This window comes from Pseudonaja textilis, chromosome 3 (genome assembly GCF_049901715.1).
Source record: "Pseudonaja textilis isolate UNSWEBS1 chromosome 3, rPseTex1.2, whole genome shotgun sequence".
In the NCBI taxonomy this organism is placed as follows: domain Eukaryota; kingdom Metazoa; phylum Chordata; class Lepidosauria; order Squamata; family Elapidae; genus Pseudonaja; species Pseudonaja textilis.
Genome location: NC_141992.1, coordinates 52,717,870 through 52,773,838, shown reverse-complemented (window position 1 = coordinate 52,773,838; position 55,969 = coordinate 52,717,870). Strand labels below are relative to the sequence as shown.

Below are 55,969 nucleotides of genomic sequence, written 5' to 3'. Positions count from 1 at the left end.
AATTCCTGGCCACCTCAACCTGCAAACATATTTTGAGGCAAGAAAAGAAGCCTCAAGAACTGGGAAGAGGACTCAATGTTACTGTAGCATTTCCTCTGGAAGAGAAGCAGAGCTAATTAATTTGCAGAATTAATCAATTTGAACTTTCCAGAAAACTATTAAAAATAGGTTCCAGAGAACTATTAAAACCAAAACATCCTAAAAATATACCAGTGGAGTGGAGTGGTGATCTGAGGTCAGTTGCATGTGGGAAGTCCCACCAGATTTAGTTCAATAGATACAATCCAATTGAATTTTTTTTCTGTCATCACAATAGTGCCTACTTTCCATCAATCCTAGCAGATCTTCTGCAAAGTAAATTTTCTCAGAGATTATTAATTATTCAGTAAGGGAGAGGCAAGTCTATTTTACAGGACTATCCAAAGCATTCATCCTCCCATCCTTCTGAGGTGGGTAAAATGAGGACCCAAATTGTTGGGGGCAATATGCTGACCCTGTAAACCACTTAGAGAGGGCTGTAAAGCACTATAAAGCAGTATATAAGTCTAAATGCTATTGCTATTGCTATTTGTCTTTGAAATAAAGTTACAAAGTTGGTTCAATTAGGCTTCCTCTCAATCACAGTTATAAATGTACCGTAAGATTTTAGCTCAAACGTGATAACAGAGAAAGCCTAGAGTAAGATGTATAGCTACCATTGATTATAAGAATAAAGAGAAATTGAATAAAGAGAAATAGTCAAAAACGAACTGAACTGATCACAGAGTTATTAAAACCACAAATTAAAAGCGATCAATTTAAGACTTTGGGATATCTTAACCTTCGACCTTAAGATGGCAGTGTTGCACTTCTCTTCACAGCATCTATAAGTGCCTGGGACAAAAATTGAATGTTAGGCTTTTTCTTGTAGATGTTGCTTTCTTAAACTTCAAAGGGATTACCAACTCTCACCCTTTGCTTAGTAATTTCAATGGCCCTTAGAGCAAAACTATCAGAAGGTATCTTGATAGGGTCATCCTTCCTCAAAAGAAGGGGTAAAGGTAAAGGTTCCCCTCTGACATACGTGCTAACCGTTTCCAACTCTAGGGGGCAGTGCTCATCTCTGTTATAAAGCCGAAGAGCCAGTGCTGTCCGAAAACGTCTCCGTGGTCATGTGGCCAGCATGACTAAATGCTGAAGGTGCACGGAACGCTGTTACCTTCCCACCAAAGTGGTCCCTATTTTTCTACTTGCATTTTTACGTACTTTCGAACTGCTAGGTTGGCAGAAGCTGAGACAAGTAACGGAAGCTCACTCCGTTACGTAGTGCTAGGGATTCGAATGCTGGCCTACCAACCTTTCTGATAGATGAGCTCAGCATCTTAGCCTCTCACCCACCACATCCCCCCCCCCAAAAGAAGGGGAAGGTAAACTAAAAATAATTCACAATGGGGATGAGAGCAAGTAGGGCTCAGCAGCTGGAGGAAAATTATCTCATCTAGTGGAAGCTTCTCCAAAGCCATATTTGGAAGAAAGCAGTGGAAAATCATATTTCTGTAATGTAGCCAAGAAAGGTGTACAGATAGTCCTTGTTTAACAACTGCAATTGGGTGCAGAATCTTGGTTTTTGAGTCACATAGGTGAATGCTTTGTTCAATAACCAAGAGTCTAGTCTCAGTTGCAGTTGTTAAATGAGGACTATCTGTATGGAATGATTAGGGGAGTTTGATAACAGATTATGAGATTCCCATATCAGAAGACATCAGTCTAGGTTGCTGAGGATAAGTTTACACTTTTATTAGTAGATCATCTGGAGATGATTATATGACCAGACCAAAGAAGCAAGGAAATCTGATTGCTCACAATTTAGTCCTAAAAATGAGAGTTCTTTTTTTTAAATATAAGAATATATGCAATTAGAACATGAAATATGAGAAGCATAAAACCCAGAAAACATTTGAAATGATCAAAACAGATTTTATATCAATTTTATATTTTTGAAATACATGAATTTAGATGGACTGGAATTGACTGCTTTAAACCAGATGATTACAGGATATACTATGCATACCATAAGACCATACAAAGGAATTGCATCCTTAAGTAACTACAGGTAGTGCTCAATATATGACCACAATTGAACGCAAAATTTCTGCTGCTAAGTGAGACATTCATTAAGTGAGTTTTGCCCCATTTTACAACCTTTCTTGCCACAATTGTTAAGTGAATCACTGCAGTTGTTAAGTTAGTTACACGGTTATTAAGTGAGTCTGGCTTCCTCACTGATTCTACTTGTCAGAAGGGGTGATCTCAAAACCCTGGGACACTGCAACCATCATAAATTTGAGTCAATTGCCAAGAGTCCAAATTTTGATGATATGATCATGGGGATGCCACAACGGTTGTAAGTATGAAAAATGGTTATAAGTCACTTTTTTCAGTGCCATTGTAACTTCAAACGGTCACTAAATGAACTGTTGAAAGTCAAGGACTGCGTGCCACAATACTACTAATAGGTAATTAAAGGGCCAGAAATAATTTAGAAACCTGGAATTACTGGAAAATTTGGATTAGACAGATGCAATAATTCAGGCACACATGAAATATTTATAGAACTGCAGGAGAAGAACCAGTTAACAGTAACAGCTTTGTTACTGCAAAGTAACTTCCTAGGAGATTATTAATTTTGTTCTTTGTTCACTGAATAAAGAACAAGATTGTGTGGCCCAGAGATCAGACAAGCTTATGCTGAGAAAAAAAAAATAAAATTAAATTCCATAATATTTATGGAATATGAAGAAGCTCATACAAGAAAAGGCAGAGGGATATCAGATTGGTAGCTAATATACAATAGATAATGGGGAGAGCAGGAGAATAAAAGGATGAGGTTTATTGTTGCTTTATTGATAAATTCAAAGCCTCAGTATAGGAATGTGAACCATATTAAGGCTAATGAGTATAACAAAAATGTTAAGTGTTTTTCAAAAGAACTTTTATAACAAAAAACGGCAGCACTGATTGTGTAGAAAAGAGTGATTCAGAAGTAATTTAACTTACTTTAAGAATAGCACAACTAACTAGCATCAAGATAGAAAGCCAAAACACTAACAACTTGAGATATCTTGATCACACCATTTTGTTATATGAAAATATATTTGTAGAAGAACTGATTATGTAGGTAAAATAGAAAATGAAAGATGAGGGTTTATGTTAAATACAAGGAGGGTACAGTATAATCATTAATCATCAGTATAATCATTAACTCTTAATAAAGAGTTAATGATGAAGAAAATGAGTGGATAGCTTTGTTTTCTAAAACTCAAGAATAAAGTTGGATTGTATGCTGAAAAAGTAAAGGAGGGGATTTCTTCCCATGGCTTGAGGAGGAAGATAATAATAAACCTAGAGAAGATCATGAAGGAATTCTTGTGACAAGGAAGTTCAGAAAGGCTAAGGCAATGATCTTTCCAGTGGTAACGTAAGGCTTAGAAAACTAGATATTGATAAAGAGCAAGATAAAGGACCTGCTTTTGTATCATAGATCTGGAGTTGTATTGAAAGTACCATGGTCTACAGAGGAACAACTGATTTGTTAATCCTGGAACAAATAAAGAGTGATCTCTTGAAGATACGATCAACAAGAAAAAAAACCTCTCTTGCTTTAGGTATATGATGCAAGAGGATAATTATTTGTTTGTTTGTTAATCTTATGGTCACCTGATTTACCTTCTAATTCTGGACAGATTATGGACTAGAAAAACAACAACTATTCTTTCCAAAGTTGATAGACATGGAGGTAGGGGAAGACAATGGATAAGATGAATGGGCAATACCAAAGAAATTTACAAGTTTCCCTTAGAAGCACCATAGGTTATTGTTGGAGCAAACTGAGATGAAAAGTATTTATCCATGCTCTTGCATTGGACCCATCAATTCTCTGTCTTCCCCTTGCACTCAGATATGAAAGGAAGGAGACTAATAGCATCTAATACCATTTCTCTATTCCATACCAGTTGGCAATTAAGGAGAACTAATAGATATATCTCTTAATTGCCAGCTTTGGCCAGCTTTTTAAAGTATATGCAGACACTAGATGTGCTTCAGAGTTCTCTTTTGTGTTCTGAGAAACCTGTTCTCAGCCATTATCATCTCATCACTATGAGAAAGTCACCCAATCTCATTGACCACTATTCTTGGTGCTCTCTGCTATATTGGTATTGCCTGCTGTTTTTTTTTAATTGTTTTTTTTTAATCCTTGTATGCAGTTCTGCAGGGCAAAAATAAGGTGCTACAAACACAAATGGTTTTTGTACTCCCGTTGCCTGGAGCGCCACATATGAGGACCTGGAACTGGATGGATTGCTTACTTCTCTATGAATGTTTCATTAGTTCCATTAAATGTGAGTTAAGATACCATTTCCCTGTGGTTTGTGGATGAGCCAAAAATCTGCATGGGTCCAGGCAGCTGTTTTGAGTTTCTGCCACTACAAACATTTGTATTTGTACTATGTGTACACTAAGAAAGGTTGGTTTTATAATGTACAATTTGTATAATCCACTTTTTGTCTGCAGGTAGGGCCAATCATTTCTTTTTTTAAAAAAAAAATTGGCTATGTTTCATATTAACTAAATTGAAAGTAGTTGAAATTCTGCCTCTTTAGGAGAATGCAAAGAATTTATTTATCTGTACTTCCCCCGGAAAGCTCAAAGAAGCTTTCTGGAGAATCAAGCAATAAGGGAAGAAAAGGGTGGGAGTGTTGGATTTGAATGTGTGTGGAGGATATACTTGATGAGATGATGGAGTTCAATCCATTCATATGGCAGAAATCTTCAGACATTTCTGAATTCCTAGCAACACCCAACAGCATGACTGTTTTTCTCCACTCTCGGATCTAATCACACCATCTGTTAATACTTTATCAGTTGGTTAACAGGACATTCTAAATCATTTTTATTTTAAACATATCTAAGTGTAAAGCCACAGAGTATCTGAAGGAAGCCACTGTACTATGTTCTCAGAAACTTCACCTTGGCAGCTCAATATCTGCTGAGATGACTATCACGGAAACAGAAATGTCTATCAGCAGATCTAGTTTCCCTGCATATCAAGCCTATTTTTGAGTGGTCTGTTTGCAACATCTTGTGAATTTAATAAATGGAGAAACCATCGCTAGAAACTGAGGCCTGCATGCAATAAAAGAAATAAAATAAAATTAGTGCAAGGAACCAATAAAATTAGTAGCATTAGTACAATTGTGCAATCCAATCACAAGGACATATGCACACACCTAGCTATAAAACATTCTACATTATTGTTGTCTGGGCAAACAAAATGTCTACTTGGCATCAGAAAGATACAATTTCTTTTCAGGAAAGAGTATATGGTACATTCTTAAAAAGATACCAGTATTAAGTTTTAGCAGTGATTACACTGGGATGCTGCTTCTTTTGAAATTAAAGAGTCAAGGTTTGGGCTTAAATCCTGGATAAGTATTTATGCACAGCTATTCAAAATATATTACCGGCCAATCCTCAATTGCCTGCCCAGAAGTCAGATTGTGTGTGTACGTGTGTGAGATGAGTTTTCCGCAGGTAACTGGGTATAGCTGCCTTCCAACTTCATGCCCTCCAAAATGATGGGATTTTTTACAGCCCCAACATTTTTAGGGAATGGTAGCAGAGAGCAGAAACCTGGGACAGAGAACTTAAATGTAAAATATTTGAAAAAAAAGAAATTAATCAAGATCAGTATGAATACTTACAAACAAACATAGGCATAATGAGAAATGCAGAATTCCCCAAATCATCTGCACAGTATGGGAAATCATCTTAATGGAAAAGGGCTGTTCAGCAGGTCTTTGTGGCTAGGAATGTGTGGCTGGGTGTCAGGGCAGCACAAGCCCAGCTGTGGAAACGTTAGTTTCCCTCGTACCGGATTTTGCCCATGAGAATAAATTCTTAAGTATAAATTTTAACTTTTCAATATAGTCCAAAACTGAAATAGCTAATACAAAAGAAGTAAGCAAAACATTTTGAACACTCAACGAATTAAGTTTAAATAGTAGATGCAGATTTAAAAAGATGTTTCTGACAATTGCACCTCCTTTTTTAAATCAGCAAAATATAGTTTTGGCCCAACAGGAATGGAGACATATGTTTTACTCACTAAAGATGCAACCCCGCCCCTTGGAGCACTCTGTTCTTAGCACCTTCTCCGCTAATTGCTGTTTGGCTGTGTCCCTCCATTCCTCAGAACAGCCTTTCCCTTCGGCTATTGACAAAAGAGGAGGGCAGAGGGCAAAAGATAAGTAGAGATATTTTATTCATTTATTGCATTTTTATCCATCGTTTCATAAAAAGTGAACTTTCTACATAGAAGTGGCCACATAGCAACAGCAATATTGGAGATAAACTGATTGGCCCAACGTTTCCCAATAAATTGCATGGTTGAACTTAGATCTTCTGATTCTAATCCAACGCTTTTATCATTACATTATCCTGTCCCATTTTGTTGACTCCAACAAAAAAATATAAATTGTTTCCCACAAAGGTGGAGGAATGGAGCATTTTTAAACAGTTGAGACCTCTTGTGCTCAGCCAAAGAAAGAGGAGAGGAATTTACATGAGATTGGCTTTGCAAAACATCTGGCACATTTAACTGATGCAAAACATAAAAATTAGGTTGCTAAGCAGTACATGGTTGCCTGAGCACAGTGCTCCGTTTTAGTTTTAACCTATAAAGCCCAGAATAGCTTAAGATCTCGCAATCTGAAAGAGTGGATGATTCTGAACTTATCAACAGAACAGTCTTTAGAAGCTCATGTAAAGCCCACTTCAGTTTTCAAAAGCAGCCCACTTTTTACCATCTCTTTGCAACAGGATGGACCTTTTCTTTTAGCCTTTTGAATTTTTCATCAGTGTCTTTATCATGTAAGCATTACTTTATGACTGGATTTATGGTAGTGCATTACTTATGTTTAAATCAATTACACATAAGGGTTTTCAGGTGTTGTCAAAGATCTGGAGTCCAGGACTACTATGTGTTGTAAAGAAACCACTCCCTGTTGTATCCTGGAATTTACTGCAGAAGACATCTCCACCTCTTGCAGGAAGGCTGAACCTATTTGATAAGCTCACCCAGATACCTGCTGGACCCAACCCAGAGGTTGGAATTATCTCTGAGGCTTCAATACAAGCTTTGGCTAAAGCCTTAGTCGCCTTTAGGAATGAAGAAGCAGCAGCTTTGGTTTAAATTGTGCCTACTATGGGTAGACTCCCAATATGCCCTCTGGTTTACGGAAGACTGGCTGAGGATGAAGCATTGAAAGACATTTGGACAGAAATAATCTGTTAGAGCCCACTTCCTAATGGACAATAAATGATCCTTGAATTGACTGTGCTGTATATATGTTACTGTGTGTTCTGCTTTCCTACCTTTTCAAATTTAGATTGCAATTCCAGATGAAACCAAACCTGAGGATCCCCTTTCCCAAGAAATGTGTAAATATCTGGGATATATGCCTGCAGATATCCGTTAGGATTTTGTTTTAGTGCTGTAAGCTGTCCAGAGTCGTTCCAATGCGAGATGGGTGGCAAAGAAATAAATAAAATTAATTATTGACTAATAAAACTAATAAAACGATTAATCTTTTGAATCAATTCCTGGATACGCCCATGCAATTTTCTTAGCAATAGGATGGTTACTGCTTTCTTTTGATGTGTGTCTGTTTAATTTTCCTTCTAGCCTGAAGGTAATGCTCTGATGCTCTCCAATCTCTTAAGCCTACACAGGGTCATCCAGTGCACCCATCAGCTGTATTGGATATATAACAGTTGGTTAAAATGAGTTGCTGCAGCCTTGTGTAATAGTCCAGGCAAGAAGAATATCTGGAAGTACTAGTTCTATCTTTATTGTGATGTTACGTTAACAGAATCTTGCACAACTGAAAGTACACTTCCCCCCCCTTTCACATTTACAGCCACAGAAAATAGGGGGGCTTCCCTTCAGACATGCTTATGATGCCCCCATTTGTTCTGCAGGTGCAGCTGCCTTTTACCTGACTGTGGCTTACTCTGCGGCTCTTCCTACTATCTCTCAAGATCATGCCCACATACCATTATAGTTGCCCATACAAAAAAATGATTCCATTTATAAAATAAATTGATCTCCTAGATGATTTTATCAGCAATTCTCTCACATACCTGCTAAGCAATCTTGCACATAGGAATTTGTCAATAGACACACTCATACACACATGAAAAATATTGACTTCTGTCCTTCCATCAGAAACAGCAAAATAGAAAACAAAAAAAACAAAAAAGAACAGGATAGAATTGGACTCCAAGCAAAAGGCATTTAAATGAGAAGGAAGAAAGGAAGGAAAGAAAAAAAGAAAGAAAGAAAAAATAATACTGAATATATATAGAATAGAATAGAATTTTTTATTGGCCAAGTGTGATTGGACACACAAGGAATTTGTCTTTGGTGCATATTTTCATTGTATACCTAAGAAAAAATAAAATATATTCATCAAGATTCATAAGATACACTTAGTGATAGTCATAGGTTACTAATAAGCAGTCGAATCATACTAGGAAACAAATGAAACAATATAAATTGTAAACATACAAGGAACAGGGTTATATTGATAAATGGGTAGAGGTAGGTACTAGGAAGGATGAGAAGAATAATAGTAATACAGTCTTAGTAAATAATTTGACAGTGTTGTAGAAATTAGTTTTTTAGCAGAGTAATGGCATTCGGGGAAAAACTGTCCTTCTGTCTGATTGTTCTGGTGTGCAGTGCCCCATAACGTTGTTTTGAGGGTAGAAGTTGAAACAATTTATGTCCAGGATGTAGATATTTTCACAGCCCTCTTTTTGACTTGTGCAGTATACAGGTCCTCGATGGAAGGCAGGTTGGTAGCAATTGTTTTTTCTGCAGTGCTAATTATCCTCTGAGGTCTGTGTCTGTCTTGTTTGGTTGCAGAGCCAAACCAGACAGTTATAGAGGTGCAGATGACAGACTCAATAATTCCTCTTTAGAACTGAATCAGCAGCTCTTTGGGCAGTTTGAGCTTCCTGAGTTGGTGAAGAAATATGAGGCAAGAGGAAGGGAGGAAAAGAGAGAAAACCTCTTGCGGCCCTCCTTGTTCAATTTTTCTATCCATTCTTGGTGTAACTTACTGGCTCCCTGATGCAATCCAGCTATTACTGTCTTTTTGTCATTCACCTGTTAGAGGTTCAACATTCTGACGCTGACACTTCTCTAGAAAAGAACTTTTGTCTCTCCTACCCCAATTTAGCCATCAGTAACATGTTACCATGCTTAGGGCTTTGGGGTGGGTAACTGCTATAGTTCCAAAATTGCTGACATGCTTTCTTGCATTTCCCTTTCAGAAATGACAAGGACTTTTCAATATGTCTGGGGACTGATATCTTGGTGGCAGAGATGCTTTGGGAGAATTTCAATAATCTAATTCCTGGCACCAAGCCGAGGACTGGCACAAATTCTATTAATTGCTTAATCTCTCTTGTGTCATGGTAACAAATATATTTTCAGTTCATCTGAGCTTTTCTTAAAAACCATGTTATCTGACTTTGTATAGTAAGAAGTGATTACAGTGTTTAAAAAAATCAAACATGTAACTTTTGTATCATACCTCATTATAGAAAGATTAATTTCTTATTATATGGAGTTAATTGAGGCCAACAACCATTTATTTTTCATTTCTCTTTGGGTAGAGTTTGTTTTGGAAGTGCTCCTGAAGTCTACAAGTCTAAAAACATTGTTGTGTTCACCAAATTTGGATTGGATTTTATCACCCAGATCTATAAGGTGTGCTTCAGGATATCAGTGTATGCAACTATTCTCATTTCCCAAAGATCATCAGCAATTCGGAGTTCCCAGCATTTACCTGGAGTAACCTGATTTACAGTACTTGTTTTCTTTTGAAATACTCTTCTACCATACCTTCTATATAACCTAAGCAAAACAAGCTCCTCTTAAGGTATTACCTGAACATATATTTCTCTTATATAAACCATAGCCCTTAGGAATGAGTACAATAAAGCACATATATTCTACATTTGCGAATCTTTCTATTTTTAATGACATTAAACAATAGCATTATTTCAAGAACTGTGATGGAGGTAACACAGCAATGTTTTGCCATATTGAAATTTAGCAGATGGAATTCTGCACTATTTGCTTGCCTGCTTTTTTTTAATGTAGACATAGAAATGATTATCACTTCTAAAACAGACAACATCATCACATTCATGAAAACTTTCAGGAAAATGAGGAAAACTCTCCTTTTGCAGTAGATATGTGGGATTTTATGCTGTTTTTCACTTTTCGTATAGTTAATTGGTATTTTTATCTTTACCTTTAAAAATAGTTTTAATTTTAGTTATTTGAATGTTATTTTGCTTATTGTGTTATTTGTTGGAGTCTGTAAAGCACAGTGAAGCGATATATAAGTCTAAGCACTATTGCTATGATAATTTGGGGACTGGAGGCTAAAACATATAAAAAAATGGTTGCTGGAATTAGGTATGCCTAGTTTAATGAAAAGAAGGACTAGGGGTGACATGATAGCAGTGTTCCAATATCTCAGAAGTTGCCACAAAGAAGAGGGAGTCAAGCTATTTCTCCAAGCACCCGAGGGTAGGAGAAGAAGCAATGAATGGAAACTAAACAGGGAGAGAAGCAACCTAGAACTAAGAAGAAATTTCTTGACAGCTGGAACAATTAATCAGTGGAACAACGTGCTTCCAGAAGTTGTGAATGCTCCAACACTGGAAGTTTTAAAGAAGAGATTGAACAATCATTTGTCTGAAATGATATAGGTTTTCCTGCCTGAGCAAGGGGTTGGACTAGAAGACCTCCAAGATCCCTTCCAGCTCTGTTTATTCTGTCCTATCCTATCCTATCCTATCCTATCCTATCCTATCCTATCCTACCCTAATTCCATTCCATTCCATTCTTCTTGCGAGTACGGAAACAATATGCTGTGATTGCCAAAGTAACTGTAAAACAGGTTGAATATGATAGGATCTTTTTGTCGTAGGGACACTTTTACAAAAAAACAACAACACAAGTTTTATTGGTTTTTAAAGACAAACAAAAACAAACAAACATAAAAACATCCAACTTTCTTTCATAAGTGTACAAAGCAGTGTGTCGGTTGGTTTACAATTTTTTTGTGCAACCATTTCATAGTCTCAATTACAGTCACATTGCATAATAACTCATATTACCAATCAAAACTTGAACACCCTAGTATCACTATTAAACAATCATTTGACTATAATTTTATTCATTCATACTTTGCGAGATAACTATAATTTACTTAGTTTATTTTATAACAATTCATATAATCCTCTCAAATCTATCCTAAAAATATTTTATAAATATGATAACAAAAAAAAGAAATACATCATTATATATTCATTATTTTCTAAAATTCTAGATATTCTATTATTGTATTTTATTATCTAACCATTGATAGAAAAGGTCCCAAATTTTATAAAATTGTTTATCCTCTTGTTCTCTAATTTCAAATGTCAATCTACTCATTTCAGCACGTTCCAATATTTTCTTAATAATTTCCTCCTGTAATGGTATTTTCTCATTTTTCCAATTTTTAGCAAATACAATCCTAGCCGCTGTTAATACATTTACAATCAAATATTTTAAATCTTTACTATATGTACCAGTTAAAATTCCCAATAAAAAAATCTCTGGTTTCAAGTCTATATGTTTCTTTATCATTTTTTCCAACCACATGCGGATTTTAGTCCAGTATTTTCTAGCATCCTCATAGGTCCACCACATATGGTAATATGAGCCAGGTATCTGATGACATTTCCAACATTTTTCAGATTTATTCTTGAACACATTTGTAATGGTATGTGGGAATTACTTTGGGAGGAGTTGGTGGAGAGATGCCACCAAGATAATGAACAGATAAGAAGCATAGCCCCGTAGCTCTATAATAGACAGAAAAAAGACATAGAAATGAACCTTCCTAACTTCACAGGCTGTAAAAGAGACAGCAGGAGATTTTTTACTATCAGGGTTGCAAGTTTCTGTTCAAGTGCCTTTAGCTCATTTGGTCAGATTTGGGAAGACTGAAACAATCTTTCTTCTCTCCAAGAAATGATGGAAGATGAGAGCCAAGCTTTCATGCTCTTTTCTATATTTTGTCTCATATAAGAGGAAACTTTAAGAACTGAATTTAGGATTACTTTTATAATCCCAGGCCAAGCCTCAGTTCTTAGTCATGCCAGAATATATAAAAGAGAGGAGATATAATTTTTTTAAAAAAAATACATGTTGATTATAAAGTATGGTGAGATGAATCAACTACAGAGATATCCAACATTACTGAGCTAATAGCTCCAACAGCCAAGAGTCCATTATATTACATTTTAATTCATTGGGAGGGCTCTCGTGGATCAGGCCAAAGTTTTCTGGATGTTTATAAACATGGGCTGAAAGTTGATAGTTCATCTCCACTTTTGTACTTTAGGAGCTTTGGATTTAAAGTATGTGGCCCATGATTTCAATTTGTATCCCACTCTTTTACTCTGATCTGAGTTATCCTAAGAGCCAATATGGTTCAGCAGTTGCTCCAACCAAGGAACCTTGAAAACATTTCCAGGGAATCGTTACGCGTTCCACCTGCAGTTATCTTACCAGCAACTTTTCTTGGAAACATATTGCAACTCCAGAAGGTAATACAAAATCCTAGGAAAAAAGCATTGGAGTTTCCAACAGGTACCTCATGAGGACTTTGGCGTGTTTCAAAGCGCCCTTTGAATCTGAGGCCTAGCACAGCTTGGTGTATATATGTGTATAAGAGAGAAATGAAGAGGAAATGTTTAAAAAAAAATCACACATTTCTTTCAAATTCCCTGAGGTCATTTAGATCATCTTGTAGAATCATCCAACTACAATAGTGCCAAAAGAATAGTAGTGAAGACAGGTTTTGTACCACTGAAATGTTGGTTGATACTATGAAGATGCTGTAAGTCTCTGCTGGAGAAATGGCCAAGCACCTCTAACTGAACATTATCAAAATATTTTTCTCTTCCACATCTCATCTTTGCAACGTCTATGACTGAGTTGCGAGAATCATTTCTTTACACTGCAGATGATGTGAATCACTGATGCTTACCAATGAAGAGAAATACCAGAAGAACTTTCCTTTCCCGTTTATTTATTTATTTGGTTGATTTCATTTCCTTTGTATAGAACTGCTGTCTGAGAAAACCCGCTTTTATCTGTTTGATTTTTTAAAAGAAATGTTTAAGATATTCTGCACGTTTCCGTAGTTTGAGGATTTTCAAAAACAAAATCTAAGCAGTTACTTTATGTTGTTCCTATTCTGCCCAAATCCCCAAAGGCTTCTCAGCATCACAAATTTGTGGCCTGCATCAAACTGACTTCACCTGCTTGTTGAATTCTACTATAGGTGTATTTTTTATGGCAGAAGCAGCTGTGCATCTTCTAGTGCAGGGGTCTCCAACCTTGGCCATTTTAAGATTTGTAGACTTCAACTTCCAGAATTCCTCAGCCAGCAACAAGATTGGAGACCCCTGTTCTAGTGCTGTCAAAATATAGGTTCCAAAAGTCCAAGCCAGGACAGTTGCTAATATTTGTAATCAGCAACATTTAGTGGACCTCACCTTCCTTACGGTACATCTCAATATTAAATATCCCACTTGTATATGCTAGTCTCTTAGGGTCTAAAAATGTATCCTCCACTGATTAAGAACAGTGCTCTGAGCTGCTGCACCAAATAGTAAACAAATTCCTTCTATGAGTAGGACAATATAGTATCTTAAGCAAAGATTATCATCTTAAGTGTGCTGACATTTCTCCCTAAGTAAATATGTACAAGGCTGAGATAGTATCTCTTTCCTGTTGCAGCTCTTTCTGAGCAATTGATTAGATTTTTTTTAAAAAAATGGCAGACCACAGATAGAATCTGTCAATCTTATCAAGTAAGTTGATAAAAACATGAACATGTCACCCAATCGGAAGGGCAGTGATGCAGCCTATAAGTACAGAACTAATCTCATCAAGGGCCTGCGTGTGATAGAACAAAGGAGATAAACAACATCTTCCCTCTTGTCACATGACAATCTAGACCAGGGCTGTCAAACTAGCTGCCTGTGGGTCAGATGTATCACGCGCTGGCCACACCCATCCCTGGTTTAGTGAAGGGGGAAAAAGTTGTGATGCATCACGTGATGCTGCTGTGATGCCTTGAGTTTGACCCTGATCTAGACATTGTGTTTGTGGCTGGTATCTGAATCTAGAAAAAGAATAAAAAGTTTGTACAAAAAACATTTTTCACGGGGCGGGTGGGGGAAGAGAGATGAAATGGCCTAAGAAGTTGGCAAGTGGGAGCTGAAAAAAATAAAAATGCCTAGCAAGCGAAGGTGGAAATTAAGTCATCTTGGACCGTAGAAAAGGTGCTATTTCCAGGATGATTCAAGACCACTGAAGAGGAATTCGCGTAAGGAATTGCTATGCAAACAGTATGCCAGTGTGCGATCTATCTATCCTGCAGACTTAACCAGAGGAAAAAGAAGATCAAATATTTTCTTCTTTGCGCAGATACATAGAGGGAGAGAAGGAACCAAAAGACACAAGAAAAATAATCAAGCACTCCTAATATCAGCTGTCTACTAAGTTTAAATGAAGCTCTTGATTCATTTTTTTTTGGAGGGGGGGGATGCAGTTACTGTTATGATGCACACATGGTTCTTATAGCACTAGCAGTACTATTTGCCAGCAGACAAGTCTATAATTGTACACATTGGATCACAACTTTGTTTCCTTTGAAACAAGATAAAAGGGAGGACAGAACTGTAGGTCCACCTGTTATTTGTTGAAATCCTTTTATTTTTACCAAGAATAAAAGGTTCACAATGATTCACCGTATGTTATATTTTGTGTGTGTTGATCCTGAGATTGATCCAATAGAGGAAAATATTGTAGTTCGATACAGCTTGGAGTTCTTGGTTCCCTCTGAGCTTGACTGTTTGTTTGCAGACATTTGACTATCAGACAGTGTAATCTACTTCGCCTAGTTCAACCAAGCTGAGAGAGCACCAAGAACTGTTCCCATTCTTAGGAACTAACCGGCTCAAACCCATCCCTCATAACTTCACAAGATGCATTGCCCTAGATCAAGGGTCTTCAAACTTGGCAAGTTTAAGACTTGTGGACTTCAACTCCCAGAATTCCTGAGCTAACATGACTGGAGGAGGAATTCTGGGAGTTGAAGTCCACAAGCCTTAAACTTGCCAAGTTTGAAGATGCCTGCCCTAGATATTACCAGTTACCTCTACAAGAAGTAGCTGAGGAACTGAGATGACAGGGAATAAGAAGATGGCTGGATTAAGGATTGACCCAAACACAGTAAGAGCAGCAGGAAATGGCAGGAATACTGCTGGGCAAATATGCCTGATAGTTGAATTGGACATCCAATTGAGGCCACTGCTACACCCCCATAGAAATTTTACTTATAATTATGTGGAGTGTTTATATATGTTTACTTCTGTTCTGTCCTGTCCTCATCGTATGCTAAATAAATAGTGTGTAAAAGGTTATCTACACTGTAGAGGAAGAAATGTGTATGCTATGGGGTCAGTTAACATTAGAGCTGAGAGAAATTCGTTTTGCTTTAATCTCACGCTCCACTGATCAATTTGTTTTTGTTTTTAGACTCAGAAGTCTGCTTTTATGTCCATTAGAAATCTCAATTCTAAATGGTTAGGAATCACCTGTAAATCATCGCAAAATCCTCAGCAGGCATAATTTGGATAAATGTAGTCCTATCATAAACATCATTCAGATTTTTAACAAAAAACATAGAAAGCTTTTAAAAGTGTTTATTAAATACATCATTTTCTATTTTTAAATAAACATTTGACATTAAAAAATTATATAAAATATTTGTTTGTAATATATATATATATATATTAAAAAGAACACAGTTTGAACCAGAATTGCAACTCTCTTAAAAAGCAACTTTAAAAAAGACACGGGAATGTGGTTCTTAGGATCTGACTTTAATACTAACCGTTTACTGTGCCAGCAAGCATTTAAGACGAGCAATTCAATTGCTGCCTCCAAGCACAAGGATAAACCTGGCCCAAAGGTGAGAGAGAGAAGGGGGGGGACACTGATCTTCCTTGGAAGCAAGCCAGAGCTGATCCTGTGCTATGGCTCAATGACCTATACAAAGCCCCTGCTAATGCTTATACCTCAAAATCTCTGTTAAGTCCTACTGCAATTAAATTAAAAAGGAAACTGAGGCCTGCTCACGTCAATAAAGCAACTTACAATGCATGGTTTAGCAATCATTCCTCACAGAGCCTGATTTGTTACATCCACATCCTCCTCTAAAAAACAAACAAACATCTATCAACATTGATCTGGTTCATTAACTTCCAAGCAGCAAAGGCAGCAGCATTCCCAGAGACCAGCTCAGAACCATCACCTACCTTGCTGTTATAGGGAAGGGCACAATGTCAGCTACAGAAGAAAAAAAAAGAAGCACACGGGTTGAAATGAAGGAAGAGGCCATAATGACTAAACCTTGAAGAGCTGGAATGTTCTCAAAAACAACAACAACAAACAAAAACCTCTTTAAGCATAGAAAGTGCAACAGCTTTGCTTCACTTCAAAATATGGCTGTAAATATGCAGCTCCCATTTGCTTGTGATAGCTCAACTCTCCACTACAACATGGAAAAAAGAATGAAGGGGTTTACATCCTGGACAAATCCTTATCTATGAGATTCTGGGTCAAAAGCTTAAGAGGCTGAACTACTTATTTCAAGACAAACACAGAGCTCTCAACCTCACGATTTTGTTGCTCTGCTAAAGAAAATGCCTAGCCTTTGCAGGTACAAACAATGGATAGGAAACCATGCTGCCTCCTTTAAAGACTAGGGAATACATTTACAACAAAGAATCCGAGTTTGTTTCTGCAGCCAAGTTCTAATACTGAAGGACATAGCCAGGCAACATACCCGCAGGAAAGAATCAGCGAGCAAAGAAGGGGGTCAATCTTACTCTGTGCCTTCCATGCAAGCACATTCTTACTTTACATCTGCTGGGTAAAATACTACAGGAACACAGATCTACTGAAGTAAAAAGTTGGAAGTATTTTGAGGAAGGGACACCTTGACCTGATGGAAAAATACAAATACAGATGCCCCAAAGGCACAGGATTTCAGCCATTCTATGGTAGGAACATGCCCAAACTTGGAATTTTGCGTGCCGGTATGTTTGTTCTGCTGCAGAATTTCATTGTGGTGGTGTTGATGAAGTCTAGAAAAAGACAGGAAATCTAAGCAGCAATTCAGCACAGCTACCTTTCAAGCATGGTTCCACTTGAACTTGGAACCATTTTAGGGGAAAAAAAGGTTCCTGGGCATCTCTTTATCAGTTAACAGTGCCTCAGTAATACTTCCTAGAATGTCAGGGGAAACAAAGGAAATAAGGCTAATTCTCAATACAACTTGAGTCCCGTTCCATGAGTACATCAGCTGGTGACTTGTACCACTGATAAAATATAAGGCTCAAAAAGATAAATACTCCATGGCTAAATTCTGCTTACGAAAGGCCAGTTGCTTCATTCTACAGCTGCTAAATGGAAGGTTGTTAGGAAACCCCACAAGCCAGCCATGACAATGCTCCTTCATATGCTTTGCGCCTACCCAGCTATTGGCATTCAGAAGCACACTTGTCTCTGAAAAGGGAGCCTTAGTTTATCACTGATTAAAACAGATTAATGCCTAAAGGAAAAACCACAGCTCTGTTTTAAAACCTCCCTAACCAGTACCCAGCACGTTATCTTGTGTAGTATGGGAAGGTACTTATTTATTGGCTTGTCCTAAAAACTAAGTAAAATCCATTTTATTATAAGTTAAAATTTAAGGCTAAAAACTCTCATTTTGTATGACAGGGTTAAAAAAAATGGATCCTGGGAATAAAACTAAGCTCCTGGAAAAGTAGATAGCAACTTTCACTGAACAGTGTGTGTTATATTATGCAGAGTCTTAACTGGATGGTGTTACATATAGAACTGCGCTTTACAACCTACAAAGCTTAAGAGATGGACAAAGTTCCTAAAAAATTGAATGGCTGGCATGAGGCTGAGGTCCTGAAGTCTTCAGCAGTTCACAAGGCCAGAAGCTCTAAAAGAAGTAACAGTCAATTACCATTCAGGTTCTTTAGCATGGCTGTTCAGTCTGCAGAATCCACAATCTAATAGATCTGAAGAGGATGCCATCTGTTCCCTGTCAGAATGGAACAGGCAGAGGAGTTCTTAGTAGACCATCCCCATCACACATGGGATTTTGCACAGTCCAAGTGACTATCTTCCTTTTCTCAAGCTCCAGTTTGTTGGCAAAAAAGGCAACTTGTATAATGAATACCAATCTTGGCTACCGGAAATAAATAGCATCCATTTTCCTGATAAATTCCTTCCCATTATATATATTAAAAAAATATAAAAACAGTCTTCATGGAAAAGTACTGCCGTGGCTTCAGTTCCAGAGTTTCCTTTGTGCAATTTCTCCCAATAATAATAACAGAACTGTACTTTGAAAGTGGGGCTTTCAGTCCAAAACCCCAGGCAGTTTTCTCATTTCAGAGGGAATGGTGCAACTGGAAATAAGAAGATACGAAGAGCCATCACTGTTTAATTCATAGTGTCAATGCATTAATAGGTAATGTACATGCCATTATTTTATTACAAATCACTTACTTATCTTTTGCTAAGGCACATGCAAAGATCCAACTTCAGTTTTCATGCATGACCTTTGACTTCACAGAAAATACAGTCACATAAGAATGCAGATTTTTTTTCCAGGCTAAGAATGGATTGTAAATTGATGCCTGCCTGCTGCTGCTAACCCTAAGGACAGAGCTACATTCCATAGCACCTACTTATAGTTACAGGAAACCTGTACCTACGCAGAAAGGAGGTAGCAGGTTGCATGTGCCCATCGGCATCATGAAGAATAATACATGACCCTTGGACACCTGCTAAGGCTTGATTAATCCAGCACCTGGTTTCCAACAAGGCACCAAAATATATCTAAAATTCTGGACAAGACAGTGGTATTCTCCTTTCTGGCTCTGGCATTTAGTATTCATAGCAGACTGCATGCAAAACTGCCCATCCGATTTTTGCACATGTATGGTGTAACAGCTGTACGACAGACAATATAAACTCCTCCAAAGACCTTATTTTCCACTGAGAAAATTAAAAAGATAACCTACCTCATACTTCCCTTTGAATCTGCAACTCCAAGTGTCCCTCCCCTCCATTCAATGACCTACAAAAAAGGAACAGGAATCTTAAAAGACAAAGAGGAAGAACGGATGATTCATTAGTCAATATTATGTACAACTTTCGATGACCTGGTGCCCTCAATTTGTAGCACAACCTAGTTGGAAATCATCACATTCACACAGTAGCCCAACAGTTTCTATCCCATAGGAGTACACTCAAGATCCTGAGGGGCAATTCATAGGAATCTGAAATATGTAGTGAGAAAGAGAAGATCTATAAGTCAGGAATGATTCATCTAAAATAGAAAGAGGCTAAGAGATGAAAATCTGGTTACACAGGCAGGCTTCATGATCTTCTAGTTTCTTACCTTTGTTCTTCTGTTCTTTCTACATTATTCCCCCTCTGCTGTGTCCACCTCTTTCTTACGATCTGTATGAAATAAAGTAAGAATTGACCAGTGAAACAGAGAACCCTGACTTGAACCAACCATGAGTGGATTGAATTGCTGGTATAATTGGTACTGGATTTCCAACTAAAAGCTGGGGCTATCCTAAGAGGAAAACTACTCCAAGAAAACACTTCTACCAACAAACATAACAGCTGTCTTTGCATATGGACAGCCTCCATAATATTAGTCACCGACCAACTTTTAAATCAACTTTAATTTGAGCCCAATGTTACATTCTATCCTCATCACCTCCAGGCTTCTCAACATTACTCCATTTCTTATTGCACAGTGATAAATTACAGTATTAAGAAAAAGATAGCTATGACTGTTCTTGTATAGTCAAAACCATTCCTCTAATGTATCCCTTTAAAAATATATATATATATATAAACTGTGAAAAAAGCATGAACAGATTTCAGCCATGGAAGACACTGTGCAAGCCCTATAAATCAAGAGATAACTTGTTTCCTCTTCCTTCCTACGAAGCAGTTCTTCTAAATAATGTATGAAGCAATGATACATGCAACATGTTTAATCCCAGTACAGGTCGACATTGCCTCTAGCATGCAACTACATCTTATCTTATTCAACCTGGAAAGATATTTATTGTATTTACATATATATTTTTCCAACTCCATAGCTACTTTCAAGCTACTTAGGAAAGTTTTCCAATCCTATCCCGATTCTAGGAATCAAAAGATGAATCACAAGATGTGCTTCCCACTCATCACTGACATCAGTTCTAAGCACTACACTTTTACAGCCAAGTAGTTTTAAGAAGTCGAGTTGTGGGGCTGGGCAGCATGCGAAGTAGTCCGTCTTAAGCAATGCTTGCATCTTGTGGCGTAGGAAGCACTAGGATTTAAGTTAGCCCAGGCAATCCAAGACAGAGTTACCACTGCAAGCATGCATGAGATGAGATGTACCCCATAAGCCTAGCTTTTTTTTTTTTTTTTTGGCATCCAAATGAAAACAAAAGGAGAAGGAAGGTATTTTACAACAGCAAACCAAATGTAAGATGAGTTGCAGGAAATACTTAACAGAAACGCAAGGAAAGTGTTTTTGCTCAGGGACACAAGAACTATTCCGCGTCTAACATTGTTGCTCATGCCTAGCAGTCTTGGTTTTCCAGACCTATCTTGAGGATGGCAGGTATTGAACCTGCAAAGTTTGCACTTTGGCAAGAAGCTACACTTCTCTCTAAATGACAGTTCTACGTTACCATCCGCAGGAAACTCTATGCCTCAAATTTGCCACCGAGAGAAAGAGGAAAGGAATGCAGGTGTACATTTGTTAAGGCAGGACTCAACCTTACCCTGGATTTATGTAAGTAGAACAGCAGGCCTCCCAAGGCTAGGAGGATTCCCAGGACACTGGGTATCACCACATATGTTGCAGACGTCCCTTGGGTATTTCTGGGCTCTGACCTCTTGATGTGCTTCTCTGCGTTCGAAGGAATGAAGTTCAGATCAAAGCTGGGTCCCAGCAGGCTATCCTCCAATTCCCTGTCCTTGTTGGCCAGACCCTCTTCTCGTCTTGCCCGCAGCTGGGTGTTTTCCAGTGCTTTGTAGTTTTTATCTCTGCTACTTTGCTTTCCCCAGGAGTCGCTTTCATGGGATATTTGTTTGGGGGGTGAGGAATTCTCTGTGGTGGCCACAAATCTAGAAGGATCTTGTGTTGCAGAGACAGGATCTTTGTGGCCCAGGACCTGGCGACTGCCACTGGAGGGCGCACTAGAGCTGTCTATTTGCTCCAAATTGGAAGACGATGTCAGAGTTAAGCTGAAATCACTGCTGGCAACAGTGATATCCTGTTCAGATGTGAGTCCTGGAATGGCCTCAGTTTTTTCTTTTATCTCAAACCATTGCTGATTGAGAAAGGACTTGGCTAAGTCAGAGAGAGGGAGATGCTGAGAAGCTAACTCATCAGATTTTTTCTGGCTTTCACCAGTTGTGGAATCCAGGGAGGGAGAGCTGGTCTCCATGGATTCCAACCGTTTCTGGATAGAAAGAGAAGGTGATGATGATGGTGGTAATAAGTCATCAATGCCAGCCCCGAAATCCATGCTTTCAGTGATTTCTTGGCTTTTATCAGTGCTTCTAGTCACCCTAGACCTGATATTGCTCTCTAACCCACTATGAATTTGAGTAGAATCAGGAAGCCCTAGTAGCTGGAGAATGCTGACAGCTGTCTTCCTGCTGTCCAGCTGCTCTGCAATGGAAGGGAAAGACTCAGAAGTTGGAACGAGATATGTCGAGCCTTCTAAATTGATCGGGCCTGCAGATGAACAGTTGCAATCCAGGGCAGTAACAATACCTGAAAAGATCCAGAGAGAATGGCCATAGAGTAATCAGCTTCTCAAGATGCAAGAAGAATCAAAGGGTTGCATTAGGCCCAAGTTAGACACTTCCTTTAAGCTACCATGCCAACACCAGATTTCAGCTTTTTTTTTTTCAAATCATGGAGAAGAGCAACAGAAGGAACTGCAGATTAAAACCGAAACAAAAGGCAAGGCAACCAGCAGCAGGATCCAGGAAGAACTATTGAGAATGAAAGATTAATGGATGAACGGATGGATGGAGGAAACAGTGTAAGATTAGCTTGGGGTAGCAACACCGAAAAAGAGCTCATGCAACTAAAATTTATGGAGAAATCATATACAACCGAGACCAAGCACTGGATCAGGCTTCAATTGTCCAGAAAATCAAAGCAAAGGGAATAATAATTTCTCCATAGGAGCGGCGATGTGGATATTCATGGCCGTAACAAGTGGCCATAACAAGTAAATCTATAGTATATGTCGCTATAGATGCCACATGCACAGACATAAAACATAAACTGCCACAAGAACACAGATGAACTCAAGACAGGTTTTCAGGTCAGACAGTGACTGCATTCTCCTTGGCAACCATTCAGAAGGGCTGAAGGCTTCGTTATCTCATTGGATCTCAGAGTAATAAAACTAAAAATGAGGTTTATTTGGAAGTAGATTTAAAAAGTGGACAAAAGCCCAGCTATAAAGATTCCATCCAATTATGCCTGAATAACGTTAGGACCATTAGGAATTGAAGCATTTTATATGGACCTTCCAAGCTGAATTTAAAAAAAACAGAAGGATGTATGTACACACATACAGGCAGAGAAACACCAGTTAGATAAGAATGCAATGTCTTCTCAACTTATTCCCCATCTTTGCAGCTTAGCCTTTCCATCTGTTTGAGGTCCACCTCAGGAATATATCTGAAATTCTCTGTCATGATATTAAAAGATCCCATTTCTGGTGGTTAAGCACCATTCTAGGATTCTTGCATCTCTAAGCAGAAATGCTGCAGTTTTGAAACTGAAGTTGATTGTGAAGCTACTTAGAACAAAAGTAATATCTATTACAAAGGGTTCCATGATGGGTTTTTAGGCAGTCTTTATACATACTGCTTGAAGTTTCTCTCATTGCTAATGTAAGTCAAATATGTGACAGAGGGCAAAGAAAATACAGAAATATTAAAGTTGATTAACACAAAACAGTGGGGAATGGGGAAGGGAAGAACTTCAACTGACATTGTGTTAAAATTCACACCATCCTGCTGTATAGCACTAGCAATACCCCTTATACTTGTATAAATGCTTTACAGCTCTCTCTAAGCAGTTTAAAGAATCAGCATATTGTCCCCAACAATCTGGGTCCTCCCAGAAGGATGGGAATCCTGAGTCAACCTTGTGCCGGTCAGGAATGAACTCCTGGCAGTGGGCAGAGTCAGACTGCAATACTGCATTCCAAACACTGCGCCACCACAACTCTTATTTATGCACACAAGAGTCAGGAATCTGCAGCTACAACAGACTTAAACAGATTCAGCGTCCTCCTCACTTCAAACTAAAGAGACCCACTGCATTTCCATTCAAATGAGATGTCTGTTGACTTTTAAGGCTTGCATTCCAGCAGACAATAGACAACACTTGCACATATAAATGCACAAAGAAGCCTGCTGCACAAACATAAATGCACATATATAAAAGCCCCAAAATGCTTCACCCAATTTAAAATCCTCGCTCCCCAACTCTGCGCCAAACGATTGGCAGGAAATGCACATCTGAAAAGTCTTGAATTGTTTACCTGTAGAAACAATCTCCTTTTCCTGGGATTCTGTACACTTCTGGAAGACTTCGCTGCAATCATCTGTGAATATTCCCTTGCTCAGAAACTGCTTGGCTTGGCTAAAGTATTTGTGTACCAGTTGCAAAGTTTGCTCTGCTGTACGGGAGAAGGTCTTGATGCACTTCTTCCAGAATAAATAGAAAACACGAGAGGGAAAAAAAAAATTAGCTGCTATGACAGCATAAAAAATTATCACCAGCCAATCAACTACAAAAATAGTTTCTCTACTTCTATAAGCAAGGCCTATTCTCAACGCTATATTGAAGATCCTACAAGGAATATCCAACATATCAATAGGATTTAAAAGGTCAGCAGGATACAGCAAGTACTTCCTCAACTGGGTCCCTTAGGAATTTTCAATTCCTAAAGATTAAGTGTAATCAAATACAATAATATTACACATTCAATCCACAAAATCTGTTTCCAAACTGTCTCTGTAGATCCCATTGGTTAACACTGCTAACCTTTTTGGGGGATTTTCCTAATACTTCTTTTTCTCATATTTGGGGACATTTTAAAATTGATTAAGAGTTTTGGAGAATTTAGAAGAGTGTGTGCCTTTTTGAGTCATTTTGATTGATCCTAAATGATATCGTCCAGATGATACATTTTGCATATTTTGTCCCTGGGCCAGCATAAGATAATTTCAACCAAAATATAGCTATAGCTGTTGAATTGTAAACATTTCCTTCCCTTTGCAGATAGCAAGCACTTGGAGGAAGAAGCAGCTGGCTGAAACCTATCCATTGTTTCAAAGGCCCCAAACTAACCGCCTTTCTGCATTGTCTTTAGGTACCTTAAAATTATGTACCTATCTGTGAAGTCTAAAAATGTGATTAAAGTTATATCTGGTTCAATCCCAAATTCTTTAAAAGGAAGGCACATTCAAGGAAAGACACACTAAAGCATTTTTTTCCCAATTCTCTCCTCAGCATATTCAGTTTTAAAATTTAGATGTCAGCTGTCAATCAGCTTCTCAGTCTCATTAAATGTATTAGCATTATTTCTGAGGATTGCAAAACTGATCAGCAAAATTTACCTTATTTTTATCATTGTGAGGCTTAATGCATCTTGCAAGGTCCAGGTATAAGTTCTTTATCAGATGGAGTTTCACATAGTTTGGACTATTATTCTTGAATTTAATATTATCAATGATACCTTTCAGGGGATTAAAGGCTGCTTTGAGAAAGCATTCAGTATTATCCTAGAAGATAATAAATATAGATGTCAGCAATGAAAATATTCAGTTTTGATGTGGAAAAGATAGCATTGTTCAGATCAAGTACTATTTTTTCTTGTTGCTACCACTTGACCTTTCCAAAAAGGGACAAGGGTAAAAATAGCCTTAAAGATGATCAATAGCCTCTTCTTGCTTGCTCTTCTTCAATTATAAAGCATTCAAAGAAATAAGACAATCAAATGAACAACAGTGTCAAAGGCTCATTAACTCCTCTTGGGGGAGGTGACCATGGACCAGATGAAAAACTAGATGCTAACAGCCTCTCTTACAGGACTCAGTATTACCCAGAAGACACTGACTGCTAAAGCAAATTCTAATGACATACCAATTAATAATTCAGGCAAGATTTAATTCTTTTAAAACTTTTAGGCCTTTACAAACAATATCTTTCAATTGGGTTCCAGAGACTCTTGGGGTTTTCTCATGCATTTTTTGAAAGCTAACTAAGTAGAATGATAGCCTTTCTTTGGTAACTGTAGGGAAGAAATAATCACGGATCCAGTGATTTTGAGCAATCCACAGTTTCAAAGCCAACTGGAATTCTCAAGATTTAACATGACAGAAAAGCCTGGTTTGGAATCTCCTGGTAGTGACCAGGAGGAAAAGATATGCAGAAGCCCAAAGCTAAACCAAAGGTCATCACTATACTCGTGATTCCTCATAGTGGAAAAAAAATCTTAAAAAATACATTGAAATCCACTGCTCCAAACTCTGGACACTAGAAGCTCTTATACAAACTCTATTTGGCAATATGACAAATTGACTACAGGACAAGCTCTTGCAACTTACAAGTTCCCCTTCATCCACATATTCAAAAGATCGCAGGCAGGAAGTTTCCATCTGGCTATCTATCTGTAATGAAAAAAAATACAGGGTAAATGTCCATTAATCTTACTCTGTTTTAGTTTTATGAATCCCAAGAATGTTCCAAGGAAGCCAATATATCTAGGGCAAACGTAAACACTAGTGACAGCCTAACAAGGTTAGAGAACTGAATTACTTGCATAAACCTAGAATTTGTTTAGGGAGTTGCAAGAAAAGAGAAACATAAGCATTTGGGATAAATAAACCAGGGAATGGTTCAGAATTAACCACGGTGATTGATCAGACTGTCCAAAAAGCAAATCTACTGCTCTACTAGCAATAGCAACATCACTGATCACTGGCAATATCCCAGAGCAACTCAGGAAAAGGCATGCAGAAAATCAATGAAGGCAAAAGCTTGATTCACTATCCCAAGAATGACAAACAGTTTTAAGAGCATCACTTTTGGTTTTGAATTTATCACCTTCAACCTGTCCCCACTTGCCCAAAGGACTGGGGGAGTTTTTAATTCCGCCAAAATGGCTTCTAAGCCAGCACAGCAACAACTAAGCACCAATCAGTTAACCAGATAAAACTCTGGCAATTGGAACCAGAGTTTCTGCTTTCTGGATACTCTGATAAAAGACACTTCAAGCAACATCACCAGGAAATAAATTATACAATTTCCACTATTCTGGGAATCGCATTATCCATTTCACAGCTGTTCTCTTCCCTGAGCATGTTTAACTATGAATTTACAATTTGCAGTGATAGCCCTTGACTTATGATAGCAACTGGGACCAAAATTTTGGTTGCAAGTCATGACAGTTGCAAGTTGAGGCACCCACATGACTGGATCCAATTTTATGAGTATTTTTACAGTGGACATTAAGCTTATCACGTAGCCGTAAATCTAAAACTGTAAAAAAAAAATCACAGATTACAGTCATGTGACTGCAGGATACTGCAACCAGTTATAAACGTGAGCCAGTTTCCAAGTGCTCAAATGCAGTGTGTGTGTGTGTGTGTGTGTGTGTGTGTGTGTGTGTGTGTGTGTAACATTTTATGACTGCCAGAAGTGCTTTATGGGCTGTAAACCATCCTTTCTGAGGTCTTGGTAACTCCAAATGATAATTAAAAAACCAATTGTATTTGTTGTTTTGATTTAATTTCATCATTCGGGCTATTGTTAGATATAAGAAGGAAAATCACACTAGAATGAAAAAAACAGCTTTAAAAATTCAAGTGACTCTGCAAGTATAATTCAAATTTTGAAACAGCTATTGAAATAGATGATGAAATGGGGTTTCTGAACTAACATTATTAAAACATGACAAGCATCATTAAAATTGCTTGTTCAGTCAATTTTGCAACTTCCCACATGATTTAAAGGCATTTTACTACGGAATTCACAGAGTTTTAAATATACATTTTGTTAATCCATTCCTTTTCCTAGCTCTAAGTGGCAGGGAAATCCCACTCTCTGTTCCAAAATCTGTATTCTTTTTGGGAGTTGGGAAGGGATATTTTTTTGTGATAGTAATATGCCATATACTGGATATAAATAGTGCCAAATGAGTTACACAATATTTCAATAATATTTGAAGTTGGAATCATTAAAGTTTTGGTTCCAAGTAAAGATATACAATCTAATCCTAAAATTTAGTCATGATTGCAAAATTTATCAGCAGTACATTTTATTCAAATAATAAGCTTCATTAAGGTGTGGCAGTGTAATATCTGAGAAATAGTATGAGTTACAAATGACTCATCTCCTTGGCTTAGAAATGAAACTGAAAAATAAGCGCACTTTTAATAAAGTGCGAAGTGCATGTATTATTCCTTTCAAACAGGAGATTTAAAATAAAAAAAACTATAAAACTATTGCCTGCATCTCCCCCAAAAGAGGTATACTTCAGTTTGGGAAACCTTATTATGGGGAGAAGGTGCATCCAAAAGTAGCCCCAAGCCATGAAGCACAACCAATGCCTTGAACTACACTCAGAAGGCAACTGCCACCAACTTCTTGGAATAAAAGTAACACAATGACCTCCTTCAAAACGATCCACCACTACCCAGGCTACCTCACTCTTCACAGCTGGAATTTCCAAATTCTCCTCAGGGCCAGTGCTACATATTACACTATTCCTAATGAAGGGTGACTGAGGCAAAAATGGCTGCGAGTAATGGCAGCCGTTCCAGGAAGAGTTACAATTGGCATCCTAGACGTAGCTCACCAATAGGCTTTTAGCCATAGCTGCCACCTGCTCTTCAAGCAGAAACTATGAATCTAAGAGGGCCCCCAAACTAAATTTGCACAGAGAAGTGTAACCCTGCTTGAAGTTAATCATGGAGTCCCATTGGAAGCGGCCTGTCTTTAATCCCACAGCTACTCCATCTTATTGGGATTGATCTCAACCAGTTCCACTCCCATTCATACCTGGATAAGCTTTAGACTACTAGACAAGCTTCAGTGACATCAGTTATTTTCCAGTAGTCAAGCAATGCAATTGGGCATCGTCAGCATACTGGTGAAACCTGACTCCAGGCAGCCAGATGACATTACCTAGCAGATTCAGGAAGATCTTGAAGAGGACCGGGAGAGTAGCAAGTCTAGGGAATATCCCCACTTAAGAGATTTAAGATTTAATTTCTCACCAGCATTATTGCTGACTGAAGCCATTTCTTCGGAAAGGTGAACCGTTGTGTAATACTGTGCCCTTTACTCCTAACTATTGGAAATGGATCAAAAGACTGTTCAATGATATCCAAAGCTATTGAGAAATCAAGCAGGATAAGGATTACATTATCCCTATCACAGTTCTATGAGAGATCATCAACGGACACAACCAATGCTGTGCCATGCTGAATCTAGGCCTTAAACCACACTGGTCAGATCCTCTATTTTTTTTTCCAGGGCCCAAAACAATTTCAGCCCAACTGTAACCTTCCCCCAGAAGGGAAATTTGGAGATAGGCTGATAATTGTTCAGAATGTACGAGTTGAGAAAAATTTCTTGAGGAAGGGGCACACCACTGCCCTTTCAAACATACGATAACACTTTGTCTCTGAAGGATGCATTTCCCATCACCAGCTTTCTGTCAGCTCCCTGTAAGATTTGGCTACAAGGAGGGGCAGGGATCCAGACTATAAGGAGAGGACTCTTATTTCCTCAGGAATGATAGAAACAGATCTATCCCAAATAATATTGCAATGTGGAACCTCTGTCTTCTTCACTAGGCTTGCCTAATGAACCTGCACATTGGACCTACACATTATTAAAAGATTGGATGTGATAGCAGCACACCCCAATGGCTTTAAAATCCTGAAAGGGGACAAAGAATGAACCACAAATACATCATTTTCCTCGACTATTCTTTGGCAACTAATACATGTGAGAGATAGCAGGTGTTTCAGCACTGTTTAGTATATTATAATCAAGATGTTTTTAGACAGGCAGGAATTTGCTTCCCTAGGGAGAGAACTGAACTCTGGAAGAGGAACACTAGCAACTCAACATTCCTTTTTTAGGGAGGTTTATCCCAAAGTCAAAACATTAAGATAATTTATTCTTAGAAGATGTTGTTCATAGGGACTGTTTATCATAAATATGGATAATCAAAACATTGAAGTATTATTCATCTTGGTGCTTTGTTAGTTTTTGCAGAATCTAGTACTATACGGCGCAAAGATATTAAGACAGAAGAGTCATCTCATTAATGTTACAGAGAGCAGACTTTGTGTGAAAAACTAGCTTGCTTTAGGCAACAACTAGGTTCCATAACTTGGATGGTGTCCAAGTGTATTGACTCGTACAATTATCCACCTAACATGGCCATAATTGCCTGGAATTGTGGGAAGACTAGGAAAGTCTGAGTTAGATTTTCAGTACTGATCAAGCAATGGTGGAGAATAGAGAGGATTCAGGATGGCAAAAAGACTTTAATAAATTCACATGACCCACTGAAACATTTATCATCCTCATAAAGGATAAAAATATATCAATGCATGTTCACCCCAGAAATGCCTATAAAATGGGCAAGAAAGAAAGACAAGAGAAATGCATTCAGAAGTGTCCCTAGAACACTGCTATGTACAGCCTCATGTCCTAGCTGTAGACAGTTTCGTCTTCATATTTTTATTTACTAAATAATAATTCTTGTGAATCTTTCCTATCTGAATCAGAATTCTAGCCTCTGGGAATTTTGTAGGCAAGAAAAGTATCGCGTTTTTTTAAACAGTTATGAGAACAATTCTTGCAGCGGAGATTTCCTAATGTTTATTAATGGTTTAGGCAAAATCAAGATTCCTGGAGACTTTGCTTCTAACATTTTGCAGCTCTAGATCACCCTGACCATTAACTTGTCAATTATGTTAGCTTTAGAAAATCCAGCCTGCGTCAATTAAAAGTATATCATCTCTGGGCTATTCCTCCAACTAAAAAGCAGAAAGGAAGTATTTAGATGGAGGAATGACCCACAGTAATGATCAGGTGAAGAAATAGCAGCAAAATGTTCAAGAAGGTTTTGTCCTAATCTCAGTGCATTCCAGGCTGTGCCCAGCTTGTCAGGGGGCTGCGTTTTATGTCCTGGATTTTTAATGCTGTAATAAGCCACCAGAAGTCAGTATATGTGGCTTGTGAGGCCATATAAATTTCATTTCATACAATAAATGATTATGGCATGTCAATGAAAAGATAGCAAGTGGGATAAAACTTCAGTCCTGCACATAGCCAATTGATCAGACCATTCCCAAGTGGCTTTAGACAGCAGGATGTTTGCTCTCAGAGGACAGGGATATAGGAACTTCATACAGCTCTTATTATAACAATATATATTTGACAATTTCATTTTCTTGCAGCATAGAAGAGGTAATAGGTAATACTGATAAAATGACATAACCCCCCCCCCAAAAAAAGAACTAAATGAAAGTAAAATAAGCTGCCCAATAATTTGATTTTAGTGTCCCCCTGTAGGCAGCAGTGCCCAGCTGATCTTGGGTTGGTTATTAGGATGAGTGAGCACAAAAATACTGGGGGTCATGTACATCTTGGAAACTTTACCTTTCTTTTTCATAGTTTTTCGTCAACAGAGATCTTAAACAAATCAAAGGTTATACGTATAATATAACCAATCCAATCTTTGGACAGAATTCTAAGTAACTTTTATTTATGCACAAACCCTGCTTTATTTCCTACTGGTTTGCATATTCATTCTTCCAGTGCTCTCGCTACAGTAATAAAAGAAACTGACCTACAGATTAGGAAGACCCCAGCCAATCTCTATAGGAATCTCTAGCAAGTTGCTCTCAATCAGAATCTACACTGGCACTAGGGGTATAATGCAAAACTACTTTACAGGGTTTGTGGTATTGAGAATGACCAAGCATTCGCAGAAAAGTGCCAAGATAATTTCAGAGTCCATTCTGCTTTCTTGCTACCCGGTACCACCTACTATACAAAAGAATCACCTTTTTCCTGAACCTAATACTAAAGGGTGGGAACAACATAAAAAAAATGGAAATTAGGTACTACTATGGTATAACTTTATTTAATACAAACCCAGCCTGATTGGAAATCTACTACCAAACTAGGTACCCAGTCCATATAATGTTACTTCTTAACGTCATTATTCTTTTAATATCATATTTTTACTATATAATTTATAGACTCACCAGATCAGTCAGGTTCTTAAGGTGAGATGCCATGATGAGCCGCCGGCAACCATTATTCTGTTTAGTTTCATGGATACCACAGGTTACAAGAAGGAACAAGGCAAAATGCATATAGGCAATCATGTTTTCCTGAGTTGTGGATGAAAAAGAAGTCTTCTATTAGAGCCTTGCGTTTTCTGCTCCTATAGATAGGACTGTCCTTAGCAAGCCTTTGTATTTCATTGTTTTCCCTTTCTAATGTAAATCAACATTATACTTCAAAAGTATGTCCCAAACTCATCCATGCCTGGCTAATGTGGTACTGTGTCTTCCCTTTCCCCCTTTTTAAAACAAGTAGCCATAGAATTTCCTCAGCTTATCTAGAGGATTCCTCACTTTGTTTCTCTCCTTTTGTGGTTTGCGGCACACCTTCCTTCCAAACCACAAGTGCTGGGAAATCATTCTCTCTTCTCCCACTGCCCTTTGCTATAACATCTTACTAGCAAAGACTGTGGTACTGTCTCAGAATAACCATCCATTATTGCATAGAGTTTGGTTAAAAAAAAGTGTAGCTTTTTTTAAAAAAAAGTCAGTGCTAAAATATTGCAGTAATATTTCCTTTTACTATTTGTACTTTCCCACTAGGGCCTTTGCCTTAGGCCAATTTGTGCTTGGAACGGACCATATCAAATTACCACATATTAGGCATGGCTCCAACAATAACTCTCTTCCATCCTGCTGGCATCCATGACTGCAAAAATCTCTGGACTGCATCTATTTCTGAGGCCTGCCACATTTATTTAGCAAAGCACGGCAGCACTGCTGCTAAGGCATGGATTTCCCAAGAGTGCTTTAAAGTGCACTTGATAGAATAATCCAGGATCTTTTTCAGGAAGTTCTGAAGAGTTAACTCTGGTTTGCAAGCATATTTTCCTCTCTCCACCTCCATTCTTGTGTTCTTATTAGGAAAAGAAGAGGTCAGACAAGTAGCCAAGCTGGGAATTTCCCCCATTGTTACAGCTCAGATGGATTGCACATTCCCTGCTGTTCTGTGACAAAGCTGGTTTTTCCCTTCCTTGTGCAGATGAACATAATAACATAATGAAGTATTGCAGCTCTCAGCTCTATTTTCCTAAGTTCAGTTTTTAGATGCCTATTGCAGTCCTGCTCCATGCCACATTTATTTATTTAGAAAATATACTGTATATATGCAGTGGTGAATGCATATACACAGAAACCAGGAGATTGTGAGTTCTAGGCCTGCTTCAGGCATGAAAGCTGGATGGGCAACTTTTGGCTAATCATTCTCTCACACACAATTCAACCCACCTGAAAGTTGCTGTGGGGAAAGTAAGAGGCAGGAATATTAGGTAAGTTCATTGCCTTGAATTACATATAAAAAGTGGGATTAAAAATATAATGAATAATATAAAATACAGTATAATGAATAACAATGACTGTAAGCAACAAAAATCATAAAAAAATTAATTACAGTCAATATGTAAAACACTAAGAACTAAACAAATCCTTAACAATAAATTATTCAAATATTACAAGCAAGCCAAAAGACAGAATTCATCCTTTAAGTCACAAATATTCAAGGTATTTATTCGTATTCTGCCTTTATTCTTTTTACATATAACTCACGCCTACTTCTTCCTAATAACCCTGTGAGGAAGGATAGGCTGAGAGAGTATGACTGGCCCAAAGTCAGCCAGTTTCTCTTTCTTCTCCATATCTTTCCATTCCCCTACTTTTTATTATCCAAGGAAATTGCTCAAGTCCCACAGATCCATTTGGAATTTCCCCTTCAGTATCTTCTGAAACTGCTGTTGTTTCAAAACAGAGTGCAGATGCTAAAAATGGGTATTTATCTTTTGTTGCTTCCCAAAGTATTGTGTTCCAAAATTCCCTGCTTTGAAAAGCCCTAAAAGTTAAAGTCTTAACAGGACACAAAATAGTTCCAGATAGAGGGCAAATCGACAGAACAGCAGCGTGGAAAAAAGAAGGCTAAGAATTAAAAGTTAGAAGACCACCAAGTTGCACCAACCACCAACAGACAAGGCAGCTCCAGGAACTTACTTGAAAAAGCTGGATCTGCAAACCACAGCTTTTTTTCCCACAGGAGCCAGTCTAGATGTTGAGACTAACCTCTAGGCCCCCACTCATGTCTCCCTTGCGATTTAAGGCAATGGAAGCAGCAATCCGAGATAGTCACCATCGTTTTCAGAAAGTTCACTTGCACTAAATGATTGGGAATCCTCTGTAGGACATTTCAGCCTTTTTAAAAAAAAAATGTTCTCAAATACTTTAATATATATTTGCAACTGAGGATATAAAAATTGTTTTGACTATTTTGCAGAGGATTTCCAATCTACCATCCATCTAGGAATAACAGAGGAAAATGCTTCAGAACAAAAGTTATTCTATTCTTCACAGATCAAAACCAGTTATTAAGCTTCTATATTCAGACTGCAAAAATATGGGCAGCTACTAGAGGGCAGCAAAGATTTGAAGAGGTTTCACATGCTTTTTTTCGTCAGTGCCATCTGATGGTCATAGGAATTTTTAGGGCCCTGTAGTAACCCTATTCTTAGGTCACTAAAAGTGTTTGTTTGCCTAGCAATAAACCTGGCAGTGCCTCTCTGTAATGTTTCATATCAACTTTCAAGTTGGGTAATAACTATAAAAAAAGAATATCATGCTTTTCTGCAATTTCAGCCACTTATTTAGTTTGGTCCTTCCAAATACACTGGAGCACAACTCCTGTCACCCCAATGTTAGACAAGATTAAGAAGGCTCAATTACACCTTCCAGCTGTTCTCTCTTGTTGGTTTTCATAACTTCACTTTCCGATCCTACTCACAGCTCTCTTCTCCACTGGGCTGATGCCACTTCTCCTTCCTTTCTCCTTGGCACCTTGCTGTCCACCAGAAAAACCCTATTCCTCCAGAACAACATAGGGGTTATGCCATAGCATTCCAAAGGGATTGTCCTACTACAACCTTGGAGAATCTTCCAAAAGGCTTCCAATCATTTGTTCACTGAGCTTAGCAAAAGAGTTTAAAGGGAAGGAGGATAAGAGAGGGAAAAAAAAAACAGAGGAAAGATTTGGAAAAGACTTTGAGTCATGCTTTGTGATTAATATGCCCACTTAGAAAGCACTGGGAGGCCTCTAATACTGTATGTTCAACTTGAAAGTGAAATAAATTTTTAGGATCTTAATGTTAAACTAAAAAAAAGGCTTGAAAGAGTTCTCTTAACTGCCTTGCAAACAAGAGCTGTCTGAGTATAGTGTTTAATGGCACCAAGCTTGGAACCAATGCAATTCTGCATTGAGACAAAAATTTTGGGATGACTTTGGGCCAGTCACTCTCTTTCAGCCCTTGGGAGAAAGCAATGGCAAATCACTTTCAAATTGGGAAGGCCTAGGAGCACCATTTAACCAGAAGACTTTAAAAGTATATCACTAAAACGTGTTTTGCTTAATTATGGCAGAACATGTGAGCACAGCCAATTCTGGTTAAGCCATAAACCAGAACAGTTGCATTCACACAACTGAATGCAAGTCAGGCCTACAATGCAAGTCAGGCCTACACATTTTACTTCCTATAGGCAGAGTTGTAGGTAAACTCTTACTCAACACACCTAAGAATGCAGAAAACTACTAACCATATATTGCTGGTTTACTTAATAACTTCCAACCTTCCATAACCTGTTGACTTACTTTGATAGTACCCATTCATAATGACTGTTTAATAGGGGCTTGACTACTGTGTATTGTTAACCATGGTTTCTTTTTCAGCATGCTCCCTTTTATTTTGTGACTCAGAGCAAAAACCTAGTCAAAACCAAGTTCAAATTAAACTGTGACAAATCAAAAGGCTGTACAGCAAGAAAAATTTCAAGGCTTTAAACACTAGTTGGTTTCTGTTGTACTAGTTGGTACAACAGAAATGTCCTATCATACTCTAAAACTTTCATACCAGGAGAAAACTTTGCCCCAACATTTGACCAGTCCCTTAATCTGAGGCTATGTATGCAAAGAACTCCATTCTGCAACTAATATTTTAAGCTGTAGTTTGAATTGGCTACATGCTGGTAGCACTAATAAAGCAATGTGAGTGCATTACCCTGCAGCTGATTTCAAAAGGAAACAGCAACTTATTCAGGACCACAATGCATGTTTATTGGAAAAATGCCCTTTGGGCCTTCATTCCAGTCAAACACTGGCCAGCTGGAGCCAGAGGAGCAGTTCAAGAAGGGCTTCAATTTTTTTCTTTAGATTTTTCTGACCAGCTTTGTGCAACTTGACAGGCGAGGGCGGGAAAGAGGAGGATGAACTGGAGAGGAGAGAAGAAAAAAAAGCGGGGAGGAAGGGAGAGAAGCCTGGAGCCAGCTACAAGCAGAGGTCAGTAAATGCCCCAGAGGAGGAAGAAGCCAGAGGGCAACAAGACCATCCTGCACTGCCGGTCTCAACAGTGCTAAGCCACGGTCAGCGCCGGTTTATCTTCACCGTTTAGTAGAAAGCCTCCGTTTGGCAAACGGCGGTTCGGTTTGTTTGTTTGTTTTTTTCTTCCTCGTTCTTACTCGGCAATAACTCCTAAGCGGAATGCTCCGCAGAGGTTTGAAGGTTCCTCGCAGCCGCCCAAGACAGAACAAGCCAGAACTGTCAGAGCAACTGGGCCGAAGCGTGAGCGCCTGGGACGGCTGCAAAAGGAATTGGGGTGCTTTTTTGCGCAACTGCTTGAAAAGCAACTACCGTGCCGACACTCTGCCAGCCCGGAGGAGACCAGCATCTGGCCGCCAAGCCTGGGTCTTCTTTACAACAAAACGCCGCCCCCCTCTCAATCCCCACTGCCGCCCCCCTGAAGGACTCCTACCTTCGCCAAGCGCGCTTACTATTCCGGGGACTGCAGTGCAAAAGGCTCCGCGGGGCTTGACTGAGGCTTCGCGAGGGCCAGAGGGCGCGCCTTTTTTTTTTCTTGCAAACAGTCCCGGCTCCCGTTGGTCGGCGGCCGGCAAGAGGGGGCTGGGACTTCCACTTCCAAACAACAATCCCCAAGAAAGGCTGCCTCCCGACTGCTGGCTGCCCGGAGGTCGGTGCTTATAAAGAGCTGCGCCGAAGCATGTGGTTTACGGGAAAGCACCTTGGATCGGCGCCAGTTTTTTAAAGCGCTCCTTCCCTTCTGTCGGTTTTCGCCCCACTTTTTCTGCCGTCGGGCTGGTCGCTGCTCTTGCTTTTTCGAGGCTCCGCTGTCAAAAACGGGCGACTCTCGGGGACAGCTGTGGTCGGTCCTTGCACCGCCTCACCTCTCGCTCGGGCGCGGCGGCACACCTGACAACGCCTTTGCTCCCGTCCCCCGGCCATCCCCGATTCTTAAGAGGCCTTGAGGACAGGTGTCAAATAACCGCGTTTATTGCAGTCATTGAGAAAAATCCTTCCAAGGATGAGCCGATGGGCTTCATTGATGGACTCTGCCTCTGTCAGCGCGATCCAGTAGCTGAGTTCAGAAAACCTTAATCTAAGCCATCCTGGTTTGATTAAGCCACAAGGCAGCTGCTTTCACAAGATATGCTGACCATCAAAAATGGCCATAAACCACAATAGCTGGATTCACACGAGATAACGAGCTACAATAATGTAGATTGATTTTGTTTCGGTTTACCACACCCATCTTACATCTGCGTCAAAGTAACTCACTTATTCTAAAATAAAGTCATTCTGGAGTTTTACTTTAGAACAAATATGCATAGTACTGTGCATACGAATTATGCATTTATATAACAATAAAGCTTCACTGCCCAGGATTATATTTATTAAAACTGAAGTTTCCAATATGTCTGAATGGACATTTAAGGACCTGATCCACTACACTATATCAACGGAATTCACATGACGCAAAAAAGCAGATACTAACTATATAAGGTTTGCACAATATACTGAGCCACAAAGTAGCCATCATCCACATTTCATCCAAGCATTCTGTGTACACCACTGATATATTTGTTGATATTATAACAGTGGACACTTAACATGGAGAAGAGGCAACATTCTTCGCCCCAGGGGGCTTCTTGATCTTGCTATAGAAGAGACAACATAAAACGTGGAGATTTTAAGGAGCAGCTTGAAGGACTCACAGAAACGGGAGAAAACTAGCTAAGTGTAGAGACCTTGGTGTTCTCTGAGCTTGGTTGTTTGCTTGAAGATATTTTGTTATCTAATTTGGTAAAAGCTAGTTGACCATGGAGAGCTGGAAAATTGATCAACATGGTCACTAAGGATCAACATCAACTTGATAGTGCATAATCAATGGAGAACTGAGAGCAGGGACATCTACAATGGACATTAAAATGGGCAGAATCTTGATTGCATGGTCATAGTTATAATTTTTAATTTTTTTGTCCTCCCACCTCCCGTGGATGTCCCAGCTGAGAGCTTGTTTTGCTCTCCTATAGCAGGTCCTATTCCTCCTCCAGCCTCAAACATAAAATTCTTATTATTGGGAGCCAGGAAAGGAGCGAAGGGCTTTGAAACGTGATAATGATAATGATGGTGGAGGACGAGCAGAAGATAGTCAGGAACAGCATCATGTATACTTTTGCAAAACATTGCTAGCTGATTAAATTTACACGTGTTAGCATGTTTAATCCATGGTTTGTTGAATACACCACAGTGGCAGGATCATACAACACTTTAAGGCGTGGTTTCATATCAGAATAGCTGAGTTCATACAACAAACTAAATAAAAAACAAACAAACCCCCTTCAATGTTTAACTGGATATAGCAGGGCTGGCACTTTAAGAAGGCAAAGGTGATTAATTTGTATGCAGCTGAATAATTTGAGTCTACTTAATTAATAGGGCTCTCAATTTGGAAAATCTAATCTCAACTAATTTCTAACATTTAAAATGACCTTACTTTAACTGTCAAAAGCTTTGTTGTATAGATGTTTTTATTTAAGAAAAAAGATTCAGAATGAGTTAGATTAACATTGTAGATTAATATAATACAAACTAATATGGTCTGTGAGTATTGCATATTGTCACTCCATCTAAGAAGCAGTTCCAAACTTTAGCTTTTTTTAAAAAAATAGTCTACAGTTTTGTTACTTCATTTTTTCCCCTTCATTTTAGTTTATTTTTTTCTATTTCCTTTCACAAGTATAAATTTCCATGTAAGGGTTTTAGGGAGAGTAATACAGATAGTTGGGCTGAATTGTTTGCTATTTAAAATTTCTATTTTCTATTTGTTTTATTTCTATGGGTGATTTCCCCCCAAACTTTATTAAATTTTGGTGTTTTTAAAGAAAATCAATAATTTATTTTAAAATATATACAGTATAGCCTATTGGATTTTATGGCCAGGTCACAGGCTTAATAATGTGTCTGCTGGCCTTCTAGCATTACTTTAATATTACTTTTGTTTAATTAATCCTGTTTTGTAGATTAATCTAACTCATACATTTACAAACTAGTAAAAGATTGGATCTTGTAACATTCTAGTTTAAAATGTGATTGGCTTTTTTGTGTTTTCAGTTTTATGCAATTGCTTTAATCCTATGCTGTATATGTCTGTCTGTCTGTCTGTCTGTCTGTCTGTCTATCTATCTATCTATCTATCTATCTATCTATCTATCTATCTATCTATCTATCTATCTATCTATCTATCCTGAATTTATAAATATTCATAATCGGAGGTACTCAGCATGTTCTGACCAGTTCTGGAGAACCGGTAGTTGAAATTTTGAGTAGTTCAGAGAACTGGTAACTATCACCTCTGACTGGAGATTTTACAATATCCTTCCCCACCAAGCCACACTCACAGAACCAGTCGTAAAAAAAAATTGAATCCCACCACTCCTCATAATACAAAAAAGTTCAGCTTCCTCTTGCTTTTATATGATTAAGCTACAAGTCTGCTTCAAATTCATCTTCAGCCACTAACTGATTATAGGCTGATCAGTTTCTCAGCTCACAGGGTTATGAGGTGAATCTGAAGGCCCATTCTGAGGATATATTCAGCATTTGCTGGAAAGGGCAAATATAGAACTAGTAGAATAATGTTTCAGTAGTTTGCTAACAATTATTCATAGTGTATTTTCTTTAAAGTGTAATATATTTTATTATATTTATTTGGTACATCAGAATGAAGTTTTAAAAGACTGTCAGTTCTGAAAGAACTGTAAAATGATTTGAATTTGTTAGTCTTCCAATCAAATACTGCACCTGGAAGAGTAAGGTGGAAACTTTGCTGTTGAAGCTAGTCACTTACCTCTTAGGTTTAATGCTTGATTACAAAATAAATTACTATATTTCCACGAATATTCTGCGCTAAATTAACCTTTAAAGAATTATGCACTGAGTTCTGTTATGCATAAAACTCCTGTTTGTAAAGATATTCGTGTAATTTCTGCTTCCTAAAGCAATTGCTTTGTAGACATTGCTTTAAGTACTTTTTTCCAGAAGTAGGCCTGTTGTTTTCTCTTTTTACCCTTAATAAGATCTTAGGGGTGGGGAACCTTCATGCTGTGACTTTTAAATAGGGCATCTGGTGATAGAAACCTTGTTCTTGACCTCATTCCTAAGAAAGACAAATATGTCAGTTGCTACCAACATCCCTCTCACTCAGTGTCAGCTGAGTTGATGATGTGATGGCAGGAAAAGGAAAAAAAAAAGGTGGGGAGAAAAAACAAGATGAGCCAAAATTAACACATGGAGGAAACCAAGTGAACAGATGAATTCATCTTGAGAAATCTGACTGAATGTAACCAAATGGACAGCCATTGAATGGGCAGGTGGCTCCCAATTCATTGCAGATCAATGACCTCTAAAATACTACCTGAAGATCATTTTTGGACGGTATGCTTAGATTTCAGTGAAGAAGAAGTCTGTGATGACCTGCATGGCTAGATTCTTACATTATTCTAATTCATGATTTCTTTAACCACAGTTGATAACAACTTATATTGCAAAAAGCCATAAATCATTATAAACCACTGTGATCCCAAACCACATATAATCCTAGCTAGTTTAGTTTACTTTATTGTCATTGCATCTGTACAATGAAATTAAATACCATCTTCAGTGTACATTATGACTATGAAAATAAACACAAACACACATCCTTCACATTCAATTCAATTCTACACTGAATTGAAAACCCCTGATATTGCATTAATATTGCCCTCTACAGTAGAATTCAACAGAGTTACTGCCCTGGCTGGGATAGAAGCTTTTTTCCCCAGCCTATTTGTCCGGAGAACAATTTCAAATATCCTTTCTTTCTTGCTTCTCCGTCTTCAGAAACAAAGCTGACTTGTTGGAAATATCTCCTACTCCGTACAACATTCAGTTTCCCTTCTCTGTGAACACAGGTAGCCCTTAACTTACAACCACAACAGAGCCCAGAATTTAGGTTGCAAAGTGAGACGTTTATGAAATGAGTTTTCCCCATGTTAGGACTTTTCTTGCCATAGCCGTTAATCACTGCAGTTGTTAAGTTAGTAAGATGGACGTTAAGTGAATCTGGCTTCCCCATTGCTTGCCTCAAGGTTATAAAAGGTGATCACATGACTCTGGGGGTACTACAACTGTCATAAACATGAGTCAGTGGCCAAGCATCTGAATTTTGATTACATCACCATGGGGGATGCTGCAATGGTTGTTAAGTGTGAAAAATGGGCATAAGTCACTTTTTTCAGTGCCATTGTAACTTTGAACGGTCACTAAAAGAACTTGTAAGTCAAGTACTTGTTGTAAATCTGTACTGTACAGTGTGTTGATAGTGACATTATCCTAAGGATGCTGGAGAAACACAGGATATTCTCTGGATGCCACTGCTCCGGAACCTCTAAGCCGGTCTGAGAAAACTTGATTTCATTGAAGGCTGCATCAGGGTTGTCTTTGACCTCGGAGGGCCGGGGTGGGCGTGGCCATCATGATGTTACTCCTGTGAGGGGGGTTTGCCTATGGTGGCCTGAGCACTCTGCCAGCAAAATCAGGCTCCTGAATTCTGTTTTTGGCTGTGATGGCCTCCTGCAACCCTCTGCCAGCAGAAACGGAGCTCGCGGGGGCATGCGTGGCCCTCCCAAGCTCCATTTTTGCTGGCAGAGGCACCGTGGGCCGGTCCTTTGCTTTTTCCAGGGTGACCCTGCAGGTTAAATCTAAGTATCCGCCCCCTGGGCCTTGAGTTTGACACCCCTGCTCTAAGCTAAGGAGAGTACCAGCATTTTCTTCATCTAAAAAGCACCAAGCTAATAGATGCAAGGATCTAATTGTTCTGATGGGTATTGGAACCAGGAAAACAATATATAGAGCAGGAGAGATATGTGCGTGTAACTTTTTTTCCCTATCTGCAGTTTTCCTGCTTGAACTTAACACTCAAAATTGCATAACTCTAGAGGGACTTAAGACCAAAAAGACCCTAACAGCACATCACCTCTATTTTTCTCCTCACAGTCAGTCTTTCTTGATCTGAGCTGCTTTTCCTTTCTTTTTCCTCCTCCCTAAAAAAAAAGCCATCCATATTTATGCAAACTAATTTGTTTGCATTATTTATAGGAAGATGTACAAAAATTGTCTGGGCATAGAATACATTGGGGGAAAAAGTACTAAAGACACACAATAACAAAGTGAAACCCAAGGTAAAAATAAAATAAAAGGGAACAAACAAATAGAAAATACAGAATTGGGCTGCTATGAAAGAATGAGCACAAGAGAAGATAATTCAAAACCTACAAGTAATCCTCGGCTTACAACAGTTCATTTAGTGACCATTCTAAGTTACAACACTGACTTATGACCGTTCCCATGACCATTGCAGCATTCCCCCTAGTCATGTGATCATAATTCAGATGCTTTGCAAATGACTCATATTTATGACCATTGCGGTGTAAGCCAGATTCACTTAAGAACTTCATTACTAATTTAACAACTGTCGTGACTCATTTAACTAGGCAGGTCGTAAAGTAGGGCAAAATTCCCTTGATAAATGTCTCACTTAGCAACAGAAATTTTGGGCTCCGTTGTGGTCATAGGTCGAGGACTACCTGTATAGTACAAAGAGATCACAGTAGCAAAACATGGCTTTGAGTCCAGGGATGCTACACAATCTCTTCTCTTTTGGCAGGGTGGGTGAGGGGAGGTATCTAGTAGGCAGAACCTTCCAGGAGGACAGAATGGAGCAGAATCGGGTTTCCTGTTTGTGGGATGGGGATGAACCTCCTTTCAAAATCTGTCACCGAATATTTCTGATCACTTCCAACTCCTGTATACTGAATCCAGTGTGAAAACTCCAAAGTGCCAGAAAGAAAAAGAAAAAAAAACCCGACCTTCTGCATCCAGTTATTTTCTAAGATATGTCAAATTTAAATTTATTAAATTTAACTTATTGGAATACTGCATGAATTTGATAAATAAATAAGATTAAAGAAATAAAAAGATGCTTCTCTTCATTAGGGCTGCTGGATCTGGGTTAGAAAACTCTAAAAGACCACTAGAGGGCAGAAATAGATACAGAAAACCAATGCTTTGCTGCCGTTGGATGGCGATCCAGATTTCTGCACCCTGCTCCGTAATCCTACTTTGAATTTTCTAATAAGCCTCTAATTTTTGCATTTGTACTCTTATACCTTCTAATGAGCAGCTTATTTCTTCTGGAAGTAGAATAGTGGTTTACATCAACCAAGCAACAGACTTGAATCTTGGCTATCTTCTTTTTCCATTGGATAGATGAGGCCAGCCACAGCCTCTTCATAACACTGACGCGCCTGCCTAAATTGGCTTGATTTGTGCCTCTAGGGAGGGAGACAGATGAATAACAGGAATAAGCATTCCACAACTGCTTCACAAAACTACAAACCGGATCCTTATAAGCTTGACCAGATGAATTCTCCATGAATGAACAATACCCCCATTTTGCCACAGTTTATGAATCACCACACCTGTTACCAAACCCTGGTGAAGTGTTGCGATCGATTTAGGTTATTTGAAAAAAAGAGAAAAAATAGATTGGGTCACCTAACCTGGTAAACATTGTAAAATGTGCTTTGCAAACCACAATTTAGGGCTTACTATCTGTGCATGCAATCACTTGTTTATAAATCATCACAAAACAAATTCATGGTTTTGGGTGATGTGTGAACCAGGGACAGACTTGGATGTAATTTAGTTATGAACTGATCACCTGAAGGAGAAAGGCAATGGGTTTTCCTGGATGAAACTGCATAAGGAATTAAGAATAGTCCAAGAGGAGATCAAGATGTAAATGCACAAAACAAGGATTACCTAGATTAGCCAAACTAAGCAAGCAGTGCTATTCATGTCCAATTTGGTCAGCCATTCCAGAAAATTACTAGGATTGGTGTAGTAGAAGTCCAAAAGTGTCATTACATTGACTCTGGTTGTATTAAACTTTTTCAGCCACCAGCACTTGCTTTTCAAATCTAAGCAATTAACACATTTTGCTAAACCCATACCAAACAAACTACACTGAGGTTTAGTATAGTGTATGAATCCAACCTTATGGTTGTTCAGGCAAAATTCCTATAAAATAACTATGTGCTACAGCTAATAAATTCTGCATTTGAAAAAAAATGTTAGCACTCATGATTCATTCAAATATCTTGCCTAAGAGACAGTAGTTATTGGTCACTGATATGGTCATCTTTGTCCAAAGGTTTGCATGATGTGTGTCTCATAATCATATTACTACTTCATCTGAAGAAGCTGAAATAAATTCTTGTGAATTCTACCACCTAGATAAGAATAATTCAGATACTGCTTCCTTGCTACATATAGTAACTGAAGAATGAAAAATCAGTTTATACATTATTCATTAAAGTTGCGTGTATTTTCATGCTCTAAAAATGAAGTTTTAGAACAAAACAAGATTATGAACTAAAAATGCCTTCAATCATAAATCCTAATTAAAAACAGGTTTCTTCTTATCATCATTTCATAGTAATGGTTACTTACCTGCTATGATCTCAGAACATAGAATCCATTACAAGGTGCAATGATGTCATCTGCATCATGATGTCATATCACACTTGACTTTGTGACTCTTACGATGTCACTTACACCCAGCCCTTCCTGCAAAAGCCCCTTCTTTGAGCTTGCTTCAGCATTTTCAGCTATGATGCCATGGCTTTCCACTGGGCTGGTTCAATTATTCTGCAGATACAGATTTGTTTGCTTTCTTCTGGATAAATTGTGTGAATCCAGTGATCCCATTCTTTAAATCATGATCTATAGCTTAGCATGAAGTAGAAACCCATCCAGTGCTAAACTATTTAACAACCCAGAATTATAAAAAATAACTTTCCCTTGTGAATTGTATGGCCATATAAATCAAATATCCATACGCATGAAATGTCTCTGTATGTGTATGAAAAGATATTTAGGAGATCATGGGGAAAAGAGATGTCAACCTGTTAAAATAGTTTTAGTCATTTTTCCAGCAGAGAACAGTTACGTTTAATGAAGATTTGAGAAAAAAATGAAGTGACCAGGATTTCTATTCCCTCATTTTCTTTCACTTTTTAAAATAACACTGCACTACTTTCCACAACTTCTCTTGGCAGCTCAGTTAGCTATGTTTCTGGCATTCAATACCTTACATGTTGCTGCATCATAGTGAGTAGACAAAACAATAGACAAAATTATTTTCCCAGCTGATCAACCTGTATTTTGACACTCATATTGAATGCTCATGATTTTTTCCATGGATTTTTTTTATTATTAAATGCAGATACACACTGTGTAAGCTATTAAAAAAATGTTGGCTATTAGGAAGATTCAACATAAATAATAAATGAAATGTGTCTATCCCTGGAAAATAATCAGGCAAGAACTGGTCTTATCTCAATAGATAAATAATATTCAGCCCAGCTTGAAGTGGTACAGGAAGCAAGATTGCGAAGATATCTCTCACGAATGAAGGCAAATATATATGTCCTGGGATAATGTTGCATGATCCAATCTGAGTTGATCACTGGGGCCAGAGGTTTGTTCTTCCAAGTTTTTGGATGTCCTTCAATTTCAATTTTGCAGCTACTAAGATTGTTGGTCGAGCAGGGACAAAAATAGCCAGAGAAATGATTGAAGCCTGACTTATCAGTCAGCAGGAATGCTGATTTATCACCAGTTTACCAGGTACTTAGGAGCCAGAGAACGAGATAGCACAAGGAAATAACAATCAGTGGCTTAATAGCTGACCATCAACACCCCAATCAACAACTAAAAGCCACACACAACCAGGCACCACATAAACACTATGCATAAAACAGCCCACTACACACATCCCGGAGATTGAGAGATTCAATTGAGGATGGGCCCCAGCATGAGTCTGAAAGCTTGGAAAAACAAACTACTAGTCCCAGTGACCAACTCAGATTTGATCTTGCAGAATATCTCTCAATCCTCCCCTTGCCCAGCTTCCTTCAGGAAGTCAGTTTTAATATAAGGCCAGGATTCTTTGAGTCTTTAGTCTTCCAATATAAGTAGCAATTCACCTAATAAAGTTAAAGTCTTAATTGGAACAGAGAAAAGTTAAATTCTAGTTTGTTTTGTTCTGGAAGCTGGAAAGAACATGGTGATGGTTTTCTGCATTTTTGTTCTTCACCCGAGACAGAAGCAATAGCTTTGGGTAAGGGACCAGTATACTTTTGGTTTGTCAATGATCAATCCTAGCTGTACAGGTAGTCCTTGACTTACAACCATTCATTGTTAAAATTATGACAGCACTGATAAAAAGTGACTTATGACTTTTTTCACATTGCAGTGTGAATCAGAATTTGGGTGTTTGATAACTGGCACGTACCTGTATCGGTTGCACTGTCCAGGGGTCACATGATCACCATTTGTTAATTTTTACACTTGGCTTCCAACAAGCAAAGTCAACGGGGGAAGCCAGGTTCGCTCAACGACTACATGATTTACTTCACAATTGCAGTGATTTGCTTAGCAACTGTGGCAAAAACAAGGTTATAAAATGGGGTGCAACTCATTTAACCACTGTCTTTGTTAGCGACAGAAATTTTGAGCTCAATTGTTGTCTTAAGTGGAGTGTCAGGGCTCCAACAAATCCACCCTCATTCAAATTAAAAGTCTTTAGCTGCATCTCAGAGATACAGTAAATTGGTTTATTAGAAGTTGCCATGTTAGTGCGTGGCTGGGTGCAGCTGATACTAAATTACATCATACATTTCCCCCTTGACCCTGGTCTTTCCCCCACCCCCTGGATGTGACTTCTCCAATGGACACATCCGTCTCCAAGAGTCATCCATCATGCTCTCCAATAACCTTTTATGCTCCAACAACTTTGGGCTGGCAGGGTGATTATCTAGGCATTTCAAGAATGCCTTGTTTTCCCCACCGCTCCCTTTTTCTGGCAGCTAAAAAGACCAAAGGAGTATCTTTTTAGTTGACATGGAGATTTACCTGTAATTGTCTGAACTGATTTTTTTTTCCTGGAATAGCTTTTTGTCAAGGTACGCCAAGTATGGCCATCGATACTGGGGCTTGATTTCAAAGTAGCAGACGCTTCAGTCTTTGGAAAAGGCCTCCTGAGATGTTGTGGTAGAATTCGACCTGGCAAAATAGTGTGTGCAATAGTCAGAACTGTGAAAACCAGTAATAACTCAGAAGTCATTTTTTCAGTGCCATTGTAATTTCAAGTGGTTACTAAAGGAATGATTGTACATCAAGGACTATGTGTAGTTCTCAGGCAGAACTGAAAAACTTAAAGGAAGATTATGTTCTTCGGGAGGTACCACAAAACCCTATCCTGGGTTCTCAACCAGTTTACAAATTTATTTTTCCCCAGGCTTCATGTATCCCTGCATTTATATAGTAAGAGAAAAAGGAAGTAACATCTGTGCTGCTTCCACTTTCAAAGCCTTCTGAGGAACAGCTTGAAGCACACCTCCTTGAAAATAAATACCATTATCCAAGAAACAAAAAAGGAGATTTATGGGCAAGCCCAGGCAAGAATTATAGACTAAATCTGTCTGTATGTGAAAATGTAGAGCCAGCCTTGGCAGCACTTGTGCTCATTATGCGGCTAGAGATTTCGGTACTCCTAGAGCAGCCACAATAATGGTCATGTTATGTAGGAGCAAGCTGATCATAGAGTCTGCCGCTGTTGGTCTGAATAGGTGAAGAAATCCCTTGGGTTAGGCATTAGTGCTGAAAATAACTCCCAACATTAAGAAGAGGAGAAAGGAAATGAGGCAACTAAAAATCACATGGTTGGTTTGATAGGAAGTAAATCTTCATTAAGTTATAACAGTTATATGCAATGAATAAAGTGGTATAACTCATAGGAACAAAGCAGAGATGGGGAGGGGTGTGTGTTAAAACAAGAGTTTTCAGAACTATTAACCAATGAGTCATGCTGAATAGTCATGATGTTGGAAGGAATTCTGCTAGATGTAACATTTCTGGAAAATTTAAGCTTTGGAAAAAAATCTTATTTTTTTAAAAAACGAATCTGTCTGACCATAGCAGAATGCATCATTTAAAATGTAGTGTAAAATATTGTCTGGTGTAAAATAGGTATGATGTTTCTAGTCAACCCTATCCAAGTTTGTTCAAAACTTGTAGTTAAATCTAGTCCCACTTCCTCTGTCAGTTGTTCAGTGTTATTTATCCCTAGAGTTTTGATATTCCCAGCAAGTCATTCTTCATTTCTGTTTATCCTTCCTCTGACCTTGCTAACCCAAGGCCTAACCCCTTATCCAGAGCCAATACGTTTTACATCTAACCTAATTATTTTGACAGCTAAAGCAGAAAATCCCCCTCTTTGGCAGCAAAAAATTGTCACTACAATTAAATAAAGAACAATTTCAGGATACCCAGAATAAGCTGCCGCCTTGCGCTTACTTGCACCCAAAACAGGCCACTCCTGGGGGGGAGGAGGGGAGTGGGGAGGGCCAGCCAGGAATGGGATTTGGGGGTCCTCCAAACTGTGCAGAATCTTAGCTAGAGGTTCTCCTGTCTTTATCCCATGGATGGAGCTTCACTTGTTTGTGCAGCCCCTTTTCTGGCTTGCTGTGGCCTGGGACCAGTCCATGGACCGAGGGTTGGGGACCCCTGATCTAGGAGACTCTGATTCAAATCCACAATTGAAGGTCATTTTGGACGTCTTGGTTTCACTTACACCCACCCACCTCCACTCCATAGGGTTGGGGTGAAAATGGAGGAGTGAGAATGAAATGTAACATCTTTATTTCTATTATCATGTCAAAGCACATTGTTTAGTCATCCAGACTTGTCCTTTCACCCGTTGTATTCAGACAGATAACTCTACAAAAGCATCCCTACAAAGTTTCTTTATTTGTTCATCAGGTATCCTCATATCTAACTCACGGATACGTCGAAATTCATCTCCATATCCAAACCTTTGCATAGCTGTGTTCATAGTGTAAAAGGATAGTGAACTTTTCATCCCCATAACGAAAGAGCAAGAGGGTAAGGCACCAGCATGCTGCTGGGGTCCAGGCAAGAGTGAAGGAACCTCCCCCAACCCACCAAGGGTCAATTCAATGACCAATCAGGATTACAGATGTGACCACATGACATGGACTACATTTCCCATGATGCCTTAACTACATTTACCATGATGCATTCCCTTAAGGGGACAGCTCCCAATTCCTAACTAACTGTCTCAATTCCCAATTGATTATAAACTGTCTGGACAGCACAGTTAGACTCCAACAACTTGATGTTTAGCTGTTTATTCATTTCAGGCTGAATTGGCTGATGATCAGAATCAGAATAGAGTTTGGAGGTCTTCTACTCCAGCCCCCTTCTCAAGCAGGAGAGCTGACAAGTGATGTGTAGTGTCTTCTTAAAAATCTCTTGCAATGAAGCACCCACAACTTATGAAGGCAACCTGTTCCACTGGTTAATTGTCCTCACTGTTAGGAAGTTTGTCCTGAATTCCAGGTGCTTCCCAACTTGATTAGTTTCCATCCATTGTTTCTTGTCCTGCCCTCTGTGGTTTTGGAAAATAAACTGACCCCCTCTTTTTTGTGACAGCCCCTCAAATACTGGGATCCTGCTGTCATGTTCCCTCCAAGTCCTTCTTTTCTCTGGATTAGCCAAACCCAAATCCTGCAACCGTTCTTCATATGTTTTAGTCTCCAGGACTTTTATCATTTGAGTTGCTCTTCTTTGCACTTTTTCCAAAGTCTCAACAACTTTTTATGATGTGATGACCAAAACTGGATGAGGTATTCCAGGTGTGGCCTTCCTAAGGCTTTATAAATACTTCACATGATTTTGATTCTATGACTTTGTTTATACAAACAAGGATTGTATTAGCTTTTTTGGCTGCTGCTGCATAAAGATTATATCCAGTACTTAGAATTTGCATGGTTTTTTTTTAAATCTAGCCAAGTCTACTTAATACTCTCACAAAATTCAAGCCATCATTCTCTTCTTCTATCATCCACCCCATCCTGCCATAATTTCAACTACATGTAGTTCTTGGCTTATGACTGGTCACTTAGTGACTGATGGAAGCTACAATGGACCCCTCCAGAGCTACCTATGACCCAGTTTTGAAATTCTGATGTCTGCTTCCCCCCCTTCCCATCATGTGATCACATTTTTGGTGCTTGGCTACAATCGTTTGTAGTTTACCACGGTGACATGACTGAGATTTATGACCTTTTTGCAGGAAACCCAGCATTTACTTTGTCCTGTGATTTACTTAACAGTTCTCCTTTGTCTCTTAGAAAACTCAGAACAGAACTGGATTCAGAAATGGTTCCATGCAATGACACTACTGCATAAAACTACTATTGAGTATAAGTAGAAAGAAGACAAGCACTAACAGATGTAAGGTTATATAGAAATTATTTAGTTTACGTGCTACTTTTTGCAGTATAAGATAGAAACATATCCAAATTCCACACAGTATTTTTTGCAAAGGAAAACAAAATCTTTAAACTATCCTCCACTGAAAAAAAAGAGGAAAATCTGGTTCTATCCATATGCACAAGGCTTCACATCTTTTGCCCCGGTCACTGGGGTTCTGAGTTCTGAGGCACTCTTGCCTCAGAATATTTCAATTTAGCGGTGACTGTGGGAAGTTGCCTAGTCTATTCTAAGAACAGCAAGAATCATGTGAATTTGCTCAAGGAACAGGAATTCATGAGGAGTTCCTTAAAGCAGGGGACCAGAAACCAAGTGTCAGAGACAATAAAACTGCAGCAACAACAACAACAATCCTGGCTTGTTGCTAATGTGGAAATAAATCAACCACCAGTCTGATCAGTTTCTGAGTGGGGGAAAATGAATCGTGTCACATTGCCTTTTTCTCAAGCAATAAAATATATTGGACTGTTTGCACACAAAGACTTTTCTAAATGTGCCAAGCCCAACTGAGTTAGCTGTGGTGTTGCAACTGAGTTAAAAGCTAAACCGCAGCTGTGGTCCATTGACTGAATGGACTTTGACAAGCCTCAAAGTACTGGAAAGAGCTCCTAAGTAAAACTGAGGATATTGATGAAAGATAAAAAAGAAGATAAACATTTCAACTAAAGATAACCATTATCTCTTGCTGCGTTTTTTTTTTTTTTGGTTATTGTAGTTATCTATCAGAAATACAGCATAACAACACAAATTATGATCAAGAAGAAAATCATTAAGACTTTATGTTAGATTTACAGCTGAGTCATCAAAGATATTTTCAGAATGAAATATGTTTTTGGCCAAATGTTTTACTATTGAGAAACAACTTTTAAGTTATTCTATGTAGATTAATCTCTTCTTCTATGTTGTCATTTTTGGTTGTTTTTCTAAAGTTCACATTGTTCCAAATTTTTCAGTTGTATTCCTCTGTAGTTTTTCCATCACATATTTTATCTTTATAAATTTTTTTCCCTAGTGTTTTCCTGCATGTGTGCAGGATCTGCTTTTAAGATCAACAAATGCCATTTAAGTGTCCTGTCATGACATTCTATATGATTGTTGACCCATTGGTTGTGACAGAAATTGACCAATTGGTTTGTCACCTGCTATTGGTCTGCGCCAACCTTGTGGGAGGGCAGTTTCCAGTGGCACCAGTGAGGAGGGACGGATCATGCTGCCATTATATCTTTATATCTTTACAAATACATGTACAGAATTTGTTGACTCTTTAAACCTAACTGGTATCGCTTTTGTGGGATATTTCCTAGCAATAAGAGACGTATAAGTAGGACTAAAGGAGACTATTTTAGGAATGTTCTTGTTCTAGGGTGCAACAGCATTGTTCACCACCTCCATCTGGTGGATCTTTCTTAATATATACCTATCTCTTGGGCCTAATTGAGCCAAAATTCTGCTCGGCCTTGTGTTTACTTAACAAATCAAACATATTATAGCTTGGTATAATGACCTGGTTGATAAAATATACTAAAACAATGGCTATGTTTCCATAACATATTGAACCACAGACCTCCCAACTACATTGCAAGCTAATCTAATATGTTGGGCAAATCCAGCCAGAGAAAAACAGACAAGAAGAAAGTTATCTAAGCATATGCAGAATATTCTCTCCTTGTCATTAAAAAGCCACAGTGAATTTGGCAAGTTGCGATAGACACAGCATCACTCATCTTACCCTGATGAATTCCATGCTTAAAATCAGGATCATGAAAATCTTCCAACCACAGGGAGGCCTTTGCTAGAGTAAGCTGATCTTACTGGCTTCTTATTTCTTTCAGAGAGACGTGAGAGCAGAGCCTGAATGATAGATTGATCAGTCTGTCCTTAGCATTATTGCTCCATCCACACTGCACATCTAGAGTCAGGAGTTCAATCCACCGGTCTAATGCAGTGACTGAGGAATTCTGGGAGTTGGAGTTGAAGTTGCTCAGGTTGAGAAACACTGTTCTAATGAGCTGGTGCTCAGGGATTTGCCTTGGTGAACTCTACATTATCCCTATTGGTAGCTTTGTTTGTAGTATAAAAGGCAGCCATGCAAAACCGAGAACCCGTGCTCTCACTGGGGTATTGCCTCATTCAGCCCATCAGCTCCCAGGACTGCCATTCTCTCCGCTTGATTGTGTTTATTTTGACATTCTTGGTTTTCTTCAATTGCTTTTCTCTATTGTTTCGAGAATGGCATTTTGCTGAGCCAGCCATACAGACAGTCTCCTGGGGCAACCAGGACCGCACCTCCTTGTCTCAATAGTGCAACCATCTAATAGAGGGCTATTTGGGGGGGGCGCGGGGAATGAACACTGGCTTTCTTATCATTCTCAGTTAACAGATAACAGATAATCAGAGTTGGAAGGGACCTTTTAGGTCATCTAGTCCAACCCCCACCCAAGCGGGAGACCCTACACCATTCCTGACAAATGGCAGTCCAATCACTTCTTGAAAGTCTCAAGTGATGGCGCTCCCACAACTTCCAAGGGCAAGCCGTTCCATTGGTTGATTGTTCTCACTGTCAGAAAGTTTCTCCTTATTTCCAGGTTAAATCTCTCCTTGTTCAGTTTCCATCCATTATTCCTTGTTTGGCCTTCGGGTGTTTTAGAAATAGCTTGACCCCTTCCTCTGTGTGGCAGCCCCTTAAATATTGGAAGACTGCTATCATGTCTCCCCTGGTCCTTCTCTTCACTAGACTAGCCAAGCCCAGTTCCTGTAACCGTTCTTCATATGTTTTAGTCTCCAGTCCCCTAATCATCCTGGTTGCTTTTCTCTGTACTTTTTCTAGAGTCTCAACATCTTTTTTATAATGTGGTGACCCAAACTGGATGCAGTACTTAGTTCTTAAGTTGTTTCACCTACATCCCTCACCATTTATCTATCCCTCCTTATCAGCTTGTTTAAGCATACCAGTAAATCCAGAGGTATGTTTCAATAAGCACTAGCAGCTAACTGATTATATCTGGGCTTAGAAGCTAATAAGGATTAGGGGCAAGTATTTGAGCAGAAGACCATCCAGGAATTTATTGGGAGAAAGTAAAAAAAAAAAAAAAACCTCATCCATAATGCTGCCGGCAAAATTTCTTAGATCTCTGAAGTTGCCAGCAGTCAGGATCAAACAGAGGAAGCCTTTACTTTCAAAAGCTAGGTTCTGCTGATTAGTGGAACTTCATTTTTATTTTGCAGTATGCAAAAGAGAATTCAACTCAGCAGAGGATCTTACAGGGGAAAACATGAGAAACATCTCTAATGGTATTGAAATTCTTAGCATCAAAACTGAGAACGGGCTGACAGCAATACTGTTAGTGCAATCTTACACACTTCTGAAGTAAATCTAATTAAATTCAGTAGGATTTATTACAAGCTAAGAACAATTAGGATAGCAGGAACCTGACAATAATTACTGTTGGACAAAACAGGCCCATGTCTGTTTTGTTAAGATTTTCACTGTCAAATACTTGGCCACTGAATATTTTTAATGTTTTAATAAGCAGGCATTTTTAGTCATCACCACATTTCCTAAAGGCAGTCCCAATGACAGGAAAATCTTTTGGATATAAGTACAAAAAGTACTTCTAACTTTCATGGTGCAATAGTAAATCTGGCTTGAACTGAGTAATGTCCGTTGGTAGCAAGAGAAAATATTTTGCAGAGCAAACAGTGCATAAAATGCGATTGAAATCCATTCACACCGTAGCTCTTGCATTATTTGCTTACCAGCAATCATTCCAAAACTAATCCAATTTATGAAATACTCATCACATATCGTTTGTTTGACATGACCTGCCTTTCTTCTGTTACAGAACTGAAGGTAGAATATGTAGTGATTCTAACTACGGTATTTATTTACATTTGTGTACTGCTTGCTATAATAACTCCAGTCAGCATACAATGTATGAAATTTACTATAAAACAATTCACAGTCAATAAAACGGTAATATAATCATTATGATTAATAAAAATGTTTTATTAATTACTAATATAAATGCCTTCTGAAACAATATTGCCATTATCTCTCACTTTTTTTAGCAAGATGTGGGAGGAGGTATTCCAGAGAGAGCACGCTCCTGCTAAGAATGTCATTTTCCAAGTTCTAAATTCCCTAATTGCTTTGGGGAACCTGCTAGTGTCTTTCTCTGCTAGATGATATAAGGTGGGTGTCAACTCATAAAATATTTCTATGGTCTTTTAGAGTTGCCAACAGGAAGGGAGGGGAGAGCAGTGTGGCAACTTGCAAACTGAAACTGCATTCCATAAATGTTTTCAAAGATAGTAACTAGGTGACCGAAATTTCTGCTGCGCAAAATTTTAACTGGAGAGCATGATTGATGACTCTTGGCTATGGATGTGTCCCATTGGAGTATATGAATTACGATACACCCAGGGGGTGGGGGGAAACCAGGGTCAAGGGTGACAATGAATGATGTGTCTCAGAGTCGGTTATACCTAGGCAGTGCTGGATCTTTTAACTCCCAATAAATCATTTTGAAGTTTTGGAAGTTTGGCTCAAGACTCATGATTTAAATGGGGTTGAGTGCTTGAATCCTGACAGTGGGCAGATTCTACACGGAGAAGATGGTCCCAAAGATAACAAGGACTTCATAAATGGGTTTATAAGTAATCACCAACATCTTAAACTGGTCCTGAAAAACTATTGGCAACTAAAGCAGCTCAGAAAACACATGTTTTTCTGCTGTATGAATTAATGCCAATCTGCAGGCAGGTACTGTAACTGCATTCTGTGCCAACACTGCCAAACTAGGCAAAAGACTTTTCTGGCCAGAACTTCCACCAGAAGCTATGAGTACAGGTGAATTCCCAGATTGTCTTCCAGCAAATTTGGACGAGGTGCAATCCCATTTCAAGGAAGTGGAGCATCCATGGAACTGGAAGATTTCCGAATCGGTGGTAAAGCCATCTTTGCAGGAATTTGACCATCCATTTTATGCCAAATACAGGTGGTTCTCAACTTACAGCCATTCATTTAGTGACCATTAGAAGTAACATCATTGAAAAAAGTGATTTATGACTGTCTTTCACATTTATGACTGTTGCAGCATTCCCGTGGTGACGAGATCAAAATTTGGATGCTTAGCAGCTGACATGTATTTATGACGGTTCCAGGGGTCATGTGACCACTTTTGCAACTTTCTGACAAGCGAAATCAATAGGGAAGTCAGGTGCACTTAACACCCTTGTTACTCACTTAACAATTGCAGTGATTCACTTAACAACTATGTCAAGGAAGGTCATAACATGGAGCAAAACTTACCTAGCTGTCTTGCCCTAGCAATAGAAAGTTTGGGTTCAATTGTGGTCATAACCCGAGGACTAACTCTAGTTCTTCAAAGCCTTCAGGCAGCATACTGAGATTTCTACAACGCCCCTTGTTTGGTCTAAGGTAACGCTGAGCCCTCACATAAGTGTTTAAAGAT

General features: G+C 38.6%; 1 protein-coding gene across 4 annotated transcripts; it reads right to left on the bottom strand.

Moving 5' to 3' along the window:
* Nucleotides 1-15,876: 15,876 nt before the first annotated feature.
* On the bottom strand, nt 15,877-36,897 carry CSF1 (colony stimulating factor 1). 4 transcript variants are annotated; one of them, XM_087929710.1, is made up of 9 exons: nt 36,490-36,897; nt 31,628-31,761; nt 25,940-26,002; nt 24,950-25,114; nt 23,869-24,031; nt 21,073-22,073; nt 19,677-19,738; nt 19,297-19,352; nt 15,877-18,678 (listed from the first exon to the last, which is right to left on the bottom strand). In XM_087929710.1, the coding sequence occupies exons 2-8, from the start codon at nt 31,748-31,750 to the stop codon at nt 19,298-19,300; spliced, it is 1,632 nt and encodes a 543-aa protein (XP_087785836.1). In that variant the 5' UTR covers nt 31,751-31,761; nt 36,490-36,897; the 3' UTR covers nt 15,877-18,678; nt 19,297. The 4 variants fall into 4 exon arrangements, with proteins under 4 accessions (XP_087785836.1, XP_087785837.1, XP_026562960.1 ...); XM_087929711.1 differs by having other exon boundaries at nt 21,073-21,968; nt 23,869-24,034; nt 36,490-36,895; XM_026707175.2 differs by having other exon boundaries at nt 23,869-24,034; nt 36,490-36,893.
* Nucleotides 36,898-55,969: the final 19,072 nt, after the last annotated feature.

Bases quoted from the DNA above. Each gene is read 5' to 3' on its own strand.
- CSF1 (XM_026707175.2), bottom strand. From the start codon at position 31,750: ATGATTGCCTATATGCATTTTGCCTTGTTCCTTCTTGTAACCTGTGGT. The intron at 26,003-31,627 runs GTGAGTCTATAA...TTTTCATTACAG, and splicing joins TTAAGAACCTGACTGATCTG to ATAGATAGCCAGATGGAAAC. The intron at 22,074-23,868 runs GTAAACAATTCA...GGATCTTTTCAG, and splicing joins AAAGGAGATTGTTTCTACAG to GTATTGTTACTGCCCTGGAT.